Source organism: Megalobrama amblycephala, linkage group LG9 (assembly GCF_018812025.1).
Source record: "Megalobrama amblycephala isolate DHTTF-2021 linkage group LG9, ASM1881202v1, whole genome shotgun sequence".
In the NCBI taxonomy this organism is placed as follows: Eukaryota; Metazoa; Chordata; class Actinopteri; order Cypriniformes; family Xenocyprididae; genus Megalobrama; species Megalobrama amblycephala.
In genome coordinates, this window is record NC_063052.1 from 29,346,675 (window position 1) to 29,418,511 (window position 71,837).

Below are 71,837 nucleotides of genomic sequence, written 5' to 3' on the forward strand. Positions count from 1 at the left end.
ACAAAAAAAATCATAAAACCGCTTTAAAAACCGGACGTTGAATATTGAAGGCAGTCTGGTAGAAGATAGATATTTACCCCCCCAGAGCCATGTGGAGTACGTTTATAATGGATGGATGCACTTTCTTGAGCTTCAAACTCTTAGCTTATTATACAGCTTGGACGTGTCAGGATAATTATTAATATAACTCGTGAGTGTGTTCATCAGAAAGAAGTCAGCCAGTCATATACACCTAAGATGGCTTGAGGGTGAGTAAATCTTGGGGTAATTTTCATTTTAAAGTGAACTAATCCTTTAAAAACATGAGACGCAGGTCAGTGGAATGAAAGATGTGCGTTTTTTTTTTTTAAAGTTGAACTTCTTTTAACTTGAGCGGCATGTTTTTAGAACGTGTGTCATGCGTGAGACGCCGCAAAAGACGCAAGGTCAAACACGTCTGTCTAGTGCATGTTTATATGGAAAAACAATTGAAAAGCAGTGCAGTGGAATGAAAAAACGCTTCCTGTGTGAATGGTTCGTCAGGGCTGGTTAACACAGAATGCCTAACAGTCAGAAACCCTTCACCTAGCATGTCTAGAGATGCATTTTTTTAAAATGTTCAACTTCTTTGTACAGTGTATTTTGTCAGTTAAAAACACGAGATACAGGACCGTGGAACAGAAAAATGCAAGGTCTAGAGAGCTTTGCAAAATGTTTACATAGAAAAACTATGGAAATGTAGCACAGTGAAATGGAAAAATGCAATCTCTGTGAACAGCCCCTGTGCTTTGTTTATATAAACTATATAAAGGTAAAGAAGTGGAATGGTATTACGCTTTCTGTGTAAAAAGCCCCTTAGCCATGTATTAATCGCCTTGTAGACAAGAATCTTAATGTGTTTGTATCCCATTTTTCCTTCCTTCTCTCTTTATCAGGCGCATCAGGGCAGGTACGGAGCTGACGTGGGACTATAACTATGAGGTGGGCAGTGTGGAGGGGAAGGTTCTGCTCTGCTGCTGTGGCTCATTGCGCTGTACAGGAAGACTGCTCTGATCTGCCCCTTTCAACAACACTAAAGCTTTCACTAAAGTGTGGGTGTTGTACACTTTCATCAGCCTATCAGAAATGTAGTTGTGGCACTGTTCTGGAAGAGCATTCTAACTATATGACCCATTGAATATGAATAGTATAATACAATATATTAAAATTTGTGTTTTGTTTGTTTTTACTGTTTTTAACCTCTACACGAAATGTGAATATTCTTGTATTCATGTGTAAATAAAATTTGCAAATATCAAAAACTACTTTTCTTGTAAGATTTGTCTATTTTTTGGTCAAATGTATTTAGCATAAGTATGCATTGGAAAACAAAGCTGGATATGAACAATACCATTAAAATAATAAGCAATTATAAAATAACTTATACTGTGTTACTCTTACCGTAGTATCAACCAAAATGACTGCATTTATTTCTACTGTAAAATCATAATTTAATCTTCAAATACAAAAAAAACCTTGTCTTTCCGTATTATATGTGTATTTTCTTTTTGTGCAGACACTGGTGGCTATTGTAACTATGTTTGTGTAAATAAACTTTAACTAACATGGCACATTCTTTGTGGATTATCATTATGGAATAAATAGCGCACTGTTCACGCTGAATGTTGTGCAAATGGCACGCGCGCGCATAAAGAAGCCGTTTTAGGAGGAGGGACCGGAAGTAGTTTTTTTCCTTCACTGTTTAATTGGGCTTGAGTGAGAAATTTGTAGCCGAAGCGTCAACACGGATTTTCTTTGGGATAAACGGACAGGGCTGGCTGCTAAAACGGTGATTACAAAACATTATTTTACTCTCTGTTACTTTTTGCTCCTATCTCAGCCGAAAACCCGAGGAACGAGCATTTGAGAAATGGAGATTAGAAGATCTCAAAATGGCCGTCGACGCGCATAGCAGCTAGTCAGCGAGAAAAAGATAATATTTATCTTCCGTTTTCAAACGTTGCGACACCATGTCATGTATCGACCTTGCCGCACGAATTTTAGTTAAACAATAGAGACGATTAATATATGACGTTCTTGGTGTTACACTGCAAAAGAAACAGGGGTTCAAAACAACAACAACAACAACTTTAGCTAGTTGGTGAGATATGTATTCGTTCCTGCAGAAATGTCGCTTTTCTTTTTATAATGCATAATAAACATCTGTACATCTGATCACATTTATCACTATAATATAGTTAATTTCGAGTTATTGAATATTTGCATATTTGTTACGTCTTGGTCTGCGGTTTCTCTGCTAAATATAGAAGTTGGCTCGAATAACTGGCTCTTGATACAGTTTGGGGCAGAATTTCTCCATGAATGTATTTTAAATGTTTAATTTTCAGATTATAAATACTCTCTAATACATTTACATGTTACTTAAATAATTTTCTTTTTTTTCTTTCTTTTTTTCTCTAAATTACAGAAATTATTACCCCCCCCCCTTATGTTTTATAGCAAAAAATATATATTTTATGCAAAATACCCTTATATATAATATAATATAAATATATATATATATATATATATATATATATATATATATATATATATATATATATATATATATAATACATAAACACACACACACACACACACCTATCCTTGATGAATGAAAAAAAAATTAAAAAGTTTAAGCTTGTTTTCCAGGCAGACTTGAATGGTTTGTATGACAGTAACAACATATGTGTCAAGCATACAAAAGAAAATAATGTGGCAATGTTTTAAAATTTAAATTAAAATCTCAGACTTCCTTATGGTAAAATTGTTCTCCAAATGTTTTTAACACCTGTTCTAGACCTGCCTCTTTAAAATGCCAACATATGGGCAGCCATTTGGCATGTTCCTTCATGGTAGTAATAAGACTAAAAGTCAGGTTTTGTGAAGTCGTTGCATTTTATTTCTCTTTGATATATCTTAAGCAGATGCCACACTCCAGACGGTACCCGTCCTCGGAGAGGGCCAGCCACAGCAGCTACCAAGATCGTTATCGGGACAGAGACAGAGAGCGAGGGAGAAAACCTCGGCATCGCCGTTCGCCGACATTCTCCTCCAGTAGTGAACGTGAGAGGAGAGGGAGAGGACACAGGCAGGATGCCGGCTATGCTCGATCCAGGAGGTATGATCGTTTTCATTGCATGAGTATTTTTCTTGATTATTATTATTATTATTATTATTTTTTCTTCAGTGAAATATTACAATAGCAATATTTCCTTTTATAATGATGTCAATATATAAACACAGCAAACATGAAGCTTTTTTTTAAATCACAATTCCAATATTTTTTTAAATTTTATATTTATTTATTATTTATAATTATTTTATTATTTTAGACCATAGGGCTGGCATTATGCAAATTTGTAACATTATTATTTAGGTATGTAACAGGAAGTAAGACTGGAATTGCTGATGTCTCTTATCAGCAGTTGAGAATCAGTTCTTTTCTTTTAGGAGACGATAACTTTATTTGTCGTGCACTTTGATCTTAAACTTTCCAGACCGTTTACTTTAGGGGCACAAACCTTTGATGACATGGTAAAGTCTTCGTTCATTTTGGGGTGTCGGCTCTAATATTTTATTAAAATATTTTAATGATTATTAATTAAATACCAGGAAGTAAGCAACGGTAACTTGGAAGGATCATTGTTTCTGTAAGTGATTCTATGGTATATCACACTTCCCAGCTACGACAACCGCTCTTCAGACCGCAGGCCATACGACAGACACTACGGCGAGAGCCATCGGCGCCTGGACCACAGCCGGGAACGGGACAGGGATCGCGACAGGGAACACAGGACGCCGAGCAACTACTACTCCCGCGACGCCTCGCCCAGCTTCGACTTCCGACGGGGCCGCGATCGGGACCGCGAGGACTCGTACCGGAGGAAAGGCAGCAGGCGTAAGCACAAACGAAGGCGGCGTAGAACCAGGTCCTATAGCCCATCCTCCTCGGTGAGTACTTCAATACCCGAGCCTGCTCTTTCCCACCCCCAAATCCCTTCTTCTCTCTCTACCTCTACACGCTCCTGTCTCTCTTTCTCCGTAACGCTTTTCTTTTCCACAGCCCCAGGATTTGGTAAGTATGAACTCTTTTGTTTTATGTTCTTCTTTTTGTTGACATTTTGTCTTTTTTAATAGTGCTAGTCTAAGTCTTGGCTTTCAGTGTTTATTATCGAATTGGCCCAACTGTAACATTATAGTGAGACTCAATGCAGTAGACATTAATGTAAATATAAGTAGTAAATGTGTTTGTTGGGAAAGCCTCTGAAATATCTCATAACTCTCATCCATTCTTTTTCTTGCTCTATCTACACGCCTATATAACTCTTTCACAGTTTGTTTTTATGAAAACATGCAAAGTTGCTCCATAATTTCAGCTCTTTAATTTTATTTCCAGTCTCTCAGTAGAGCAACCTGTTTCTTTTGTCATGTTGTGAATTAGCAATGCCTTCACTCATGTGCTCTTCTATGAGTAAATGTTGATGCAGGTTGCTTTTTGTGACTTTTTGTCAGGGTTGCTAGGCAGAGGGATGAGGGGGAGTTTGAAAGCAAGCAAGAAGGGAGGGGTAAAATGTTATCTTTGACTTGATCCCTTGCACTATATCCCTATCGTTATATATATCTCCTCACGTGGTGTCATACGATTCGCCCCATGACCACCAAACTACCTACAACAACTACAACACTGCTCATCTTCGTCGCCGTGGCTACGGCTGCCCCCCTCCACTCTCCCCGCTCCGCCCACCTCCCCTCCTCCCTCTGCGGTCGTGGCGTGACCTCTGACCTGTGACCCTGGCCGGGGCCGAAGCAGCGGAGTGACAGCGGGACACGGGCACTGTGTGTGAGGGACGACGAGGAGGGTCACCTGATCTGTCGGAGTGGCGACGTCCTGCAAGAGAGATGTACACACTGCCACTACTACTACTCCTCTACTCCTATATCGTAACCTTTCTCCCTATCAGTACCAGCACACAGCAGACACACACAGGGGAGGGCAGGAGGTCATGATCATGATGTTGGTGGTGATGATGATGCTGCCATAGAATGTTCTCCCCTTTTGCCGAAACAGGCAAGGGGGAAGGCATGTCGAACATGTCTTTAGTAGCTCCTTTTTTATTCTTTTCAGTGGGAATGGGGTGTTTGTATTGCTGTGTAGAAGTATTATGATCCTTTTTAATTCCTGACTGCCAGGTTCCCAGATTTAGTTTTTTCCAGTCTCCGTAATGTCCCATATTATTATTATTATTATTATTAATGTCCCAAGGTTATTCACATTACCCCTACATCGTATGCTGTCAATCATTTCGATTTATTCGATTTTGATTGCTCTGTGACATGCAGATATTTCCATAGGTATTATGCATGTCATTTTTCATAGTCGTAAAATAGTCGTTTTAGTTTTCGAATTAGTTTTAAGCAGTCCTGTTGTTTTAAAATCCCTGTTAATTTTTTATCTATTAGCGGTCCTTCTGCGTCGGACCTACATAAGTCTGTTTTTCGTAACTTTTTTTTTTTTTTTTTTTTTTTAAACTAATGCAGACTATTTTTGTTGTTGAAAAAACATGCGTTTTTTTTTCAAACATGTTTACTTTATTCCTTTCATCGAAAGTGTGCGTATTGACTCTTGTCGTTTTTTTTTTTTAGGTTAACCTGAATAGATAGTCACAGTTAACATTAAAAATGTGATTCTAGGAAACTTGTTTAGGATTTCTCTTTAAATGCGCTGTCTAATTTAAGCTCTTTACATTTCCCCTCCCTTTTCTCTACGTCTTTTTCCCTCTATTTGTCTCTTAGATGAGATTGTCAGCACTTTGGGCGAGGGCACCTTCGGGAGGGTGATGCAATGTATTGATCATCGCAGGTGAGCGTCGTCGCTTAGCGACCAATCAGCTGCTTTATTACAAAACCAACATGGTGTGAACTTCAAACAAAATGTGTTTCTTTGTCTAGTTGTTGGGCTGAAAAAGATCTGCTCTGGGAGGTAAAAATGCAGTGTACCATTATTACAGGTAGCAAGAAAGGCCAAGGGCTTATAGGTTTGTGTCCTGTAAGAAAATATTCAGAGAAATAAGGACTACCCCAGCTCTCAACAGAGGTTTAGGGCTTTTATTGATCTATAATCAGCATTTTTGCAATTTATCAGTTTTACTTGTCACCCTACAACAGACAAATCTAAACATCTTATTTTCCAGTGCAGAAGTAAGGTATTTCTTATGACTTCAGATTCAGAGACAGATTCATTAGCCACTATAGGTAAATAACTAGAGCTATTGCAAAGTGCAGTAAATGGTAAAACTGTTGCTCTACAAACCAGTGTGTTTGCTTATGATAATAAGTTAAATAATATAAGGAATACCAGTTTGCATTATCAAGAAGCTGTTTTTGTGTGGCTGACAACGGAAGCCTTGCACATTCAAGGTTAAAATGGCTGTGCTCGCTAACGTGGATGGACCCATACATGTAGTTAATTCCTTTTGATTGCAGGGTCGAATACATGTATGCAGTTAGGAAGCTATCTTACAGATAAGTGAACACTGCAATGTTTAAACTAATGCTCTTCTGCTTGGTTAAGGGGTGGAGCACATGTCGCTCTGAAGATCATCAAAAATGTGGAAAAGTACAAAGAGGCTGCCCGGCTGGAGATCAACGTACTGGAAAGAATCAATGAAAAGGATCCTGAGAATAAGAAGTGAGTTGACAGCAGAATGAAAATGAAAGTGAAAGTTACATGTGAAGGCCAAGTATGGTAACCCATACATAGAATTTGTCCTCTGCATTTAACCCATTCAAGTCAGTGCACACACTTTAGAAGTAGTGAGTTGTGAACACACACATACACATACACCCAGAGCAGTGGGCAGCCATTTTGCTGTGGCATCTGGGGAGTGATTGGGGGTTAGGAGCCTTGCTCAAGGGCAACTCAGTCATTTCCTGCCGGAATTGAGAATCGAACCCTCACTCTCTAACCATTAGACCACAACTGCCCCATAAATTAGCACGATTTACAAAATTAGCAAATTTTTGAGGAATTGTATATGAAGTACTTTTACCTCAAAATACACCAAAAACAACTAAATTGATAACTTGCTTACAAAATTCCACTTTTTAACTTGTCTACTTTTCTGTTTCTCGATTCTTAGTCTGTGTGTGCAGATGTTTGACTGGTTCGACTATCATGGCCATATGTGTATCAGTTTTGAGCTCTTGGCTCTCAGTACTTTTGATTTCCTCAAAGAAAACAATTACCTGCCCTACTCCATCAGCCAAGTGCGTCATATGGCCTACCAGATCTGCCTGGCTGTCAAATGTAAGTGAACATTCTAGTAAGGATCGGTGTGTGTGTGTTTTTTGTTTTTTTTTGTTTTTTGTGTTTTCCACAAATTATCCAAAGGTTGGACTCCATTTGCCATGTTTTAAAGGGCCAGTTCTGCAGTTCATAGTATTGTGGTCTGTTTCTCCTCTGCAGTTTTGCATGAAAACAAACTGACCCACACAGATCTGAAACCAGAGAACATTCTCTTTGTCAACTCTGACTTCACAATCACATACAATGTGGAAAAGGTGATGAAAGAGTTTGTCATTAGCTTTTAACTAAACCAATTGTTTTTGTATGTTAACATATTAGTATCAGCTATCGGAAAACACATTAGTTGTCCACTAAAGGATATGCATATTAATTGACTCTTTCTCTCTGAGGTAGAAGCGAGACGAGCGTACTGTGAAGAGCACAGCAGTGAGGGTGGTGGATTTTGGTAGTGCTACATTTGACCATGAGCACCACAGCACCATCGTTTCTACCAGGCATTACAGAGCACCTGAAGTTATTCTAGGTAAGGGCAATCGTGCCTTGTGACTGACCAAACAGCATGTATTTTAGCAGTACACATTATCCCGAATTTGAGCTATAATAACTCTTGTTATTAGCATGAAGCGAGATTAGTTGAGGCACAGGACTAGATGGGGTTAATCGCTGCAGCAACACAGCATATTAGCTTCTTCCTTTCCACCACAAGGAATTTAATTAGAGTCAGTGACTTCATTCAGCAGACTGCAGGGAATCGTCCAACGTAAGATTGGTTGCCATGAAAGCTGATACCCAACCTTAATCTCTTATGAAATGTTCTGCATGTTGCTTTGCTGTTAATATAAATGAGCAAATGGGTTGTTATTTATAAGTGCACCACTGCTCAAAGTAAGATTTTTAAATGATTTATAAAGTCTCTTATGCTCACCAAGGCTGCATTGATTTGATCAAAATACAATGAGAATGGTAATATTGTGAAATATTATTAAAATGTAAAAACTCATTTCCATTTTAATATTTTTGTTAATGTAATTAAATTCCTGTGAAGGCAAAGCTGAATTTTCAGCGTCATTACTCCGGTCCTCAGTGTCGCATGATCCTTCAGAAATCATTCTAATATGCTGATTTGGTGCTTATGATACATTTCTTATCATTATCAATGTTGAAGACACTTGTGCTGCTTAATATTTTTTTTTGTGTAAACTGAAATACATTTTTCATGATCGTTCGACAAATAGAAAGTTCAAAAGAACAGCATTTATCTGAAATGGTAATCTTTTGTAAAAGTTGTTTAGCTTCATGCTTGTTTTGTCTTATTTTAAATAATTTTGAGTCATCTTGAGGCCCCCTTGGAAGTTTAATGATGCCCCCTGGTTGAGAACCACTGACCTAAACGGTTTGCACATGTGCTTCTGACTGAATAAACCGTACAGTGTCCTGCAAGGTTATGATGCAGTAGCATGATGTCACCACCAGATGATTTTATGGCCCTGTTTACACCTGGTATTAAGATGTGTTTTGGTCGATCGGATCACAAGTAGATAAGGCAGACGCATACCCGTTTACACCTGGTGTTTATTCCGTCTCTTGTCCATTTTTTTTTTTTTTTTTTTTAAGTCTCGTCTGGCTAGCACACTTCATATGTTCATGCATTCGGTCAGTAGGTGGTCTTTTGTGTCTGTTCGAACACATTTGACCACATGAGCGTTTACATGCCGAAAGCAATCCGATCTAATGTGTTTTTGACTACTTTTGGAAGTGGTTGTAAGTGGATAGGCTCAAACATTTTTAGACCACGTTTACACTTGTATTTAGCGTCGTCCACTCATTATCCGATCGCACCAAAACGCATCTTAATACTAGGTGGAAACAGGGCCTGTAGCTCAAAACAGTGTACCAAATTGTTTTGCCTTGCAGAATTGGGCTGGAGTCAGCCGTGTGACGTGTGGAGTATAGGCTGCATCCTCTTCGAGTACTACCTCGGCTTTACACTCTTCCAGGTACAAAATCCAACTCCGCTACTTCCTTTTTCGTACCACTTTTCTGAGTCATGACAGCAGGTCTACACAGCCACTCTTGTTTATATTCACTAAGCAGCTTAAGATCAAGTAGAATCTGACCAAAGGGTCACAGGTGTCCACGCACGCACATTGAAGCCAGACACCTGCCGTTCACCCTTTGACCTCAGATGAGCTCACTAATGCTCTCTCTTTCTCATGCACACACAGAGCTCACTGTACAGGAACATATGTCATACCTGCATTGTAAAACGTGGCAAAAATGCGTTGCTAAACAGTCTAATATGTTTATCAACTAAGTAATGTTCATCCATACTAATTTTGTTCTTCTTTTTTTGATCTGATTTTCAGACTCATGATAATCGGGAGCATTTAGCCATGATGGAGAGAATTTTGGGCCCTGTTCCTTCCCGAATGATTCGCAAGACTAGGTAAATTTTTGACCCTCTTAACTGGGATTCAAAGTACAGTTTCTACGTCAATCATGCTTGTATGTGCAGCATGTTGTGCAACTAAAATGATGATTTCTGATCACCACACAGGAAACAGAAATACTTTTATCGTGGACGCCTGGACTGGGACGAGAACTCTTCAGCAGGAAGATACGTCAGAGAAAACTGCAAACCTTTACGGGTAAGTAACAGACTGGTGTGTATATAAATATAAAATATAATTTTTTTTAATTCTAGTCAAAAGTTTGGGGCAAGGCTGCATTTATTTGATGATAAATACTTTAGAAACTACTTTTGATTTTTAAAAGTTATTTATATTTGAGTTCTGACATTCTATCATTTTGTAACTTTTAATTTATCCTTGTAATTCTACATGTTAAAAGGTGTTTTTTTTTCTTCACATTTCAGACATGTAAATGAGAGTTTGCCTTCAAAGTGAATATAGTCAGGAGTAATGGATATAAAATGTATTTTTGAATGTTTGTGAATGTGGGCAGCCATATGTTAATGTATGTACAATAATGTTTATCCTTTCTCTCTCTCTCACAGAGATATCTTCTATCAGAAGCTGAAGAGCATCATCAGCTGTTCGATCTGATCGAGGCCATGCTGGAGTATGAGCCCACGAAGCGTCTCAGTCTCGCTGCGGCCCTGAGGCATCCTTTCTTTCAGAGCACCATCAGCAGCGCTGACCAGAGCGCAGGCAAGAGCTGGGAGGGAAACCGCGACATCAGCCGGTGACAATGATTCATCTTCAACCAAACGTCTCTGTCTTACGCCAAAAAAACTCGAGGACTCGCATGCCAAGAGAGTTGTGGAGCTGAACTGACATTGAGTAAAGTTTTATAGTGCAAGAGAACCTAATGAAGCAGGTGCACAGCATATGATTTCTCGATCATCTTCCCATAATGTGAGAACCATGCGCAGCAGGAGAATGTGAGGAACTTGGCACATCTAAAAGATGCTTGATTGGACTTTCGGAAGGGTTGTTGAGTTAATATACCCTCTCAAGTTCAGTTCTTCCAGCCAATTGTGGCTAATGGTTTTTGTGGACAGCCATAAGTGGTGGGGGAAAAAGCATTAATGTAACACTCCATTTTGGAAAACAACTGACAAACAAGCATCACTGTTACAATATAATTATTTATCGGGCGAATACCTTAGCTGATAATCGCAAATGCATTGCGACACTGTTTGTATTCAGTTCAATTTAAACCAAGTAACAGAGCAGCAGTGTTCTGGTGATTGTGTCCCTCAACTCGTTTACAGTATTTATTTAGTTAACCGGACGTCTCCTTTTGTGTGTTTGTATGGATTTGACTATAAATGTGTAAATATGAATAAACATGTTGTGACTATAGAATAAAGAGCCTGTCTGTTTGCTTGCTGTGAATGTTTTCACAGCGGCTTTTCAGGCAAAATGTTTTTACAATCAAAAAATTCTTGTCGAGTCATTTCTATATCGACTGTGTGCATATGATATTCTATGCTGATATGAATTAAACATTTGGCACTTAATTGGGCATTAGTGCAGTGCTTTAATCTGAGTTTAATGCTATAAAACACTGTCTTCTGCCATAATCATCCTTTACAGATAAGGAAAGGCAGAAAACGTAGAAATTACAGCCTTCTGTGGTTTATAATAATCACATACCTCAGAAATAGTTTGAAGCTTATCTTAACATTTTTTCCCCCATGCAATATTTTATTTTAAATGGATTTAAGGCATACATTTAACTGTTTTCACTTTTAGACTAATATATACTTAACCAGAATGCCTTAATTTGAGAATAATATTTGGAATATGTAATATTTTGGCTGTGTAGTCATATAGTAGTTTAAGTCCTTAGAGCCTTCACTCTTTCAATTTTACATCTTTGTTCAACTGAATTAAGGTTGTAGTAGTTCTACACGCATGCAAAAATGTTCTATGTAGAACCTTAAAAGTGTTCTATTGTAGTATTGTTTATTAGATATTTTGAATATATTTGCAGAATATATGAATGGTCTCTGTGATTTACACTGTATGTCTCCTTTTAGCTAAACTTGCAGTAAGATAGTAAGCTACTCTTTTGGCCTTCAAGATATGGGTAACATGCCTGCAAGATAACACTGTAGGTCTCACCCTAGCTGAACTTGCAGCTGCATAATGGTACATAAGATAACATAAGATAAATGTTACAAAACAGGCCATGCCACTATTAGGGAGAAGCTAAAAGATTTGATAACTGTAGATGAGCTAATTAAAATAGTTGGAAATTACCCAATGGCTAAAAACTGTTTTGGGCAGACTGTCTGAAGCAGTGGCGAGGCTACAGAAGGGCCAGGACGGCACTGGCCCACCCAGATTGATGGCTGGCCCACCCAATCAAAGGTGCCAGAATATTTCATTTTATTTCCAGACACTACTTTGGTCTGGAAATAGTCATATCTGTTGCGAAGGCCTATATATGATTTGAAAAATGTATTATTAAAAGTACATATAACATGATATGTTTTTATATCGCGCCGGTAAACTCAGCTTTCCAGAGTCGCTGCAGCAGCTGTTTCTATGCAGCGTGCGTCACCGTCCATGAGTCGCGCTTATAATAGCCTATGTGTGCCGGTTTGTTTTAATTTTTACTGTGATTAGCCTATTTATTCTACAGTAACAATTCATTCTATGTAGTCACCTATGTGTAAACAATTTAAAAAAATGAAGTAGGCTAATGACAATGAAATTAAATCGAGCTTTGGTTCAGTATTGTGTCCTTCCCCCACACCAATATGACAGTAACTCTCCAAACAAGCAAATGCCCCCCATGTTATTCCCGATATGATCCGTCAGCTCCAGTCCTCTGATTTGGAGCGGTAAAGGCCCAGGTATACTTTTCCCACGTTCCCCTCCGTCTCGCTCACAGTTGAGCGCGCAAATCTTTCTAAGATACTCCTTTGCTCATGAGCGCGCGGGCCTTTCAACTTTGCCCATGAGCTCGGAAAGACGCGTTCGGATGCACGCACACGTGCACCGTCCATGGTCATAAAAATTCGGCTGCGCGGACACTGTTCAGGGAGTCAAAGCTAGTCCACGGTCTAGTAAATGTTTCTTGCTACAAGAGAGACTCGGACATTGCACTACTAAACACTGAACGGTCTGTGCGTGGATTTGGATAAAAAAGTTCATTGATTTGATGCCGTGTCCGATTGCTGTTTATTCCTTCACAGTGGCATATAGTGGATGGGCATGCAGGGCTATTAAATTATTTTTCTTATTATCATGCTACTTTTATTATTAAATTAATATTGCAATTCATTTGCCCCGCGATAATATCGCATCACCGCATAACAGACGTGCTGCGAGGACAATAAAATATTAGTTAGATAGCTCCTCATTTAAAGAACAACTTGTTTAACATGAAATACTTCTCAAATTAACGAAAAATACTTTTTTTTTTTCTCACTATGGGCCACAAGAGAAATATAAAGAAAATAAATTAGATTCATCTCTCATCTCTAAGAGAATATGTGCCGTTATTGCAGCGTCGGATGCCAAAAACTCAGTCAGTTTATACTTTGTTTCTGTAGTGAATAATTGACTGGAGTTTGAGACTCTCAAGTTTGCACATTGGTTGTGTGATATCCTGGCTCATCTTCATGGTTTAAAATGGAAATATTTTCAATATTGCATTTTTCTTTATTGCTCGCAAAATGATGGACACTGATTTACATATCATCCACATCATTTCCCGTGATAATAAAATGAAGTGAGTAAATAAATAACAAGCTATATATATGACAAAAAACAGAGGTCCACCCTATTTCACCAAGGTCCACCCACTTGAAGATTTCTGGCCTCGCCACTGGTCTGAAGATGAAAAGAGGTGGCAAACACATAAGGTCATTGGTCAAAAACAGTATGAAAATGAGAGTTAGGAGTGTAATTGTAAGATGGCCAGCTGGCGTCTCTGCATTGTTGTTTGTTGCAGTGAAGTCTAATTTTTGGCATCTGGAACTTCTTGACTAAAAGGCATTTTCACTTGTCTGGCTATCACCAGACCAAGCTCAATTTAAAATTGAACATTGGTCTGGGGAGTTTGCTATGTATTTCCTACTGCACAAGAGGCGTGATCAACGAGCATTATTCACGCAATTGGATAGTCCTTCAACCAATCAGATCAACGATCCGGGTGACGTACTTTTGCAGAGCGATGCGAAAACTCCAGACAGGTTTAGTTTGTATTGGTTTGTAGCATTGATCAGCGGTTTGCAGAAGCAGCAATGGCATCAAGCGATTTTTGCAGGTTGTGCAAAAAAACATGAAAGTGATCGGTATTTACACCCAGTCAAGAAATTTGTTTGCTAAACTAAAGAAGTCATTTAGCATCATTGAGAGGTTAAAAGGAATTGGATTGACAGTCGTGCGAGAGACGTCATCGTGTTACACCCGCCCAGAGCCATAGAAAGAGCTCTGTACCCGCCAATAGCGAGCAAGGTGGATAAGCCAGTCTGTGATTGGTTCCCGCAAAAGTGTAACAGATGCAGCAGAAATGAATGTACGGGTTTCCAGACTGAGTTGCCGGGCGAAATCAAATCGCCGGCAGATCAGGCTGGGTTTACCCAGTCTACATTTTCACGACACTGTCAGGCAATTCATATATAGAACCTTTTAGGTGTTCCCATCATGGGATCATTTTTATTCAGTTTTATGAATTAAACAGCTTGTAAACAATTGAAATTACCTGATAAACATTAAAGTATTATGCAATCATTAAACTCTTGTGCGTCAATTAAAAAAAGTTACTCTGAGGTCCTTAGAGGACAAAAATGTCTGTATCAAAAAACTGTCATAAAAAATTGAAGCTTGGGAACACAGACTTAAGTTTGGTCTCATTTTAAAGAAGACCCTTGGTATAAGTTATAGAGGTTTAAATGAACAATATTTTATATAAAATATATATTTAATAATACAAGTTGAACTCAAAAACTGCTAGAAGATCAAAGCCGTAAATCTAAATAAGTTGTGTTCCAAATTTGACGTTGATATCTCAAAAAATGAGCATTCAGTAAGATTTTGTTTGGGCGCAGTGTCTAATTTTCCCCATTAGATGCAAAGCTCCGCTGGTACACACAGCGGTAGGATTTGTGATGAGTTTTTCTTTATCAAATACTACACGCACACACAATTTTTTATTACAAACATACAAACCACACCCTGACATCCATACCAACACACCCACACAATTATAGCTGCATAATTGATCATCGAAATGTAGAAGCAGAAAACAGGAATAAAGTGAGCATTTGCTCTGAGAAAACAGCACCATCTGGTAAAAATATTTTTGAAGCCTTGCCAACAGAATGAAAGCATATTAACAAAGACTGCATGTTTTAGTTAAATGGCCCTGGGATTAAAAATTGTAGTTTAATGGGTTTCAATGGGAACATATTTGTCAAAATAGTAAAATTCCAGTAAAAATAGACACTTGTGAAAAAATGTATGCAGTTGGCATTAACACAGGCAAAATGATCACAAAAAAAAAAAAAAAAAAAAAAAAATTCCATAAGGACGCACAAGGTTTAAGAACCTTTTTAAGTCAAGAACCCAAGAAAGAAATCACACTGAACTTTTTTTTTTCTAACAGTGTATATATATATTCTGGACACATAACATGCAATGTTTTTAGGCAAATAGTACTAAAAACTGTAATGTCAACCCAATTGTCCCAATGACGGTATCCAATTGTGTGGCTGAAGGTTTCCTACGCGTTCTATCTTTTCAGTGCGCGAAGTAATTTAATGCAAACTTAACGAGTTTGTTTGCCCATATAATCTTAAATGTATTAGGTTTAGCTAGTTTGGATTGCTGTCCACTGATAAGGGGCTCGATGAAGCAGCTTCAACTCAAGCTCTGATATACCCCCACAGTGAATAAATATAGGATATGATTACATAGGGCAAGGTACCTGAGATGAAGGTGGAGTTTGGGGAGGTGGAGGGATGCTGGAACAGCTGAGACTGAAGAGAGGTAAGCAGCTGCTTATATACTCTGGCTGTTGACTGGAAGATTAGATGGGCTCGCTCCTCCCTAAATTAAGTTTAGGAACTTCACTAAACTTTAATCTGACTCCATTTTATCACAACCTTGAATTTTAGGTTAGAGCGCCGATTATTGGTCATTCATATAATAATTTATCTCGACATTTGATTATTATATTTAACTCTTTAAATCTTATTGTACTCGTTTATTCGGATACCAATGTCACTCAGGGTCTCACACCGGCCGTTCTTTTATGCAGATCCCACTGTCACAAACTCGCCAGTCTTGGTCACAAGACAGAGGTAATTTAGATGGCCGCTCCACTTGCTCTCTCTAAAAGTATTTTGTTTAGTCCCCATAGATCTGTATACACTTGAATAAATACACTTTCTCATGTCTAGTCAGAGGTCATGACCACTGCTACAGATATAAGCTGAGCAATATTACTTTCTCTGATGGTAGCTTTGGTTTGGTCATGCCATGGTTTCCCATGTACACTTAGCTAGAGTAACATTACATTAAACAGAGGTAAGGCTTACCCTATTTAGGTTGGCTGATCAACATTTTGTTGTCCTAAACCGAAATTCCCCTTTTAGCCTTTACAGTCGTAAGGCTCACCCTATTTAAGTTGGTCGATCAACATTTTGTTGTCCTAAACTGAAATTCCCCTTTAAGCCTGTATAGTCTAAGTACACTTGAACCTGTGCCAAGTGTTAGCTGGAGCTCTAAAATCTCAGTTGGCGTGCCCTATGCTCCATTCAAAACTGGATTTTAGTCCGTTACTAACCTGAACACAGATTTACGGCAACATTGGATACAACATAATCTACTAGAATTCTAATAATTTCAGAGTAAGTCAGAATAAAATCAAATGTAACAATTTATTATTAGTCAGGTAAATGTATCATTCCAATAACACAATTGATTCAAAGACAATCAATACAAAATGTCTGGAAGACACTTAGCATTATGGGCTTATAGCCCTGAGCCATTTTGCACTTCTTTCTCAGGATCATCTTCGTCTTCCTGTAGTTTTTGGGGCAGTTCTGGCCTAATGGTTAGAGCAGGGGTAGGCAAGTTCGGTCCTAGAGAGCCGCTGTCCTGCAGAGTTTAGCTCCAACCCTGAAAAAAAAACCTTCAACTGCCTATAGCCTTAGCAATCCTGAAGAGCTTGATTAGCTTGTTCAGGTGTGTTTGATTAAGGTTGGAGCTAAACTCAGCAGGACAGCGGCTCTCTAGGACCGAACTTGTAACTTGTAACCTGAAGGTTGTGGGTTCGAGTTTCAGTACAGGCAGGAAATGTATGTGGGGGAGTGAATGAACAGCGCTCTCATTACCCACAACTGAGGTGCCCTTGAGCAAGGCACCTAACTCACCAATCACTCACTAGGCGCCGCAGCAAAAAATGGTTATCCACTGTTCACGGTGTGTGTGCGTGTGTGTTCAATACTCACTGCTGAAGGTTAAAATGCAGAGCACAAATTGGGACATCATACTTGGCTACACGTCACATCACTTCATTCACTTTTTAAAATACTCCCAAGACCAAGACAAAACATCCTCCAAATAGAGGCATGAACTAACAATTGGAATTTGCATTGACTAGGGTCATAGACCTAGGGAGTTCGCACCTTGTTGGGGAACGGGGTAATTTGATGGAGATCCTGTGAAAGGGCACACCCTCAATAGTCAACGTATCTCTAAACTCTTAAAACCTTCATTACCTTTTGGTTTACTCCTGTGGGAATGAGACCACTGTACCAGTCAATTCACCATTTCAAATGATACCAAACATGAATGTTAATTCACTTGCATTGACAAAACATTATCATAATCATTCTAAGTGAACTGAGTCAAAGACTATAGAATAACACAAGACGTGTCACTCGTATTGTTTTGAATGGGAGAAAGTGTAACACGCAATATGGCGGAATAAGTCCCGCCTTCTAAATAAGAGCCAATCGCCGACTGGTAAAGTCATCGCGTCACTGCAGCAGCCGTTAGAAGCACCGGTTTCTATAGAAACAGTCAGACGCGCGCCTCTGAAACATGGCAGAAGAGACGCGCATTTAGGTCTGCGCATGCACATTAGCTTGATCCAGCCTAAAAAATACATTTTTTTGTCATGATTCGAGCGTTTGGATAAAACATTTATAAGACAGCTGTTGTCAGATTTCATTGGCGAACAGTTTTGGAGAATTTGATGTTTCCCGATTCAAAGAGATAGGGCATGATGCCCAGGATGCCCGAGAGGCGTTTCAAAGATGGCCGCCGAGTGAAATGACTTGTCTTAAAGGGACTTTGACTGAGTGAAGGGAAGAATGGGTAAAGGGAAGGAAGTGGGGGAGAAGAAACAAATGTGAAGGAAGGACAGGAGGGAATGAAGCTTTCCCGCATCTTCACTCTGTGGAGTGTGCCTGTCTGTGTTTCTGAGAATTTTTTTTATTGGCTCGCTTTTCCTCATTCATGGCCAAAAGATTTAAAGACTACAGCTAAGTGTGTAGACAAGCACAGTAAAGCTCTTTTGCAAGCACCTTCTTTGACCAGCCAACAAGCTTTATTTAGAAAGCATCACTCAGATGTAATCTAATAGAGTGATTCAGTGATTTCAGACCTATTGCCAAATGAAAAACAGACAATACAGAACTTATTAATTTCACCTAATGACCAGCAACAATAATGTTCACCTAGAATTTTTCATGGATTAAATTTGTAAAGCAGTGAATAAAATGTTATACTTGGCCCAATAGGATATATATATATATATATATATATATATATATATATATATATATATATATATATATATAATTTCACTAATTTCCTCAGTAGTTCAAAATGATTCATGCTTCTTCTTTATCAATATATATATATATTGATTAAGAAGAAGCATGAATCATTTTGAACTACTGAGGAAATTAGTGTCAGTTTGTGAATGAACTAGAAACAGGTTGTTTGAGGCTGAGTAGTGTAACAGCTGATGTTATAAATGAATTTTCAACACTGACTTCATTCACATGTTCATTGTCTATAAACCTCTTCAATCTGTTTTCCCTCCTACCTTCCCATCTGTTGAAAGGAAGGATCTTACCCTTAATCTGTTAAGATCAATGATCATACAACAGGTATTTCTCTTTAAGTCTCTTTTTCTGTAAGTTTAAAGAAAAACATAGTTGGTCAGCTTCACCATATTGATGCTTACACATATTTGTGATTTAACTGATATTAGCAGCAACATATTAGTGGTTTCTCCTCTCTCACGTGCTGTGAAACTCCCGCCACCACTAATCTGATTATAAACAATTACGTCATTTGAGAATTAGCTGGGGACAGATGCAGGGAGGGTTTAAAAACATGTAGCTCAACAAGACTTTTGGAAAGCTAGCAGATGAGTTTGGACCTCAGGTTCCTCAGATCAAATTATGTACATCTGAAGCGTTTCACCAGAAATCAGGTATGTTGGACCTTTATGCTAAATGTTTTTCTGTCATTATGTTCTACGTGAAGAATTTAAGAGTTTATTGTATTGTTTTATTTATATAATAGTATTTTTAGGCTATTATTTATTACATTATTTGTTTAGAAGTTCAGTGTATTTGACCTAAGGAAGGAATTTGAATCAAATGCATATTTGTATAATGTAAGTATAGTAGAATGAGTGATTATTAGTATTTTTGCACAAGTAAGGTTAGGTGTTAGTAAGATTTTTGAAAGAAGTCTCTTACGCTCACCAAAGCTGATTTAAAATACAGTGATATTGTGAAATTTTGTGAATATATTGTGAATCTAAAATACATTTTAACATGTGGGCCTATTAAAATCATACACAGGGTGAATTCAGGGTGATTGGGACACTTTTTGCCATTGAGATGAACTGGAAAAAGTGTCCCAATCCACCTGAATTCACCCTATAAAACAATTTTCCATATAAATAATGTCAATTTATCAAAATCATACACAGGCTATACATTTTTTTTCCATATAAATAATGTCAATTTAAAAAGGTAATGTTACAGAGTATAAAAATACAAAAACACTTTACTGTAAACATATTTCTAGTGCCATGTTTTTGTAATTTTGCAGTGTTGTTTTCTACAAAACTTATTGGTCTATATGTTTTGTTTTGTTTTTTTCTAGGTGTTAATGCAGCCTCTACTTACATTTATTTATTAGACTTGGTCATATTAAACTGGAAAACCTGGAATACACTTCCTTACTGAAATATCAGTAATTTTGACTCTTGAACTTCAGTATCACCGAGTTTGATAAAGACTCAAAGATATTCACGTTCATTAACAAGCTTACGATAAGATGGATGCCGTGGTGAAGAGATCTCTGGGTGCTCCTCTCCGACAGCTGACCAGCTGCGTGACGGGGAACAAGGATGGATTTAGCCGGAAAGGCAAGAGCGTCCGCAGGAAGAGCGCCCCCTGCTGCTACGGTCAGACAGGACTTGACTCATCCTGGTTAAGGACTTACCAGGCAGAACTGCACAGGGAAAGGTACAAAAATATTCTTATAAAGTTATTCGACACTTTAATAGTCCGTATAAGTCCAGTGTCTAATAGCTGATCTTTATTGCTCAATTTAAATCGTAATTGTTTATATTCTGAACAGGAAATTGAGGCAAGTCAAGTTTGCGCAGAAGAACGCAGAAAGAACCGCAATGAGGACACATCATAGAAGTCCACACCGCCTCACAAAGGTACGTTTGTGCCTTCTGTCGCCAGATATATTTGCTGGAACGGCAGAATATAGTGGCTAACTTTTAGTATATGTGTATTTTTCAGACACCGGTTCAGAGGGCAAACCTAAAAAGCAAGGCCGCCACCAAAAATGACAACTCTCTTTTTGGCGCCTTCCAAGGGCTCAGTCTGAGCATGAGTGGAGTACAAACCTCTGTAACATCATCATCAAGTGCAGATCCATGCAAAGTCATGTGACGACACAGAAGGAAAACATTTAAGTGACTCTGATGGTGTGACATCTAATTATCCTTATCTATTTTATTTCTTGGTTACCAAGAATAATTTACTTGAAAATGCTGGTAATAATAATAATATCTGAGGTGAATTATGACCTGCAGATCCTGCATTTCAGGAACATAATATGATTATGATAAATCATGATTATTATAGGTCATGAGACATCATTGAAAATCAGTTAAAAAAAATAACTAAATTATCAATAAAAAACGATTTAATTTTTAAAAAAAATTATATTTAAAGGGATAGTTCACCCAAAAATGAAAATTCTGTCATCATTTACTCCCCCTCAAGTAGGCTCCACTTCCAAACCTGTATGAATTTCTTTGTTCTGCTGAACACAAAAGAAGATATTTGGAACAGTGTTTGTAACCAAGCAGATCTTGGCCCCCATTGACTACCATAGTATTTATTTTTGGGGGGCGAGATCTGTTTGGTTACTGACATTCTTCCAAATATCTTCTTTTGTGTTCAGCAGAACAAAGACATTTATACAGGTTTGGAACTACTTGAGGGGGAGTAAATGATGACAGATTTTTTTTATTTTTGGCTGAACTATCCCTTTAAAGGTCCCGTTTTTCGTGGTTTTTTGAAGCTTTGATTGTGTTTATAGTGTGCAATATAACATGTGTTCATGTTTCGCGTGTAAAAAAACACAGTATTTTTCACATAATTTACTTATCTGTATACTGCTGTTTCCACTGTCATAAAAACGGGCTGATGACTTCCTTGTTCTATGAAGTCCCTCCTTCAGAAATACGTAACGAGTTCTGATTGTGCCAGCGGTTCCTGTGTTGTGATTCGACAGCAGCTTAGCGCTCCTTGCCCGGAAAGGTCACGCCTCTTACCATAACGTGGAGATGCATGCGCTCAGTGTTATTGAAAACATGTCTTTAATTTTACCCTATCAATTTGAGCCGGAATCAGACCCGGTGATTGGACTGCGGGATGAAAATAACAGCGTTTCGACAACATGGCGACAAACACACTCTACAAACGCAACTCTTGTGTATTCCTGTGGGCGGAGGTTAGTCAAAAAACTGTTTTAGTGACGTCATTAAAGAAGGAAGTAGAGGGATGTAGTCCAAACTGGCCGTTCGATGTAGGCGACTTCTGTTAAATAAAATATCTCGCTTGGCATTGAACTTTGAGCTTTAAAATTTTACAGATTTTATTTATACTCTAACAATAACATTACACACTAACTAAAGTTTGAAACATGGGATCACGAAGAACGGGACCTTTAATATATTTTAAACATTATTAACTTTGTCACTTTAACTAAAATTTGAAAATAAATTTGAATTGTAAGTCAGAAGAATTTTTACTGGTGATGTCAGACTCATATGTGCAATTCATATGTATTTTCTCCATGTTTCTGTAACTCATTTGTTATTTCCTTCTGAACGCTCAAGTTCAGTGAGGATGTACAGTAACTTCAAAAAACAGCTGAACTCATTTTGTTTCTCAGGTGCCTCAAACTGCACTGACACTCTAACTGCTGGTAAACAACTGAACTTATGCATCAACTTATGTTTCTTTACTTACATTTTTCCAATAAAGATGATCAACATTTTATCATTTTGCAGATAATTTTCTTCATTTACCTGAATTTTGCAACATTTTCAGATCACGTGTGTGAACACAAGGAACAAAATGGTATTTGTCAAATAATGAATACCTGGTGCTGTGTTTATATATAAGACAATTTAATTAGTGGCTACAGATAAACAACACAATATTATTACAGTACAGAGCATTGAAGGAAATGATCCAGCACATTTGGCCGTGTTCCCCACCTGTTTGTAGAAAGACTGTGTACAGGAAAGGCCGTGTCTTTAATTATTTTCTTCGTCCTTCTCTTGCTCGCCAAAGGTAAAGCATCTCACTCATGCTTGGACTCAGGAACACGATACTCGGCACTTTACAGGATTGACAGTTGTCGAAACAAGATACCATAGGAGACACTGGATTTACTGAAGACCTGATATGAGCAATGATAGGCCACTGCATGACACTGTGCAAGAATAAACCAAACCTGGACACACAATGCTGGGGTTAGTTGTCACACTTTTTCTAGTAAATTTTAAGTCAGTTACTAAGATGTTTTTTCACTCTGGAGTCAAAATACAGTTCAACAGTCCATAAGTTCACCTTTTGTGTAACATTTGGAACCTGCAGTTTCACACTGATTTGAAATATGAAATATTTTAAATATACAGGCTGTCAGATCTAGAATCTGAGGGCGCAAAAAAATCTAAATCACCTTTAAAGTTGTCCAAATAAAGTCCTTAGCAATGCATATCCACTCACAAAAATACATTTTTGATATATTTAAGGTAGAAATTTTACAAAATATCTTCATGGAACATGATCTTTACTTAATATCCTAATGATTTTTGGCATAGAAGAAAAATCGATAATTTTGACCCATACAATGTATTGTTGGCTATTGCTACAAATATACCTGTGCAACTTATGACTGGTTTTGCGGTCCAGGGTCATATTTGTGTTTCTTTTTTTTTTACTTAAGTAAGAGTGTTGAACTTTCTTATGCATCCTATATTCTGCAATCCAGAATGACAGGACAACTGTAAGGTTTGTTTGAGCGGCGCCCACTACTGTACAGGAGTGAATTTACATTTTCTAAAAGCGTTAGTTCACCCAAAACTGAAATTTCTGTCATTAATTACTCACCAACATGTCATTCCAAACCTGCAAGACCTTTGTTCATCTTTGGAACACAAATTAAGATATTTTTGATGTAATCTGAGAGGTTTTTTATCTCCCATAGAAAGCAATGAAATTACCACATTCAAGGTCCAGAGAAGTAGTAAAGACATGACTACAGTGATTCAACCTTAAAGGTGCTCTGTGTAATTTTTTGACTGTACTAAAGCATAAAAATATGTTTGCAGATATTTATTAAACATGCTGAGTTCACATACTCGTTTCTCTGAAAACCATTGCTACAGCCAGTTATTTTACTTTGAAATTTGCGTTCCATGTAAGAATTAATGTTTTTGTTTTGGTCTGTGCAAGACCACACGTTGACAATTTACCCAATAGTATTTCGCCACCCCGGGTTGCCAGTTGGCGGAAAACACATGCAGCGAATTGCAGCCATGGAAGCCAGCGAACAAACTGGACTGCATTTGAATGACTGAATTTGGACTGCAGTACCCATTTCAACCACAAGCTGTCATTCTTACATAGAGCACCTTTAATGTTATAAAGCGACAAGAATACTATTTGTGCGCAAAAACACAACAAAAATAATGACTTTATTCAACAATTTCATCTCTTCCATGTCAGTCTTCTACACAGTTGATGCAGTGAACGCAGCGCAGAGCTTCTGCGTTCTACGTCGGAACGCCGGCTTAGTATTGGCCGACGCTGTTCACATGATGCATGCGTGTGATGCTGACTCAAGAGCCGGCACAGATTTGCCTTCCGACGTAGAACACGGAAGCTCTGCAATGTGTCTTCAATGTAAACTGCGTAGGAGACTGACAGGCTAGAGAGGAAATTGTTGAATAAAGTAGTTATTTTTGTTTTGTTTTGTTTTTGCGCACAAAAAGTATTCTCTTTTTTTAGGGAGTAACGCAATATTGTAACACATTATTTTTAAAAGTAACCTTCCCCAACGCTGCAGGCTATATGGTTTTCAGCTAAAATCAATAAAACTTAAGCAAAAATTAAATGGTAAAACAATCTATGAAACTTGGAAAAGGTGACATGCAAAAATATCCAACCATTTAATGTTTGGGTTAAAAAGACCAATTTAGAAACTTTACAACATATGCTAACATGATAACTTACCCCAATAAAATGTGATGGAAAAATACTTGTCTGAGTATATGCTGAGTATATATTTTTACTAGCATTATATTAAAATATAATTTGGAGGATGAAACTCACAAAATTATTCAAATTTAAGAGGGTTTTGAACTACATGTTTGAAACCAACAAACAAAACCACTTTATAGTGACACATTTTTTAAAATTGTTTAATAAAAAAAAAAGATAAAAATTAAAAATGTATAATATATTAAAAAAAAATACATGGAACATTAAAACGTAAAATATACATTATATAGGCTATATACCTATATAATATATAGCCTATTCTAAAATTGTCTAAATTTTTAAATAATAAATACATTTTAAATTCATTTATCTCTTAAATATACAGTATATTTATGCACACACGTAGAACGTATTTCTAAAGATCACATCAGCCTGAGGTAAATACACCTGTGAGCCTCCAGCGTATTCCCGTGTCCTCTAGCACAGGTTGGCCCCGCCTATTTCCTCCCCAGCAGGGCCTCTGAGGTGTGACGCTCTGTCCCCTACCTGTTCATCCAGACAGCTTGTTGAACAGATAACACGTAGGTGTCAGCAGAGAGGGAGATAAAGACAGCGCCTGCTATCAAGAAGCCGATTATACTCAAACCTCTGCGGGTTTCATCCCGTACTTTATGCAATAACTGACGCGTGATTTGATGACCAGACAACCCGCGCGCTCATTCTGAGGAGGTTTTGCCAACGCGCGAGATGTTATATGTGTGGAAAGTTGATACAGGGGAATAATATTGACAATCATTGCACTTATTCCCAGAGGAACTTTCCAAGGGCGGATGAATTACGCAGTGAGGAACGTCTGGATTCTCCTTGGAAGTATTTGGATCACGCTAGAGTCTGTACTGGTAAACTTACAGAAAATACAGTAAATATACATGTTTGAAATTGCTAGTTGAGACCTGTATTGCTTTGTCTCAACATAGCCTATATTAATTGAGAAAGGACAAAACTTAGTTAATTCAAAAAGCAGTTATGTGTATTAAGAAGTGTTCAAATCACATTTAGACCTTTTCATATTGAAAGCTTGAGGTTTTGTAAGTAAACCTTACATGTTTTACTAGTACAAAAGGATTCTGTGTTTGCAAAGTATGATGTCCTCATTCTGTTCTTGAGATTCTGCTCAATTCATCTGCCAAATTAGTCATCAACGTGATCCTGCATTAACATCAGATCTGAATTATGGATGCTGATGGACAGCCTCCTGCTTCAAATGGTGACTCGACGCTCCGCTCCAGAGGTGGCTTCTCCCTAACCAACTGGCGGTCCTCTTCGAGGACTTTATTGCGAGGAGGAGAGGATGTGAGCCGAAGGCTGCTGTCTGGTTCGAACCACCAACAGGAACGGACAGACTCAGGGGCCAGTCCCAGCTCAAAGTCTCTTGAGGTGACTGCAGGGTTAGATGGCACAACAGCAACCACCACCGTGACCGCATCCACTCCACCTCACCGTGAAAAAGCCATGGAAGAGTCGAGGGGGACTGCGGGAGCCCCTCTGCCGTCTGAATCAGAGGAAGGTGTCATCCCTGACCAGTCCACTTTTCTCCAGAGACAGTTCAGCTCCTTGCTGCAGCCAGGGGTCAACAAGTTCTCGCTGCGAATGTTTGGGAGTGCGAAGGGTGTCGCAGCTGAGCAGCAAAGGGTCAAGTCATTTGGGGTGTGGATTATACATCCATATAGTGACTTCAGGTGAGTGACGCCTGGGAAGGGGAAAATATGACTTGGCAGAAACAAGGGGAGTGTTGTTGTGACTGTAATAATCATTTTTAGATCAAGTAAATGACCAGGTTTACTTGATTTTAGTAGGTTTTTTTTTAAGTTCACTTAATATTCTCATGACAGTTCTTTTTTTGTTTAAAAAAAAATTTGGTTTGACTATCTAAAACAAAAGCCGTAGCAAAAGAGTTGTATTTTTTCCAGTTCAAATATGCTTACTCTTAAAAACTGCTTAGTGGTTCTGACCCGTTTGTCCTCTCCCCAGCATGCACAGGGGTGTGAATAATTTTACTAGTTTTATTTGCACAGCTGCTGTTAATTTTTGGAGCTTGTTATCTTGTGATATCAGGATGAGTTTGTTAAAATGATCGATTGATTGTTACCCTTGTCGTGTTTCGTGTGCCAGTTGTTGAGGTTTCTGTGTGTTTTTTGTCTTATGAGTTCTACTGATGTAGTCAGTTTTGTTTATATCAGTAATATTGTAGTACACATTTATATTTGGAATTAATATTTTTTATATTTTCCATTTTAATTTTATTTTTTGTAAAATTTACATTTTATTGTGTTTTTGTCATTTTATATATATATATTCTATTTAGTTTTTAGTAACATTTATTTTAGTTTTAGTCATTTTAGTTCTTCAATTTGAACCAAATAAAAATTAGAAATGTTGACTTGGCTACTAGCCGAAATAAAATGTTTTATTAAATATTTTTATTTTATTTCATTTAATGTAAATGTTTTTTCTATGATATTTTTAGTTAATGATAACAATACTGAAATACAAAAAGTGTTATGTTTTGGTGCTCAGATTATGCAGCTTGTTGAGGAGTGGCGTTATGTTCATTGTAGAGATCGGACTTAAAGGGTTAGTTCACCCCAAAATGAAAATTCTGTCATTAATTACTCACCTTCATGTCGTTCTACACCCATAAGACCTTCGTTAATCTTCGGAACACAAATTAAGATATTTTTGATGAAATCCGATGGATCAGTGTGGCCTCTTTTGCCAGGAATGTCACCGAACATCCCAAGATCCAGAAAGCTACTAAAGACATATTTAAAACAGTTCATGTGACTACAGTGGTTCAACCTTAATGTTATGAAGTGACGAGAATACTTTTTGTGCACCAAAAAAACAAAATAACGACTTTTCGACAATATCTAGTGATGGCCGATTTCAAAAGACTGCTTCGAAGCTTTACAAATCTTTTGTTTTGAATCAGTGGTTCTGATCGCGCAAACGAAGCCTCGTTTTCTGAAATCACGTGACTTTGCCGCTCCGAACCACTGATTCGAAACAAAAGATTCGTAAAGCGTAAAGTTAAGATTCGTAAAGTTTTTGAAATCGCCCATCACTAGATATTGTTGAATAAAGTTGTTATTTTGTTTTTTTGGAGCACAAAAAGTGTTCTCGTCCCTTCAAAACATTAAGGTTGAACCACTGTAGTCACATGAAATAAGTCTTTAGTAACTTTCTGGATCTTGAGAGGTTTGGTGACATTGCTGGCAATAGAGGCCACACTGAGCCATCAGATTTCATCAAAAATATCTTAATTTGTGTTCTGAAGATGAATGAAGGTCTTACGGGTCTGGAACGAATTATTTTCATTTTTGGGTGAACTAACCTTTTAAGATCATGGACAATAGAGACTTGAGGGTGGACTATTTTGACTTTTTCATCATATGGATGACTTTTTTTAAAACCAAAAACCATTTTAGTGTAAAAAATTGTAACATTTATTTTTGTTAGGATGGTTAATATACACTGATGAGCTAAAACATTACAACCAGTTGAATATCATTGATTATCTCTTAACAATGACACTGTGGCAAAAGTCATACAAAATTGTAATGATGATATAGGAGGAATATGTCACAACTCAGTGCATATGATGACCCCTTTCCACCGACAGGCAAATACTATAGGCATAGAAAGATGGTTCACTCCTATTAGTTATCAATGGGAGAAACTGCAACGTGCAATATGGCGGTATACGTCCCACCTTCTAAGTAAAAGAGCCAATCGCTGATTCCCATAGGAACCTGAGGCTCGTGCTTAGGACTGCACATGCACATTTTGCTAGTCTAGCCTGAAAATACACTTTTTTTTAACGCTATTTGAGCATAAGAAACAACACTTATGGGACAGTTCATATCAGATTTTGTTGCTGATTTGAAATATGTTATTTAATTGTGAGTTCGCCAAGCAGTTTTTGAGATTTCAGGATTCCCCCATTCAAATAGATAGGACTTGGTCTTAGATGCCAGAAATAGCTGACTGGAGGCGTTGCAAATATGGCCGTCGCGTGAACAGACTTTCCTTGAAAGGGACTTTGCCGACAGGACACTGGTACTTGAGCGTCTGGAACTGGACCTTTAGATCAGTGGAAGAAGGTCACTTTTACGAAAAAAGCTAAAAACACATTATTCACAAATGGTTTGAGGAACCTGATGAAGAGTTCAAGGTGTTGCCCTGGCCTCTAAATTCTCGATCTCAGTCCAATTGACCATCTGTGGGATGTGCTGCACCAAGTTCAATCCATGGCGGCTCCACCTTGCACATACGGGACTTGAAGGATCTGTTGTTAACGTGGATATCACAGATACCATAGGACGCCTTCGGGCTCTTGCCTCAGGTCGATGCTGTCTTGGCAGCACAAGGAAGACCAACAGCATATTAGGCAGGTGGTCATAATGTTTTGGCTCATCAGTGATTAGCTGTGATGTGTGAAAACATCTTGCAATTCAACTTAACTTTCATTGCCATCAATAATCATACAATGTCAACAAGCACTTATGCCACAAATCAGGTCCTAAAAGCACGTACCTTTCAATCACCACAGTAAAGCACAATGCTACACAGGTCAGTTACAGCGCTTTCCCTTATAGAGTTACCATTAGCCAGAAAGGTATCATTGTTGAAGGATGGGCTGGAGGGACCCATTCGGTTACAGAGTGTCAGGTTAATGTTCTTTGTCTGAAACACGTACTCAGAGAAAGCAGCAAGATGTCAAAGGATAAACGGATTGTGTTTTCAGAAAGCAAGACATGATCTCTAATGGGAACTCAGTCTCAGTCTCCACACCTGTTTCATACAGTCCAAAGAGAAAAATGTGTGCACAAGTAGGAGAAATCAAAACCAACATTTTTGACTCATTAATCCAATTTAATGACACTAGAATCACCAGTTACGTTACTGTTTTTTTTTTTTTTTTTTACTATAATTTGTTTAACGTTCCAAGATCTTCCTTTTAGCTACAGTAAAACAAACCCTTGAGCCCTTTGAATTACTTCTGTTTTATCAACAGATCAAATGCATCTTTAATTTCCAGGCCCTGTTACTGGTAACATTGTTGTTAATTACTTCAACTCTATACTTACTGATAACATTCAGCATTAATTTTTAAACTGGGACACTTAAATATGAAGGTTAAAAGGTCATGATATGACTTGAATTACCAACAAAATTTCAAGACTTTTTGTTTTGGGTTTTTCAGTGTTTGATGGCAGTACTGATATGTTGAATGAGATTATACAGTTTATTGGCAAATAGGATGACTAAGACGAATCTCATTTACTCATTCACTGATTTTCCATTGGCGATGCTGTCAATAGATTTTTAATCAGATTTTTAGCAGATTTGTCATGTTTTTATATTCCCTTCCTCATTTTACTCAAAAAATATCATATAGTGATAAAATATATATAGTGATAAAATCTGCACTGCTATGTTATAGTGCAATCCTACCTAGAGCTCATGTCAATAGTTGTCATCACTGGAATTGTCTGATACTGATAAAACAGTCACTTTCATTCTCACATGAGTTAAATGACAACCATGAGATATAAAAACATATTTGACTTTTAAAAACTGTATTCAAGTACCCACTCATTCCAGTTGACTGACGCTGCATTGGAAAATATGACCACAGGTGGAAACTTCAAACCATCGAGCACACGTACGGTAGTGCGCAAAAGACTACATATCCAGTTTAAACAGTCACATACTGTACAGTATGTTCACGACTCTCCATTACCACCTTAGTAATTAATATGGAGAGGAATGCTTTGCGACACGTGCAATTGACGTAATTTGCCTGTTTGCTCAAGGGTTCTGTTGGGCCTATGTACTGTAGAACTATTTAGGGGTTCCCATCATGAGAGCATTTTATGGATTTAGTTTTAATTAATTTTGTATTTTTTATAAAATTGTATGAGTTAAACAGCTCGCAAATGTACTTTTGCTATAATTGAAATAACATGTTAAACGTGAAAGCATTATGCAATCATTTAAGACATTTCTCCTTATATAGAGTCTTTTTGGCATAAAGCATTCTTTAAAGCGGAGTCAAGAACCCCAGGGTTCCATGTAAAACCCCACTGAACTTTTTTTTCTAATATAGATACTTATTTGAATAAATGGCTCATTTTGTACTTGTAATTTTGAATTAAACTTTTTGTCCATAATAGATTATCAGGTGTGCTTTACAGAGTCACATATTTGTTTCTTAGAAAATAATCTTTTATTCATCTTCAAGTGTCTGGGACTGGTTGAATTTTTTTCCACGAAACATGGGACGTCGCCATAGGACAGCGTCTTATTAAGTTACAGAGACGGTCATCGTATAGCACCCTGAAGGTCTCTGCTCTAGCAGCTTCAAACTAGCAACCTTTAGGTTACCAGCCTTGATCTTTAAACCACAAGGATATACTGCACTGAATTTTTTTAAATATAATTTTTGTAAGTTTTGTTTAGTTTAGAGGCAACATAAGCTACTAAAAAGCTTCAAAGTTCATACAAAAGAGCAAAATTATTAGCGTTTGGATTAGGCATGTATGATATATGATTTTTTTATGTCTGACTGATATCAAATATTTAATGATACAATTATATTTTTTAATGCTAATGATACTTAATTGTTTGTTTTTTCCCTCTATTTTAACATTTAGATTTAGATTTTGAAGCCCAAAAAAATTCATCCATCCATTATAAGAAATCCATACAGCTCCGGGGGTTAATAAAGACCGTACACGTACTGCACAAGTCGACTTGCGCCAAATGAGTAACCCCTGACAAGATGTATGACACTGTAGCGTAAGCTTAAAAGCCATGCGTCATGCGTCGGTTCAGAGGTCACTCATCCGCCGCAAATCGATGCAAAGAGCTGTCTGCCGAAGCTAGTTATTATAGTTGATAACGAAACCCCCATCGCTTTGCTTCAGAAGGCCTTTATTAACCCCTTGGAGCCGTATGGATTACTTTTATGATAGATGGATGCATTTTTTTGGCTTCAAAATGCCCCACCCACACACACAACAATTATAAAGCTTGAAGGAGCAAGGATATTTTTAAATATATCTCTGATTGTGTTAGTCTGAAATGTAGTCATATACACCTAGGATGGTGTATTTTTGGGTAAACTAACCCTTTAATCTCTAAAAACACATAATTAACATTAATAAAAGACACTGTTAAATACATTCTTTTCATACTGTACAATATAATGTTGTGATGACTATTTTCACTTGTAGCATTTAAAACTATTGATTTTAGTTTTTAGTGTTTCATTTTTAATTAATTTAGATAAAATATTGCAGACTTTTAATATTGGCTATGTATCAGTTATTGGCCATAACATACAAACCCGATTCCAAAAAAGTTGGGACACTGTACAAATTGTGAATAAAAAAGGAATGCAATAATTTACAAATCTCATAAACTTATATTTTATTCACAATAGAATATAGATGACATATCAAATGTTGAAAGTGAGACGTTTTGAAATGTCTTGCCAAATATTGGCTCATTTTGGATTTCATGAGAGCTACACATTCCAAAAAAGTTGGGACAGGTAGCAATAAGAGGCCGGAAAAGTTAAATGTACATATAAGGAACAGCTGGAGGACCAATTTACAACTTATTAGGTCAATTAGCAACATGATTGGGTATAAAAAGAGCCTCTTAGAGTGGTACTGTCTCTCAGAAGTCAAGATGGGCAGAGGATCACCAGAATCACCAATTCCCCCAATGCTGCGGCGAAAAATAGTGGAGCAATATCAGAAAGGAGTTGCAAGGAGAAATTGCAAAGAGTTTGAAGTTATCATCATCTACAGTGCATAATATCATCCAAAGATTCAGAGAATCTGGACAATCTCTGTGCGTAAGGGTCAAGGCCGGAAAACCATACTGGATGCCCATGATCTTCGGGCCCTTAGACGGCACTGCATCACATACAGAAATGCTACTGTAATGGAAATCACAACATGGGCTCAGGAATACTTCCAGAAAACATTGTCGGTGAACACAATCCACCGTGCCATTCGTCATTGCCGGCTTAAACTCTATTGGTCAAAAAAGAAGCCATATCTAAACATGATCCAGAAGCACAGGCGTTTTCTCTGGGCCAAGGCTCATTTAAAATGGACTGTGGCAAAGTGGAAAACTGTACTGTGGTCAGACGAATCAAAATTTGAAGTTCTTTTTGGAAAACTGGGACACCATGTCATCCAGACTAAAGAGGACAAGGACAACCCAAGTTGTTATCAGCACTCAGTTCAGAAGCCTGCATCTCTGATGGTATGGGGTTGCATGAGTGCGTGTGGCATGGGCAGCTTACACATCTGGAAAGGCACCATCAATGCTGAAAGGTATATCCAAGTTCTAGAACAACATATGCTCCCATCCAGACATCGTCTCTTTCAGGGAAGACCTTGCATTTTCCAACATGACAATGCCAGACCACATACTGCATCAATTACAACATCATGGCTGCGTAGAAGGATCTGGGTACTGAAATGGCCAGACTGCAGTCCAGATCTTTCACCCATAGAAAACATTTGGCGCATCATAAAGAGGAAGATGCGACAAAGAAGACCTAAGACAGCAACTAGAAGCCTGTATTAGACAATAATGGGACAACATTCCTATTCCTAAACTTGAGCAACTTGCCTTCTCAGTCCCCAGACGTTTGCAGACTGTTATAAAAAGAAAAGGGGATGCCACACAGTGGTAAACATGGCCTTGTCCCAACTTTTTTGAGATGTGAAATTCATGAAATTTAAAATCAACTTATTTTTCCCTAAAAATGATAGATTTTTTTCAGTTTAAACATTTGATATGTCATCTATGTTGTATTCTGAATAAAATATTGAAATTTGAAACTTTCACATCATTGCATTCTGTTTTTATTCACAATTTGTACAGTGTCCCAACTTTTTTGGAATCGGGTTTTTAAAAATAATTGTCAGCTTATCGATTGTTGTTATATCGGTGCATCCTTTAATTTGAATTGAATGGTTGGTTGTAGTTATGAATTTTAGTATACATACTCCAATCCATCCTTTGTTCCTTACATCATGCATCTTCATACACAGGTTCTATTGGGACTTGGTTATGCTTTGCCTGATGATGGGCAACCTTGTCATTCTACCATGGGGTATCACCTTCTTTGAGGATCAGAACACGCTGCCATGGATCACCTTCAACGTGGCCTCTGACACCCTCTTCCTGGCTGACCTCGTCTTCAACTTTCGTACTGGCATTATGGAAGGTGACAACTCCCAAATCATCCTGGACCCGCAAGTGATCAGTCGGCGTTACCTGCGAGGCTGGTTTATGATAGACTTTATCTCCTCGATTCCGGTGGACTACATCTTCCTGGTGGTGGATATAGAGTCCCGGCTTGAGTCGGCAGAGGTGTACCGCACCGCCAGGGCACTGCGCATCGTCCGCTTCACCAAGATCCTCAGCCTGCTCAGATTGTTGCGCTTGTCTAGATTAATACGCTACATTCATCAGTGGGAAGAGGTGAGTAAAGGAACGGGAAGAGAAATGAATAGATGAAATCAAGCAAAGAAGGAAATATACTTGCAGCCAATTCTGACTTAAAACTAAAAATAATTTAATCTTTAGTAGATCTCAGGATAAAATATCAATTTTCATACTGTTCATTATAATGTTGTGATGCCTTGCTCCACTCGTGGCATTTAATTTATATCTTTAGTGCTTTTTTATTTATTTTAAAACCTGCCATTTATCAGTTATCAACCATCAACCAGTTTTTGTTCTAACTGTATCTATCACTATCACTATCTATCACTTTTTTTTTTTTTTTAACAGATCTTCCATATGACCTATGACCTCGCAAGTGCAGTGGTTCGCATAGTGAATCTGATTGGAATGATGCTGCTGCTGTGTCACTGGGATGGCTGCATGCAGTTCATGGTGCCTATGTTGCAAGACTTCCCACCAAACTGCTGGGTCTCCAAAAACAACATGGTGGTATGAGGTTGTTTTAGGTTTTAGGTTTAGGTATGTTTGAGGTTGTTGGGGTAATGTCTCAAAAATGCTCTAGTTTGTTAGGAAACAGAAAACGCTGCTCCCTAAATAAAGTTCTAAAGCGTTAAGAGTGTGTTCACACTTGTAGTTCAGTTATTTTGGTTATTTTGGTCTAGACTAAAAAAGAAAATGATACATTAAATTCTGGTTCGCTTAAGCCCTTACACGTACACTAGCGTACACGCACAGTCGAATGCACAGCCTTGCAAAATATACTCTGTTTGACTCGTACGCGTACACAGGCATTCAATGCACGCACAGTTTTGAGCAATCTCTCACCACGAGTTACAACCCATGTAAATATATTTGTATGCTTTCATGCTAGAGTTGTACAAATGAGGGTACTTTCTAACCTCTTTGTTAAATCTGTTGTCTACATAGGCCTCCATTATCACTGTAGCTTACATGCGTTCTGGTCTGTTTATGCATTTTTTTATTCAACTACCTTGTGGCTCGACACCCCCCAGGGCATGGTTGCCACCTTGTGGATAAACTAATTACTGCAAAAAAAATTAAATGCACATGTGAGACCTGCGCGTTACAAAAATCCGGTGTTGCGCGTACTCTTATGATGACAAAATTCACATCACGCGCACTGTACCCTGACCCTCAGGTACGCGTAAAAAGTGAAGTATACTTTGTGCTTTACCGTTCACACTGTCATTTTTAAGATATTTTTTAAACATTTTAAATGGACATCACTTTTGGCCACTACTGTATGCTGGTATTTTTACCAGCTAAAAACTCACAAATATGTAAAGAAGTCAAAACAGCTCCAACAATTCTTCCGTTGCACACACAAATGAAGATCTGCTGCAAGGAGATGGTGGTTCTGATGCCTGTATCGAACTGTAAAGGGTAATGTAGCTCTTATGTTTGAGCATTCTGTCCTTTTTGAAAAGGTGGGTCTCCATCCCCTTGTTTGGTGCGCCCCAGGGTTCGGATGGCATACACACGTAGTCAAATGAACCACACTAACAGAGCAATTGCACCAGAGTTCGTTTTAATCGAACCAAATCTGCCAAGTGTGAACACAGCCTAAGTTTTGCTTTAAATTTACATACTATTGATCTGTTTTTCTCTGTCAGAATTCCACTTGGCACATTCAATACTCCTATGCCCTTTTTATGTCCATGAGCCACATGCTTTGTATTGGGTATGGCGCACAGGCGCCCGAGTCACCAACTGACGTCTGGCTCACGATGATCAGCATGATTATTGGCGCCACCTGCTACGCCATGTTCTTGGGCAATGCCACCAACCTGGTCCAGTCCTTGGATGCTTCCCATCGTCAGTATCAAGAGAAGGTACTAGTTGTTCAGTAATTATTTTAAAGCATTTTTTGAGACATTTTGAATATTTTCTTCTGTCAATAATTTGGTTGTTTGGTTTGTTACAGTACAAGCAGGTGGAACAGTACATGTCCTTCCACAAGCTGCCGGCCGAGATGAGGCAGAGGATCCATGATTATTATGAGCACCGCTTTCAGGGCAAGATGTTTGATGAGGAAAATATCCTCGAAGAACTCAGTGACCCGTTAAAAGAGGTTTTTCTTATACTTTTTCTTTCCTTTTTAGTTGATATCACCAAGGCTGCGTTGGTGCGTTGTTAACCAATAGCCATTGTAGCTATTTAGACATTAGCCCGTTTTACACAGCAATCCCGGTAAATTACCGTAAAATTACCAGAATTACTTTACCGGTAAATAAACAAATATACTGTTCACACAAGCAACAGTGTTCTGGCTTTTTACCGTTAAGAGACCATTTACACATCAGCACCAAAATACCAGTAAATAATAGTATACAAATGCAGACAAAGTCCCTTTAAGACAAGTCATTTCACTCGGCGGCCATCTTTGAAACGCCTCTCGGGCATCCTGGGCATCATGCAGCTCCAAAGCTGTTTGCCAAGCTTTCGATTAAATTTCATATTTGAAATCAGCAATGAAATCTGACAACAACTGTCTCATAATTTTTTTCCAAACGCTCGAATCATGACAAAAAACACCTGTATTTTTACGCTGGATCAAGCTAATGCGCATGCACAGACCTAAATGCGCGTCTCTTGTGCCTCATTTCGGAGGCGCGCGTCTGACTGTTTCTATAGAAACTGGTGCTTCTAACGGCCGCTGCAGTGACGCGATGACTTAACCAGTCGGCGATTGGCTCTTATTTAGAAGGCGGGACTTATTCCGCCATATTACGCGTTACACTTTCTCCCATTCAAAACAATACGAGTGACACGTCTTGTGTTATTCTATAGTCTTTGATGCAGAGCCGCAGCGCTGATGAATGAAAAAGAAAGCTGGGTCTCAAGCGGAACACGTTGAAAAAGCTGTGAGACGTGGCGCAACGGTCAAAGATGTCCATCTAGAACATATTTACATAGAAAAACTATTAAAAAGCTTACTTTAAATAGCGCGGAGCAATCACGTCATCTCCATAAGAACTTTATGATTGGTCCAAAGCAGACTTCTTATGTCAGCACGTTCTGATCTGGTACGTGTTCATACTGGTAAACTTCATACACAGCATCATACCGTTAATTTACTGGTAATGTTACAACTTAAGAACCAGAACCAATTTACTGGCATTTTTGAAAAGGTCCTGTTCACACATGTTCTCTTACCAGTAATTTTCCAGTAAAGACTGTATGTGTGAAAGGGGCTATTGTGTCTCATTCATTAACCGTGTTTACCTGATTATTTATTTGTAAAACCTGCATACAAATGTTTTTATACACAAATCATGATTTATCACTAAAATTAGTTCCAAATTTATGATAAAATTTAGAACCAACTGCAACTACACATACACAAAAATTACAAACAGTGGCCTTAGAAGGAAATTAAGACAGTTTTTTTTAAATATATGTATATTATTTGATTTTTTTTTTTTTATTAAATTACATAAATTGACATGACCAAAATTAATGTAGCCTTTCTAAAATCTTACCAAAAGTTTAATATTAAACCATGTTGCTTAATGTAATAAAGGATGCAAGTTGAATATCCTGTTTCACTTTGAAATGTCACATTTTCTCATTATTATCTATTCCTTTCTCAAATATAATCCCTTTTTATTATCTCTTAGCATGTCTCAAATAGAACAAATCCATGTACTCCTTAAGCTTATAGAGCTAAACTGCTTGATGTGTGTTAATTGGGATGGATTAGTATGCCTAATCCATCTTGTATTGTGTGTTTGACCTGCAGGAGATAGTGAACTATAACTGCCGTGGGCTGGTGGCTAACATGCCACTTTTTGGAAACGCCGATCCTCATTTCGTCACAGTGCTCCTCACAAAGTTGCGTTTCGAGGTCTTTCAGCCGGGTGATATGATCATCCGTCAAGGGACGCTCGGTCGAAAGATGTACTTCATCCAGCATGGCTGTGTCAGTGTAATCACTCATGATAATAAAGAGAAGAAACTGAATGACGGCTGCTACTTTGGGGGTGAGCTTGTTTTTTCAAGATATGTTTATTTGTTTAGCGCTTTTCACAATACAGCTTTACAGAGAATCATGATGTTAAAGGGCTCATGAGTTGAGAAATCGAATTTTCCTTGATTTTTTTTGACATAGAAGAGGTCATTGTACTATAAAAATATAGAAATAAAGTTTCAGAATTCAAAACTTCCTTGTTAGTTCAAAAACAGCTTTTAAACGACTCGTTATGGATTTTGTCACATTATTACATCATAGTGCGATGAAACACTGCCTCTGCAGAAGATCAACCCCTACTTCTACATCATTGCCTCTTTAGCCCCGCCCATCTATGAATGCGCGTGGCATGTAGTAGTAAATAAGAGAGAGACACAAACACAGGATTACTCCAGCAACAAAATTATTACAAGACGTTTTGAAGTGCCAAGTTGTGGAAAAACACAGTCTTTGCATTGCCATCCATGTGAAACTAACATTAAGAAAGCATGAATCGACATTATTTTTAACAAAGTTCCAGATCGCGTCAGTAAGACACTGTTAGTTTGTTCGTTTCATTTTACTGTGGATTCATTTTTAAACAAGACACAGTTCGACCGACGTAGGCTTTTCAGAGAGACTGAAAATAAAAGATGACGCATTGCCGACTACATTCCCAGACAGCAACATAGTGTGGCCCAGATCCGGCCCATATCTGGTATATGTGGATTACATGCAGACCAGATGTGGGCCGGATCTGGGCCGACACTATACTGCTGTCAGGGTTGGATCCGACAGTAATGTCGCAACACACAAGTGTGAGTAGCAGTGTTTTTACCGTGTGTCACTATTGCTTTGTCTGTTACAGATCATTTTATACTGAGTAACGTTATTTATACTGTCGCACCGCAGTCAAACTAAATAGTTGTGATGATTTGCTGTTTTTTCCTTTGCTTTGGCATTTATGGGGCTGGATTATCGGATACGGAAGAAAGTACGTAGAGAACACTGCTTTTGAAGTATGAATAGCCTATAAGAATGACAATGTGACAAACAATAGTACATTCATTCATAATTTCGATTACAAGAAACACTGTAAGTCGTCCTTTGTCAATTATAACTGTGGTAAGTCCAAGTACTTAAAGGCAGTTCACCCAAAAATGAAAATTCTGTCATTTATTACTTACCCTCATGCCGTTTCACACCCTTAAGACCTTCGTTCATCTTCGGAACACAAATTAAGATATTTTACTTGAAATCCGATGGCTCCGTGAGGCCTTCATAGGGAGCAATGTCACTTCCTCTCTCAAGATCCATAAAGGTACTAAAACATATTTAAATCGCTTCATGTGAGTACAGTGGTTCAATATTAATATTATAAAGCGATGAGAATATTTTTGGAGCGCCAAAAATAACAAAATAACGACTTATTTAGTGATGGTCGATTTCAAAACAATGCTTCAGGAAGCATCAGAGCACAGTGAATCAGTGTGTCGAATCTGCTGTTCGGAGCGCCAAAGTCACGTGATTTCAGCCGTTGGCAGTTTGAAACGCGATCCAAATCATGATTCGACACACTGATTCACTTGTGCTCCGATGCTTCATGAAGCAGTGTTTTGAAATCGGCCATCACTAAATAAGTCGTTATTTTGTTATTTTTGGCGCTCCAAAAATATTCTCGTCGCTTTATAATATTAATATTGAACCACTGTGCTCACATGAACTGATTTAAATATGTTTTTAGTACCTTTATGGATCTTGAGAGAGGAAATGACATTGCTCCCTATGAAGGCCTCACTGAGCCATCGGATTTTAACTAAAATATCTTAATTTGTGTTCTGAAGATGAACGAAGGTCTTACGGGTGTGGAACGGCATGAGGGTAAATAATAAATGACAGAATTTTCATTTTTGGGTGAACTAACCCTTTAAACGTTATTTGCTACAACAAAGACTTATAATGCATATTTAATACTCATAAATGTTTCACATTGTTGGCAGCTATGTAACGAGATATTTTTCAACATCGGAAGCATTCAAACTATTTTACACGCGTAAGGGTGGGGACTTTGAAAATTATTTGAATATGCAAAACTGTTATCCAATCATAGCAGTGGGCATTTACTTAAAGTCTTGAATGAGGCACGCCCATCAAAACATGTTTGAAAAGAGAGAGTCAATAACAGGATAGAATATAGCTAATTTCTTCTAAAATTAGGATGTTTTTTGATGTAAAAATCTTGGTAACATTATGAGTGGACCTCAGAGAACATTATAACATTTTAAAAAAGCAGTTCATGACCCCTTTAATGTTTATAATATCTTAATATCTTCATGCCTTATAGTCACATTTAGCAGATTATTATGAAAGTGTGTTCCCGTCATGGGGAAAAAAAAGAGAGAAGTAAATGTAAACTTATCTTAGAATATTTTTCTCGCAATTGTGACTTTTTATCACAGACCATATCTCAGAGTTTATTTCTGACATATTCTGACATTTTCTTCACAGAATTATGAGCTTTTATCTCGCAATTCAGACTTTATAACTTGAAATTCTGAGTTGATAACTCACAATTCTGATTTTTGTCCCCCCACAATTGTGTGTTCATATCTGGAGTTATTAATCCAAATTGCAGGATATAAATTCTCAATTCTGTGAAAAAAGTCAGAATTGTGAGATCTAAACTTGTAATTGCAAGAAAAAAAGTCAGAATTGTCAGATTAAAAAAACACTTTTTGTATTTTTTTTCTGTGGCGGAAACAAGCTTCCATAGATTAGAGCTGGGCAATAATATAGTTTACGTCACCGTGATTTTGCCAAGTAAGACATGTTCCTGGATCAATATATTTTGTCGATCCTGGAACAACATTCCAGTGTGAAATTTTAGTCTTAACCCTATTCCTACCCCTAAAGCTAACCCAACCCATAACTTATCCCTAAAATCAGAGGGGAAAGAATAACATTGATGTAGAAGCACCTAACCCTGGTTTCAAGCCTAAACTTGACATAAACAGTAAACTTGTCCCTCAAATCTGATTGGTTGATTGGAATGTTGTTCCAGGATCAACAAAGATGTCTTACTTGGCAAAATCACGTTGACCATAGTTTACGCTTTGCAACAATACAAGAATTCAAGCTGTTGAGATTTGATATATAGTATATATTAGTATGTACTGTATGTATGCAGATAGATAAAGTTTGTATATCCAACTTTATGTATAGTATAAATGGCTTTACGTAAGTGTACTCTGTATGCTGGTAAAGTAGTGTGTGTGTGTGTGTATATATATATATATATATATATATATATATATATATATATATATATATATATATATTCAGATAATAGCGCAATATGGATTAGACTTTGATACAAATCAGATTTGAGCTAAATCTAAATTTAAATGTAAATGTGTTCTCTTCTTTTATTAGAGATATGTCTGCTGACCCGTGGCCGTCGTACAGCCAGCGTCAGAGCCGAAACATACTGCAGACTTTACTCGCTCAGTGTGGACAGCTTTAACGAGGTCTTAGAGGAGAACCCATTAATGAGGAGGGCGTTTGAGAGCGTGGCGGTGGACCGGCTGGACCGTGAGGGAAACAGCATTGTGCATTCATCCAAGAGCATGGAGGATGATGGGGACTGATGGATTCTTTGCGTAAACTCTCTCTTGGTGAACTTTGACTGACCGGAGACTCACTGAAGATAAATGAATGTAGAAAAAACATGGATGAAAGTGTTACAGTGTCCACATAGTTGACCTTAATGACAATGTACAGTTGCAGTATGGTGTGATTTATCTAAAATTGTTATTTCTTATTCTTAATTTGACAATGCAATGTATAGGAACGTAAAAATAAGCAATATCATTCCTATGTTCTGATAATGTTTAGATGGCTGTCATATACTGGATCCATGTAATTCATTTCAGTCAGAAACCATTAGTTTAGCAGGGACATTGATCAAAATAAATATTTATGCAACAACAATATATATTATAATACAATTGAATTAACAATACAATGAAATTAAATGAGCATAGCATAAAACATAGCCTAACATTACAACAGTTTATTTATATTGTAAATACTATTGGGCTCCTACACTCGTAGAAAAAAAGAGATTCTATACTGTAGGGTTCCTGACTCACCTTTAAAGAGCAATTTACGCCAAAAAGATTCTATATAAGGAGTCTTAAATGTCTTAAAGGAATACTCCACATTTTTTGAAAATAGGCTCATTTTCCGTCGGTCTTAGTACACGATGTAACTACAGAAGAGTCAAGTTTTAAATACGAAAAATATCAAAACACTTTGGTCATTTTTGAGCGAGATGCTAACGGTCTAATCAGATTCAATGAACTATGCTAAGCTACGCTAAAAGTGGTACCGCCAGACCCGGAGATCGTCTGAATGGATTCGAAAACGGTAAAACTCAACTGTTTAACTCTAGGAGAGTTGGAAAATGAGCCTATTTTCAAAAAAAGTCAAGATTTCCTTTAAATGATTGCATAATACTTTCATATTTAGTGGGTTATTTCACATTTTCATGTGATAAAGTATGTTTACAAGCAGTTTAATTAAAAAATTTTTATCAAAATAAAACTAAGTTAAAACTAAATCCATAAAATGATGGGAACCCCTAAAAGGTTCTGTATGAAATGACAGAACTCCTGTAAAGAACCTTTTCTTCTGAGAGTGTATAGTTTCAAGTAATTGTAGCCTTTAGTCAGTGAATTGTTCCCTGTTAATTTTGCATTTTGCATCTCCAAGGTGGCTTTGCATATGTTTACTCAGTACAACTCATGTTTAACTCATTGATCTTGTTGTCTTTGACACTGGTGTCATTCAGACCCTCCAGTGAATGTGATTTCACCAAGTACAACATGTTCCTGAATCAACATCTTTGTTGATCCTGGAACAACATTCCAATCAACCAATCAAAATTTAGAGTTTATGTCAAGTTTAGGCTTACAAGCAGGGATAGGGGCTTCCACATCAGTGTTATTCACTTATCATTTCCTTCTGATTTTAGAGATAAGTTATAGGTAGGGTTAGGTTTAGGGGTAGGGATAGGACTAAATTTTTGGACTGGAATTTTGTTCGAGGATCAACAAAATATATCTTACTTGGCAAAATCACGGTGACCCTGGATGTATCAAGTTAAAATCGAGTTTATCGAATAATTTTTCTATTAGATGTTCAGCAATATAATAATAACTCATATTAAACTGAATTCTATCTGCTTTCCGGATCAACATTGAGCACTTAAGAATCATGCACTGTAACAAAAGATGTCGTCTGAAAGACTTGGCTAAGCTGGGACATCCTGTCTGTCTTCTTAACTTCAAATGAAAGTATTAAACAATATGAGTCACATAATCACTGATTAAACTCATTTCTGTTTGGCCTGAGTCCTTAGTCATCATGATAATTGGTTATGATGATAACCCTTTGGGAGGAGATTGTTTTCATATGTGCTTTTGAGGAAACTATTTACTTAGGAGCAAATTATTCAAATTTTGTTAGTAACATTTCTACTCTTCTCTGTGTTTGGAAATAAAAATATATATTTTGTCCCATGTAATGTGTGATGATAGAGATAAGACTGATTAGTATTATGGGATTATGGGATAACAATTGGGATTCTGAGTATTTGATTCTGAGATTCTGAGTAATTTGATGCTTTCCATAGGCCTATGTCGCTAGATTGTTTTGGGGAACATTTATTTAGATTGCAACAATACACAGAGTCTAGGTGCCTGTCCTGTAATGCACCTGTGCAATGAGATTACAGCAATTTTTACTAAAATTCACCTTAAACTATGCAATAATATTAGCTGTAAAATACAATTACTCTGTGTATGAATCTGCTTAGAATATTATGCGTCATGTCATCTCCCTGGTTTATTATTTTCAATACAGTTTCCTTAAAGTTTTCATACTAAATAAACTACATTTTATGTTTGTGCAATTTATACTCAGGTGATATATGACAAAGGTGGTCTATTAAAATGATTACAAACCGTATTTGGACAGTTAAGCCACAGCTAAAATATGATTTCACTGCATAGATAATATGTCAAACCAAGTGTTTCCCTCAAGTTTACACAGATGTATCAAAATGTGTAGATCATCACCTTTAAAATATGAGACACTTGGTTTGATATTTTGTTATCTATTTTGTTATTGATTTTTTTTAAAAGCAAAAACAATTATACACTACCGTTCAAAAGTTTGGAGTCAGTAATGTTTCTGAAAGAAGACTTATACTTACCAACTATTTAAAAAAAAAAAAAAAACGCACATTCGTTTTGTGAAATATTATTTACAGCATAAAGTAACTGGTTTCTATTTGAGATTTTCCAGTAATGGCAAAGCTGAATTTTCAGCATCTACACTCTACAGTGTCACATGATCCTTCAGAAATAATTCAAATTATGCCTATTTTGGTGCTCAAGAAACATTTCTTACTATAATCAATACTGAAAACAGTAGTGCTATATATATTGAATTTAAACTCTCAAATACATATACTGAGAATGAGATAATTAATGGATATAAATGATGTCCACCAAAGTAAACACAGATGAAGACTGCGTAACAGCGCCTCCACATACACAACAGGTCGAAGTCGTTATTACATCCGGGTCGGTGACTATATTCCTTCCGCTGTACCTTTTATAACGCTGATCCAGGGCGATCACGAAGGTAAGCACCGATTCGGCTCTTTCACTTGTTTAATCTATTTACAAATCAAGGGTTGGACATTTCTACAGATTGATGGTAATATATCCCATATACTTTCTGTAAATAAATCGGAACATAAATGTTGTGCACTGCCGCAGTCCCTCAAATGTCATGAGCGTTATTATGGAGGTCATTGCGGGACGAGTTCATTTCCAATAAGTTAACTCACATTACCATGTCTGAAAGAGTTTGGCTTGAGTTTATGCAATAACGTATAATCTAAAAAGGTTGTTTTTGATGTACATGTGTGTTTGTGGACGCTGCTGAACTAGTTACACTGTATGTCTTAAGTAACAATGTTCTCTTCTTTAAATTTGTCTGACGTTTTGATGCATTTTTAGCTTAAATATGATTTATGATGCAGTGTTGAACCTCTAAAGTCTGTATTATGAATTACTCTCATATACTATTATTATTTTGGGGTGTTTAGTGCTTCCCTCTGGTCGTTAACAAGCATACAAACATTTTATGCAACACTGACAATGGAAATATTTCTATTTATCTTTATTTTTATTTCATTTTAGTACTTCAAATTATACTTAATTGTCATATACTTTTTTGAATCTAATATTTTATTTCAGCTGTTTGAATTACTGAAAACCATTTTTAATATTCTAACTTTTAGTTAACATTGACAATTCAGGTTGTAAGGACTGGAGTTGTTATTAAACAGTTTGCCAGCACGTTATGAGGGAACCTTTCTACTCATTGTTTTCATCCATCTCTTTCAGATAAGGATGTTGTCCTGTCTCGGCTGTCCCGTTCTTAGCCGGGTGCTGACCACTGGGGCCTCGCGTGCCCCGGTTGCAGTGGTTGCAGCTGGTGCATCACGCACTTCTGTAGCCGCCACCACTGCATCTCCCCCAAACGCCATGACACTGGTGCGGTACAACACCACAGCTCAACAGGTGACTACAGCGAATCTACTGTGTTCATAAATGATGATCAATGCAAATGGACTATAATCAGTGTGTGTCACCCAGGAAGCACCAAAGAAGACCAAATTTGGACCTCTAGCTGACCAGGACAGAATATTCACCAACCTGTATGGACGACATGACTGGAGGTAAAAAAATATTTAAATGTATTATGAACATATACTGCAATATATTCCACAGCCTCTCATAATATGTGAAAATTAAAAGTAGGGTCACTTGTCCTGTTACCTCTGTGTATGTGTGTGTACATAAACCAAACATTATTCAGATATTTTTATATATTTTTACTAGTGGGTGCAGGACACTATAGTTAATTTATGAGGATAGCAGTTAAACTGTGACGCATTATACCCAAAAATTCTTCATACAGTGGAATACCAGTAAAATTGATAACAATTTGGGACCAAAAATTATTCAGACACTTTGACCTGACCATGTTTTGCTTAAGTGTTATCTGACATAATTAAGATTAATATTTCCTGACACAGTTTAACTCTGTCTGAATACATTTTGGTATATTATACACACACACACACACACACACACACACACACACACACACACACACACACACACACACGCCTCTGATGCTCACCAATGATGCATTTATTTGTTCAAAAATACAGTAGAAGCAGTAATACTTGCAAATGTTATTACAATTTAAAATATTTCCACTGAAAATTCCAGTCTTCAGTGTCACATGACCCTTCAGAAATCAAATCTAATATACTAATTTAGTGTGCAATTATTATTATTGGTGCTCAGTTATTAATAAGAGTTCTTATTATTATTCTTATCTTTTAAAAAAAACTAAATTCAGTTTTGCCATCACAGGAATTTATATAAAAATATATTAAATAAATATATTACAAATAGAAAACTATTCTTTTAAATTTCACAATATTCACAATATTACAGTTTTTACTGCATTAGAGACTTGTTTAAAAAACAATTTAAAAATCGTAATTATTCCAAACTTGACCAGTGTGTGTGTGTGTGTGTGTGTGTGTGTGTGTGTGTGTTCATATATATAATATATATATGCTTAAAGGTGCTAAAGAGGATGTTTTGTTTTATACATTTTTGCAATATTACTTGAAACTGTCTTTACTAACTGATAAAAGACTATTTATTAGGTGCACTGAAAGGAATATACATCATCTGTGCACGAGGTAGGGCCTTAAAAACATCAGCCAATCGCGTAAACGATTGTCCTTCTGGCTTGTCAGTCACTGCCGTGACGTTTCTTGTGAGAGACGTGAGCGGATTGACTCTCTGGCTTGTCAATCACTGCCATGACATTCCTTGTGTGAGACGTGCGCGGCTGCGCGCTCCAGTAACTTTCCACACTCCACAGGCGCCGCATGCGATGTTTTTGTCAGGAGACAGGAGTAACAACTGGGCCCAGTTTTTCAAAAGTAATCCACTAGGATTTTGGATAACGGATTGGATCAAATCTTGAAAATGTGTTTTTCAAAAGAAAAAACGGATTACGTAATCGGATTAGATCACGTAATCCAATCTTGGTTTTGATCCGGATCAAACCTTTAGTTTGGGTTTTTCAGAACTTTTTTGTAGGATTTGGATCACTTTGATCCAAAAAAACAGGATTATCCTGATCCCAACAGGGGGTAGGATTTCAAGGTGGATTCCAGGAGGAAAATGTAGTAAAACTTTAAAACTAGTCAAAAAATACAACATTTTTATCATGTAATATACATACACATTTTTATCTTGCTCTTGATTAGTTTAACTGTTAAAGTAATAAATTAAATGCAGACATTAGTCTACATATTTAGCCTTTCGGTAACCTACTCTAAAGTAAAAAGAAATTTTGGTGCCATAAAACAATCCCCAAACAGCTGTAAATATCCAACAAAAATATATTTAATTCAAAACCCATATTCTTTCTATCAACATGTCCCTTTAGGGCCTCCGTAGAGCACTGGAAATCCAGATTTGGTGATCCTGAAAAGTTCCTATCCGGATCAGATTGATCCAATCCGATGTTGCTTTAAAAACTGGCTCCAAAAGTAAACTGGATTACGTGATCACGGATCGCAAAAAAAGGATTACTAAATCCGGATCAATTTTATCCGGATTAAACCTTTTGAAAAACCGGGCCCTGCAGATTATGAGTTACATGCGGTGAGTCCGACATAATGAATCCACTAACACGACACAGCGTATGCCGGTGGTAAACACTCGTGTTCCAATACTCGTGCACGAGTTTTGGGAGGCGTTCCCTGGAAATTCTTACGCATGCGCTCATTTCAAAAACTCAGTAACAGTCTTTGGTTTCTCAGTCGACGAAAAGATCCTCTTTAGCACCTTTTAAAGCATTATTATTATTATTATTATTATTATTATTATTATATTATTTTTATTGTTGGTGCATGTGCTTTCCATGTTTCTCAGGCTGAAAGGTGCTCTGAAGAGAGGTGACTGGTACAAGACCAAGGAGATTCTGGATAAAGGAGTGGACTGGATCCTGAATGAGATTAAGGTCTCAGGGCTGCGAGGCCGTGGAGGTGCTGGTTTCCCAACAGGGATGAAGTGGAGCTTCATGAACAAGCCCAGTGATGGCAGGTAGGTTTATATCTCCACAAAGAAGATTTATATAACTAAGATGCACTCATACATCACAGATTGCTGCAGATGGATCCACATTTAGCTTTTGTTATTTGGATCAAATCAGGTCATTCTCTTTTTTCCGCTCAGGCCTAAATATCTGGTGGTGAATGCTGACGAAGGAGAGCCCGGTACCTGCAAGGACAGAGAGATCATGCGTAATGATCCCCATAAGCTGATTGAGGGCTGTCTGGTCGCTGGCCGAGCCATGGGAGCACGTGCGGCGTACATCTACATCCGTGGAGAGTTCTACAATGAGTCGTCCAACCTGCAGGTGAAAAACAAATATCTGCGTACCTGTGTATCCTCACATCTGTATAATAAGGATCATTTTTTAAAGGGACAAAGAAAGGAACATTGTTTATTGCTAAGCACTGTTCCAAAAAATGAGCTCCCTATGCAGGCAGCAGTTTAAGGCCTCATAATCACACTTCTGATGTGAAGACTTTCAAAAGGCCAAAAAGACAAACATCACATGTAGGAAATTCATTGTGAAAAACTTTGTGAAATAATAAATCCAAGATTTAGAACTGAAATGAATAAATAAATACTAATATCATGATTTTTATATTGCAATACTCTACTAAAGCATTTCTAATAAATAAATAAAAAAAAAAAAAACATATTTTTATTCACTTTAAACTGGTCGAAAGTGACAGTAAAGATATTTATAATGTTACAAAAGATTTCTGTTTCAAACAAATGCTGTTTTTTTTTGTTTTTTTTAATTCTCTATTCATCAAAGAATCCTGAATCCAGAAAACTGTTTTCAATATTGTTGAGCAGCAAATCAGCATATTAGAATGATTTCTGAAGGATCATGTGACACACTTTTACTGTATTTTGATCAAATAAATGCAGCCTTGGTGAGCATAAGAGGTTTATTTTAAATATTACTAAAAAATCTTTACAAATCTTACCGACCCCAAACTTTTGAAAAGTAATGTACATTATTAATATTACACTATATATTTTGATTTTATAAATAATTTAAAAAATATAACGTATTAAAGGTGATGGAGAGGATTTTTTCGTCGACTGAGAAACCAAAGACTGTTACTGAGTATTTGAAATGAGCGCATGCGTAAGAACAGCCCCCCTCCTTCACAGCTCATTTCAAAGGAACGCCTCCCAAAACTCGTGCACGAGTATTTGAACACGAGTGTTTACCACCGGCATTCGCTGTGTTGTGTTAGTGGATTCATTATGTCGGACTCACCGCAGGTAACTCATAATCTGCAGCTGTGCACGTCTCTCACAAGGAACGTCATCAAGCCAGAGGGCCAATCATCGCGTAAACGATTGGCTGATGTTTTTAAGGCCCTACCTCGTGCACAGATGATGTATATTAATATTATTCCTTTCAGTGCACCTAATAAATAGTCTTTTATCAGTTAGTAAAGACAGTTTCAAGTAATATTGCAAAAATGTATAAAACAAAACATCCTCTTTAGCACCTTTAAATCTACTTTGTTAATTTATGAATAGAATTGATTGAAATGGTGTATTTTATTAGTAGTTTATTACTGAAAGCTGCTGTCCGTGATTTTTGGCCCTCTAGCGGTTAATAGACAGAACTGCACGTGTCTTGCGGAGTAACATTCTAGCCTACGTTCGAGTCCTACCAGTCTGGTCTGAAATAGTCCAAATATAAACACTTATTATAAGTGTACCATAATGATTCAGGATAAGACAAAAACACAGTTTGGAAAATGAATTCATGTTGTATGTTCTCATTATATCATTTTTGTAAATTTTTAACACCCAAAAAGTTGCGGACTGCAGCTTTAATATCTATATGTGCTATGTTTTATTTGCTTATTAGTGTTGTTCGCATTGTCAAACGTTATCAGAATGAATTGTGAGTCAAATCCTATGTGTAAAGGGGTTCATTTCAGTAAATGTGATAAAATGCTGTACACAGTAGTTGAGGGAGTGATGTATTGACTTTGTGTTTATGTGTGGTTTCATTCAGGTGGCCATTAATGAAGCTTATGCAGCAGGGCTGATTGGCAGGAACGCATGCGGCTCAGGTTATGACTTTGACGTGTTTGTGATGCGCGGTGCGGGAGCGTACATCTGCGGAGAGGAGACGGCTCTGATTGAGTCCATCGAGGGAAAACAGGGAAAACCTCGTCTGAAACCCCCTTTCCCTGCTGATGTGGGTAAGTCAAAATTGCTTTAAAAAAATAAAAGAAATGATATTTGGTTTTTTTTTTTTATATTTTATTTTGTACATGTGACTTGTGATTTTAATGTATTTTTGATACTTTTTTTTAATTTTTAAATGTATTTTATTTTGTATAAGTGGTTGTTATTTATTTATTTTTTTTTTTAATTTATTTCTAATTTATTTTATTTTGTTTACATGACCTAATATAAATGTGACTTTTATTTTATTTTATTTTGAATACATGACCTGAGATAAATGCCATCTTAATATTTATTTATACATATTAATATTCTTATTATATTATTATAGTTATTTTATTTATAAGTGACTCAGTTATGTAATGTAACCTTTATTTATTTATTTATTATTGTTATTTTATTTTAACCTGATATAAATGTGACTTGCTTTTAGTTTAGTTTAATCAATTTTTTTTTTTATTATTAAAATGCGTGACATATAATAAATGTTGTTGTTATTATTATTTTATTTTATTTTATTTTAGTGATTTTATTTATTTCATTTATAAGTGACCAGTTATAAATGTAACAGGTTTTTTTTGTTCATTTATTTTATTTTAATTTTGTTTTATTTTTAATTTATTTTATTTTGAATAGATAACCTGATATAAATATGACTTTTTTTTTTTTTTTTTTTTTAGTTTAATCAATTTTATTTTATTTTGAATATGTGACCTAAGATAAATGTTGTATTAAAATTGTGTGTGTGTGTATATATATATAATATTATTAGTTATTTTATTTTATTTTATAAGTAACCAGTTAAAGATGTAACCTTTATTTATTTTTTTATTATTTTATTTTTTACCGGATATAAATGTGACTTTTAAAAAAAATTATTTTAGTTTAATCAATTTTATTTATTTATTTATTTTTTTATACGTGACCTGAGATAAATGTTTTATTTTATTTTAGTAATTTTATTTGTTTTATTTATTAATATAGCATGTTCTTGTTGCAGGCGTGTTTGGCTGTCCAACAACCGTTGCCAACGTTGAGACTGTAGCTGTGGCACCAACCATCTGCCGTCGTGGTGGCACATGGTTTCTGAGTTTCGGTCGAGAGAGAAACTCTGGCACGAAGCTCTTCAACATTTCGGGCCATGTCAACAACCCCTGCACGGTGGAAGAAGAGATGTCCATTCCCCTTAAAGAGCTGATTGAAAGGCATGCAGGTACACCTCATACTGTCTCTACATGGACATTTTTGTTCATAGTTGAATCATGTCCAATTATTGAGCCATAATTCATATGATCTCTGCAGGTGGCGTCCGGGGTGGTTGGGATAATCTCCTGTGTGTGATTCCTGGTGGCTCTTCCACGCCCTTAATCCCACGTCATGTGTGTGACACCGTTCTCATGGATTTTGATGCCCTCATTCAGGCTCAGACGGGTCTCGGCACAGCAGCACTTATTGTCATGGATAAATCAGTGAGTCAATTTGTTAAAAAAAACAAATGGTTTAGTTTCTGTGGACACAGACCACTTTGAAACTTTTTAATTTCTCCTCTCTTCTTCACTGCAGTTTCCTATTAGCATTTTTTACAATAAGAATATTTCTAAATTGGTGAAACACAATAGGCTAGATATCTTTTTTTTTTTTACTAATCAGACATTGTACTGTCTATACTGTAGCTTAAGCATTCAACAGCATAGGATCTTTCAAATTGAACAGCACAAAAGCTCGAGACATTATCACCAAACTATCAGCATAGATGTCATTTTCATTAATAACAGATTGTATCGGCAGAGGAATTTAGTATATTATGATTAAAAGAAGTTTTGCCCCTTCACAGACTGATGTTATTCGAGCTATTGCCCGCTTGATTGAATTCTACAAGCATGAGAGCTGTGGGCAGTGCACTCCTTGCAGAGAAGGTATGATCATTTATGTCAATGCATATTTTTCTGTTTTTACCTGCGCAATATGTTTTATTACAGTGAATATTTACTAGTCTTTCTTTTCTGTGCCTCTCAGGAGTGGACTGGATGAATAAGATGATGTGGCGCTTTGTGAAAGGCGATGCACAGGCAGCAGAGATCGACATGATCTGGGAGATCAGCAAGCAGATTGAGGGCCACACCATCTGCGCCTTGGGAGATGGAGCCGCATGGCCAGTTCAGGTAAAGGCAATTTTATTTTTAATTTATTATTTATTTTTTATTTCAGTGTTAAGTTATTTTAAAATATATCACCATGATTAATCTAAACTGCTATAAATGGTTTAAATAAAACTGTTACATTTATATTTCGTTGTTCTTAGGGATTGATCCGTCACTTCCGCCCTATAATGGAGAGCAGAATCGCAGACTTCAAACAGAAACAGCAGGCGCACGCTTGAAGGCCCCCATATCTGTGTTCGTTCTTTCTCATCCCATCACTTATTTAAGCAAAACCAACATTTTCTCTCGCTCACTGATGTGGGAACTGCTGGCATCCATCTTTAGTTTCTATTACATATATCAGTGGCATCTTTGAACCTTTAAATAGTTTTAGCAGAGCCTATCCCATCATGGTGATAGACTCAACAGCATACTGAGCAGTCAGTGGATGACTTATGACACATTATAGAGTGGAAACTGTTTGAGCAGATAACATCACTCATTTACAGTAACATGTAGTGAGTACATGGTTATGGTTGATGTAATTATATTAAATCCCATTATGATGTTCAAACCGTTTTTCTCGGTAAGAAAATCTTACACTGTATAAACATTTATTTGTGAAAATAAAGAGCCTAAAACTTAAATTAGTGTTTTTTTGGATTGGTCATGAACAGAGATTGAATCGGGGAGACGAATGTAAGTTTATTTTTTCTTGGTATTCATAAAAAAATAAACGGGGAAAGGGAACATAAAGATCATAGTTTTCTCATTATGTTTGTGATGTCCCATTGTGATGTTAATGTAATTATACTTTATATAAAGTTGGTGTTCCCACCCATTTTGACCAATTAATTTCTCTGACTTTTCCAGTTGTTCACAGTTACTGTTTTTAATTATAATTTTTATCATTTCATTTAGATTGTAATGGAGGATTTTTATTGAAATCCTTGAAATTAATAATTAAAAAGATGTCTTTATTTAATGCTCAATTTTTGAGCCTCAATGCAGAACATAATCAGAAAAATTAATTAATTAATTTAAAAATAAATACATTTTCCTGGCGTTTCCATGACTGGAAACCACATGAAAGGGTTAAGTTGAAGTCAACACAAAGAATAGAAATGATGAACCAACTCACAAAACCAATACCAAGAATCAGCCAATCAACGCCACCGTTTGCTCTCGACCAACCCGGGAACATCAGATAAACGCTTCAGCTGTTGCAGCCTCGATTTTACATTTGTGCCTTTTTGTTCCGTTGTCAAAGGTAAGATAATCTGTTTCTCAGTACTTGACCGAGTTACTGTGATTGTTTTTATGGACATGATTTCGTTGAAGTAAGTTCAGTGGGTTTCCAAACGCAGCTGCTCAATCCTTCAACTGTTTTAGTATATGAATGAAGTATGTGATACTGTTCAGAGCAACGATTCACAATCGTTTTTCCTTTTCAATGAATGATATCCAGCAAGTAACGAAGCGAACCGCAAGTTTTTATGACACTTGATAATTGTTTGTAAATTGCATATAGCAATATTGAAAGAGAGATGTGGGATGTTGAAGATATAGGAACTGTAAAATTTATTAGAACTTTTTTTTTTTTTGGTGACTCTTGCAAAGCCTGTGAAAAATATAATTTCTTTGCATCCCAAAATCATAAAAAATTTTTAATAAAGTAAAATAAGACTTCATATTAATCCTACATTTTATGTTTTCAGCACTATGTAGCATGTTATCCCCCTAATTCTCTTTATCATAGTTTATCTTGACTTTCTCATACTGTTATAATTTTCAGTATTTATTTTAATTACAGAAATACAGTCATTTCTAGCTGTATATCATTAAATCACTGCTTGTAATAAAAAAAAAAATCCCACAAACTTTGCTCTGTTGTTCTGTCTGTGCTGCTTCAGATCCCTTTTTTTTTTTTTTTTTTTAACCTTTACGTGGATGCCCACATGGGAAGAATGAGGCATACACACACAAAGTTTATATACCTGTTTTCAAGGTAAAGACTTTAAAAATTGATTAGATAATCAAATGAACAGGTTATCATAAGGTCCCATTTTTCAGTTTAGCCATATGTACATTTCAAGATGACATTTTCATCAACCTTTGTCTTCCTCAACATCTCACTATGTGATTACCTTGTGGATGCAAATTATTTTTCATTGGGAACATTTTATCTGACTCCCTAGAGACTCCCCCAAGACAAACTGACCTTGACTACAGAATCCAGAAGCATTATTCACCGTTTTATTTCTCACAGCATTTGGATACAGAAAGCAGACCCCCTACTTGAGAAAACATTTTGAAGGGGAAAAAAAAAAAAGGGCAAGGCAAAAAATATCTGAGTCTTTTCCAAAAACCTGTCGACTTAATATCCTTACATTGCTGTTAGTGGATATTTTCCAGGCAGTACAACTAATACTACCATGCTGTTGAAATGCTTTATTTTTTTTCAATTTACAGTGAGATTTTTTTTTTTTTTATTATTTGTGAATTTTGGGGGGAATTTGCTTAATTGTCATAAAAATAAAGCCATAATCTAAAGCCAATCTATGCTTTTTTTCAGTGAAATAAAACATATTTATTTATTCTTTTGATTCTGAGATGTTTAATGAGTCACCCTTTTACTTAGATGATTTCATTAATATGTTTACCCATATGTTTATCAAAAACACATCAGTTTTGTGATTTAGTTTTAATTTTTAGAATGTGCTTTAAATGTTAAGCTGTCAGAAAAAAACATGCTCAATTTAGACCTTTAATCAAGTGGTTTATTACATAAATCTAGGGATCTATGAATAGCTATTAACCAAGATGATAATTTTTAAAAATGTTCAATATATTCATAACCTAACAATTTGTGAATTAAAAACAGATTTTCAAGTATATATTTTGACACATTATTTTTCCTATAGTGGTTTTTTTAATGGAAGAAAAAAAGCAGATCAAACAGGCGACCAAAATTTAAAAATCTTTAATTGTGTAGCATATGCACATGTATCAGGACAATCAATAAACTTTGGATTCATCAGAATGCTTTTAACCTGATGAACTGTGTTCGTTAATCACTAAGTCGGCTCCGACCAGTCTGCAAAGATGAGCCCATTTGACATCTTTGTGGCCTGGGCGAGGTAAGACAGTGGACCCAATTTCCTAGCTTTTGGAACATCAAAGGATCAACCCCCGGTTGTGGGCAAGAAACTCAGCGCCAGAGACTGACCAGACAAATTCCACACACACACCCCACACACACACACAGACACACACACATATACAAACATGCCTAGAGATGGTATGTACAGTTATTCTCAAGATATGACTGTGCCAAAGTGTACCCGCTATATTTTAAGTGCATATATGCTTCCTAGTGTTTAGATTTTAGAGTTTAAATGACTGTAGCCATTCTAGTTTCATTCCTATTAATGTAATTTTGTCTGTAAACCATAACTTCTTCTACATGTTTCGTTTATATGTCAAGTCTAGATTCTTTTGAAAGCTGTTCATCTGATTTATTCCATAATGTATGTCACACTGCTGACAAATGCATTGTACTATTTTTAATAGTACTTCGAAGGAAAATGAACACTAATCCAACCTTGTAAATCATGCAAATGAGTTTGCAAGACAAAAACAAAGGGAAAGCTTTCCCGCCAACTTTGCACCCATGTTATTGGCTACCCCACCTCAAGGAGGTGTGTCGGCTTATCTGTCATAAAAGCAAAGACGCACAATCTCTTGGTTGCTCTCTCCCGATTGTCTCACGTCATCTCGTGCACGTTTTTCCCGGACCTCTCCGGTGACCACGCGCTGCCATCGCGCTGCCATCGCGCTCAGCTTCGGGACCGCCATCTTCCAGCGAAACTCACTCTCAAGTCCTCAGTTCAAACCTTCCCGCGGAACGGAGGAAGCCAACGAACTGCACCAGCGCTAACCTGAAATTCGACACACGCAACCAATGCAAGTATACTGCCGTTTCTCAATCTTAGATGATGAAACTGATTTCCGTGCTGGCTCAAGGACTGGTTGTGAGTTTGCTACTTGCCTTCTCTCTTTCCTTCTCTACTTCTACTTTCTTGTACATAGGTGTGTATTTTCTTGTATATATTTAGATGTATAACCTCTGTATTCGTAGTTTGCATATATTAAAACGTTATTCATGCTCGATTGTTCTGTTTGTTCTTTCAGCTGAAAACCCAAGTCACTTTAACGTTTCGATTCGATCGCTACTTTATGCTAGAAGAGGAAGTTATTTTCATGGCCATAGGAAATAACTCTGTTTATAATATTCTGTGAGGGACTTAGTTTGCTGGACAAACGAACAGTTTCTCTAAATAATTATTAAACCAGAACTAATCATATATGTAATTGATTATAATTCGTTGTAATTGATTCACAATATATGTTTAATTCCCCGTTGGGTTCGATATATGAATCATAATTTATTCATAACCAATTTATGAATTATTATATTCATATTTCATCCATAAATTGATTAATAACTGTACGAACCGCTACATTCGTTACATATATTATTTGGTGGAGGATTCGCGAGCAACGTTTTAAACTTGTTTTTGTGTATGAGCAATCCAGAATAATTTTGTGTGATTTTGATGTGTGTATGCGCGCTTTGATCAGTGAGATGTACGCATTTTCACTTTGAAGGAACGTTAACAAGCTGCTATTGTGTACACAGTAGTCAGTCGTTAAACCGTGAAATAAACTGCAGTCCATTAATATTCAGACTTGTATGCGAAAAGGCGACAAATTTTCTGCAATACAGCTAATATTAATTTCCGCTTGAATAAACGAGTTGAGTCGTATTCAGCGTGTTTTGAGATCGTGCGGCAAGATTCCCACTAAATCTCTTGAAAGGCCTTTATATTTACCCGCTATTAAATCTGAATCGTTTGTGTCGTCCAAAAATTCACAATAGCCGGTTTGCTCCTGGGTTGCGTCGTTTGGCCTAGCTACCCAAACCACATGACCCCCCTTACAAATCTAATCGGAGAGCAGTTCATCGATTGGTGTGTAAAATTGTGGAGCCATTCACGCCTGATCCAGCGTGAACTGTAACAGCGGCGAACCCCGCAAAAGTTACATATTCGCGTGCATTAAAGTTTGCACCAAAGGGACTGATTCCCAGAGTTGTGTACCCGTGAGTAAAACGGTACATATATATTTATGAAAGAATCCGCTGAGGTTCTAGTTGCAATCGTGACCGTGCAGTTAAAACAGCGTAAGGGTCAGAACCCAACGAGCGCTTGTGTTTATATCACGAATTAAAGAAAGGGGATGCAGTAACTCTGACCCGACGCCAGAGGGCAGTCTGCTCAGTGTAGCACCCCTCCCTACTTATTGGTTGTGTGGACTCATTGACGCCACCGCGTGGACGTTCTGAGTTAAAGCCGCTCCATACTTTGAACTGAAATTATATCCAAATTATCTTTGCTTCTCTATACTGCGGGGAGTTGTAAAAGTAATTTGCTTTTGGTGGTTATGCTTTCCAATCGTTATTGGAATGTGGTTTTACTGATTTAAATTTAATTTAAACACGTTTAAATTTTTAATTTAAATTAACTTTCCCTTCCAACAAGAGAAGTCACTTTCTGAGAGTGCGCCCCCTGGTGGACACTGCCAGATAAGTCAATTCTCTTTTCCCTTGCATTCTTTTCCTGTATTCACAGATCTACTCTATTTTATTTTAGTTTAGTTTATTTATTTTATTTTTATTCTACTTTGTTTTATTTCATCTATTCCCTTTTTGTCTTTTCTCTCTCTTTCTCTCAAGTTATTTCTTTAGTTTTACTTTGGAAAGTTCATTCCCTTTTATTACTTAATGTTTTATTTTATTCACTCTTAGCCCTGTGTCCTGTTCTGTTATTGGCTAAGTAATAACATTCACGCACACCCAAGCCTCCCTTATTTCATACACTTATTTTAAATTTAATTAAATAACATTTAATTGAATTTTAAAATTAAGTAGTGTCAATCAGTTGGCATTTTGCTCATAAAAGAAGCAATTCTCTTCAAGGAAACTTACAAATAGGGAAGGCTTTCTCCTTTCTTTTTCCCGTTCTGTTATTCTATGCACTCATTTAAATTTAATTGAACAAGATTTCCATTCAAATTTGAATCAAGTGCATCTGAGTTATCCTCGTTGCTTTCTCTTTTCCCATTCTGCTACTCTGCGCACTCGTTTAATGCAAACTCGAATCAAGTGCATCTGAACTATTTTGTTTTTCTCTTTACCCCCTTTTGCTCATTTCAGTTCTAGTTTAACTAGTTCATTCTGACTGTCATTTTAGGCTCATTTTCTTTCGTCATACACACTTAATTATTTAAATTCTATTTAAACAAGATTTAAATTGAGATTTAAATTTACAATTAAGTCGTGTTTACCTGACTGTTTGTGCACTTGCAGATAAGGCCCCTTTAGCGCCCTGTGGTGAGCTGACGGTTGCTCCAGTGAGTTCCAGTGAGTGGAACTGCCTAGCCTAGCGTGTCTTACACTAACCGTGTGTGAATCGTGGACACGTTCTGACCTCGTATCACGGGCAACACGCAAGGACATCGGCGAGTTGTGTATCAGGTACAGGGAGGCAACGAGACCCAAAGTGACAACAAACGGCAATTTTGTTTAATTTCCCTGCTCAGGCTTCTGCACGACAGAACCGCCCGTTTGGAGTAACTGCCCGTAAAGGGGACAGACTCTGGGTTCAGGGAAAACTCAATTTTGACTGGTCACTCGGGCCGTTGGCGCAAATACCTTGCCGAAGTGCGCAATTGTGCTGATGTTCCCTGTTTGAGAGGTTGCACCGTGTTACAAAGGGGACAGGTGACCACGGACACCGCAGTGGAGTGTTTGAACGTCGAGGAAAGGTTGCCTGCCATTGAGTTCTTGTCTGAGCACCCACAATTCACCCAGGCCTAAATTAGTGACATACAGTCACTTCACCTAATTGAAAGCCACAGAATATTACATATTCTTTCGATTATTCAGGTGCGGGCCAACCCTTGTACTCTTGAGCCATACCATCCCTCTAGGTTTTATGACGCAACAGTGCACTCGCCTGACACCGTCATAAACCCAGCTGGAATAGGAAGTTTAAGTTTCACTTCTCCCCTCTAGCCCTTCTGTTTTATTTTTATTCCTTTCTATTTGTTACTGCTCTATTTCTCATTTAATTGCATCCACCCTGTTCTGTTTTGCTTTTCTACTGTGTTTGTTTCTTTCAGTTCAATGTAAAAGCAGAGCCTGTGAGAGCCATCACGGAAAACTGAGTAATAGATAGACGACCGAGCAGCGAGAGTCATCAAAGGACTCTTAGGGCTACCGCCTGTCAAATTCTTTGTTTAAATCCGGCACTCACCCACACAAATTGACCCGCGTGGTCCTTTTGGCTATTCGACAATTAAGTGTCTAGCCTACATTCCACTAACTGTCTGCACCAGTTAACTGGAACTAAACCAAAGAATTATATAATGATGCATTATTATAAGTCGTTAGTTCTGCGCGTGCTTGCATTGGTTCTGTTTGTGCTGTCTTTCTCTCGCCAACAGCAAGCTAACGTGTTCAGAGCAGCCAGCCCCAGCACCCACGGGGACCGACTCAAGACCTGGTTGGGCTCCCTTGACCAGCACGTTCCTGCCCTAACGACGCTGTGAATCCCCAGCACCCTAAGCAACGAGCAGCTGGACGACAACCTGAAATCGACTGATGGTCCCACGGATCCGACGCCGAGCTACAAAGAATGGGCGAAAGTCATCCAAAGCCATCGCCCACAACCTCAAGCTCCAGGCGGAGGATGCCTCGGAGGAATCAGGCCCAGATTCATCGTCACCACGATCAGCGACTCGTCGAGACCCAGGACCAGCGTTGGACAGCGGATGAATCCAAACCTGAGCTACAGGAGGAGCTGCAAAGACTTCAAAAAGCCCTTGCAGAGCTCCACCTGGAGGTGGAGCGTAGAGAACTGACTGAAAAACTCCAACACAGCGAAGCTCCCCTAGCCAAAGCAGAGACTAAGCCGAAAGACAGACACACCAAATCCCTGACCTGTGAAAATCATCTCAAACAGGCCCAGAAAGGAGTTATGGCTCCGAAACAACAAAGAGACTATGTGAATGAACTTGACACTGGTTACAGAGAACTGAAAAGTGGCATGGGAGGGGAAACACACATCACAGAGTTTCCCCTAACCAGTCAAGAAGCCCTAATTCCAAATGGGGTTAAAAGTCCACTGCCCAAAACGTCCAGCGGCCAAGAAACTTTGCCGGGAGCTGTCACATCCAACTGCCAGCACCTGCGACAGGCTCTGATCCAAAAGCTTTCTGACCCTGCATCAGATCAAGGGCTCCCTGCTGCCATGGACCTAAAACGGGGCAGACTGAAAAACCCATACACTTGCTACAGCCGACTGCAAATGGCCTACTTCAGAGCACGTGGTCAGCCAGCAATGGAGGAAGATTTCATCTTCAACACTCTGCTTCTCCGAGAGCTGCACCCTGCGGTGAGTGATCATCTGGCAGCCTTGGCCTGCTCACGCAGCATGTCTATTCAGCAGCTGCGAGACTTGGTCAACGAAGCTCAAGCCAAGCAGAGAACTGCGTCTAAAGGGACTGTAGAAAATCCAACCAGTTATCCAGGCTCCGATCACTGCCCAGAAACCTGTCCTTACCTTTTTGAAAGACTGAGAAATGAAGCTGAAAGACAAAATCAGACTCTCAAGTCACAAAGATGTGAGCTGAATGTGCAGTCGCACAGTCCAAATGAGGTCCATCTTGAACACACAGCTCCCACGCACCACACCATTGGTCGAGTGAGCCTGGTACCTCCTGTGTGCGTAGCGCAAATGGACACGTTTCTCTGTTTCACCCACAAAGACCTGCTAGACTGTTTTGAGCCCTTATTGAATGCCAGACCGCTGAAAATCTGGGCTCAAGTGTGTGAACTTCTGCCTTCCCAGTCACCCAGACCACCTGAGCCAGACGGTCAGGTCACAGAGGTCGCAGGAAATCTCCCAGCTAACCGCGGGAACCCCGTCTCAGAGCACAGTTCAAGTTCGCTACCCGGCGTACTTCAACTCACCATAGACTGTAACTCCCTCTGCTCCAAGGCCACGACAGACTCACAGCTGAATGATGTAACTACAACAGATATTATTCTCACACTGTGGGCAGACAACTCAGCCTTCAGCCACACGCTGTTAAGTGCTCTCAGTGAAGGGACACCGGACCTCCCATTTGTCAACAAGCAAACACACTTTCCACTAGACTTTCGTCTGCCAACCATGATGACTGTCAAGTACATCTGTGTTTTGAACTTCAAATGGAACCACCGGCATTCAACCCATCACTTCCTGGTCCTTCCAGACCTCCTGATGCACTCTAATGCTCACACGGACCGTGCAAATGAGTTGTTGTGGGCCCCAATGACTGTACAGCTTCCTGTTGTTCCTGTCAACACTGCCAACTTCCTGTCAGGCCAGACCACCCAAGAGGTCTGCATCCTGATCCACATACAGGAAACTGTAGTACCACCTTACACCAAAGGGGGTGCTGTTTGGCTCCACACACAGGAAACTGTAGTACCACCTTACACCAAAGGGGGTGCTGTTTGGCTCAACAGGCAATGTGGTCAAACCCTAAGCCACATGCCAGCATCCTTCACACTTTCACCTGAAGGCGTGGAACTTGGACTCACTCTAAAAGCCACACCCCTAACTGAAGTGTCATCCTATGTAGTCCACGGTTGGCTCAACGAATGCATGGTCACAGACATCAGCATTCCCAAAGCCTACCATCTAGAATGGATAATGGACCACGGCCCCTATGACTTTGAACTCAGGTTAACAGTCATTAACTTAATACCAGCTGCCATGGCCCCAGAAGGAAGCTTAAGCAACACAAGTTTCACGGCATCCTTCAAGAGCATCTCCATCACTCCCATCAAACTGGTACCCACAACACAGGTGCGCAGAACGGAGCTGATGGAGGACAAACACCTTGCAGTACCCACAGTCTCTGACCAGCCTGCCTGTGAAACTCAAAAAGGCGCTGCACCTCTGACAGCCAACCTGACAGCTAACACCACAACAACAGAGCCATTCCCAAGGTTTGAGCCTAAACGCCAACAGATCCAGAAAGATGCAAGTGCCCTAAAGAATGACGCAGACTGTCAAAGACTCAGAAACGTCTTGAACAAATTCAGAGGGACATTTGACAAAGACTTTTTATGCTGTGGTCTCACTAAACTTCACACAGTGCAGGGTGCAACGCACCCAAATGCTCCTGCCACCTTCATCAGGCAGTACAAAGGTCACATCGCCCCACATGAACCAGTGCGGGAGTTTGTTCATTCAACAGAAGGAAAAGGTGTTATCTGCCCATGCAACAGCACCTATTCAGTCCCCATCTGGTCCATTGTCAAACCAGACAACAAGTGGCAACCCACCATTGACTTCAGGATGTCAAACCAGCAAGTGCCACTGCCACGTCGTGCCAGAAAGCACAAGTCTGCACGGAGCGGAGATTCAGCTGCCTGCCAAAACTGCTATAACAGCACACCAGCGTTGACACTTAAGATAAAGGTACCCCAACAACAGCAACCAACCTGTCACAGGTACCTCAAAGAGAATGCGTGCCAAAGAATACCCACAGCCTACGTCGATGGACAATTCGACATCCATGAGGGCATCCTACAGGCAAGTGCAGGGGTACGATGGTTAAACAACCAACCCTGCCACCGAAAGAACAGCAGATGGGGTCCCCAGTCATGTCAGTATGGTGAAGCAGCAGCTACCCTCATAATCCTTCAAGTCTCCTCTGTCCATAACATCAGAGAACTCATGTGCACAGACTCACACTATGCCAGCCGTGGTTTCACATGCCATCTTCCGAGCTGGAAACAGACTGGTTCCAAAACTAAACACAACATGCCGGTGAAACATCAACACATGTTCCAAACACGTGATGACATCACCCAAACACACGACACGATCACTTACGGGGAAAAGGTGAAAAGACGCTTAAAGCAACCATTGTGTGGCAAAGGCGTGAACGACCAAACTAATGCCCTTGCCAAGACTGGCACCCTGCATAACAAGCTATGGTCACACCCACCCCATTCACCCACCCTTAGTGTGGCAACAACAACCCGCGGCCAGCGGACTGTTCCTGCAACATTTCCCGCCTTACTGCCACTGCCACTAACAACCAAACTTGCCAACACTTCCAGGCGAAATGTTTTGCACCACCACTCATACCCCTCCAACCTCCCGTTCACGGCATCTGGTCCCACGACGGCCCCTGGCCACAAACGACTACATAAGACCAACCACATGCTACGTGTGGGAGTAAACTTTCTAATGTATGTCCCTGATGTCCTCACAGCCCCAAAGCTTGTACTGCCACAGGGCCAAAAGGGGGGTGAACGGATATACACCCACGACACACCATGTGCCAAACACCAGGGCACCAGAACTATTTATGAGACTTTGAAACAAGTGGCGTACTGGCCCAGCATGCAGGAAGATGTGGCAGAGTATGTCAGAGAATGTCAGGTTTGCTGTCAAGTCCAAACTGTAAACCCAAAGCACAGAGCTCCACTGCAACGCAGAGGAGTCACGTTTCCACGGTCAGTCGACCAGAAAGACTGGACTGTAAAACCTCCTCTGATGCTCATGGCCATCACAGACACCATACAGGAGTCAACTCAGGTGTTCCCCACGGAACTACTGATGGCACGGCAGGTGCCACTGCACCTGTACCAACCAGGAGACTCGAGTCTCATCACAGCCTACTCCACCCATCAGCATCGCAACAAGCTCCGCCTACAGCTGAGAGAACAACTCGCAACACAGAGCCAAACCCTGCAAACCACCTGCAAATCCCGGAAAGGTATTGTGGTGGTTCTCTATACTCACAGTTTCCTGCTGATCCAAACGGCTAACTCAAGGAAGCAACTGTTTACAGTCCTCCAGAATGACTTTGCCCAGAATCAGCTGGTTATAGCTTTGTTGACAGACCTGCTGCGAGAAGTTAGCTTCTCTATGGACAGAGTGGCTATGAATAGGATTCCTCAGTATCCCACACAAACTGTGCTGGACTTTGCTACTGGCAGACCCAAAGACATGGTCAATGTCAGGTGGTGGCAATGTAACACCCCTGCCGAGAAACACACCTCAGATGTGGTAGCCTACCACAACAGCAACCCACGGCTGTGCCTGGCTCCCCACTTTTGCAGGCGTAGTTTCACCAAAGACTTTCCGTACTTCTCCCCTAACCAGCTCTTCCTCAGAAACCACACTGAAGGAAGGGGCCGGTTGCAGCCCATGACCAGCAACACACGCTGCCCTGCCAAGGCCAAGCTTCGCACCCAAGTCATCGGGACACTGCTCGTCCACACCCCCACTCATGCTGCCACCCTAACCTACCATCAGCACAACACCGCCACTCGTGTCAGCCTGCCCAATCCAAGTAAGTGGATCCAGGTACCCCTGGGTTCCATCCTTCACCGCAGCCATCTGGCAGTGTACTGTCTCTCAAGCAAAGAGGACCAGTCAGAACTGGAAATCCCATCCTCCTCCAGGAATCACCATCACACCTTAGATCCAGGACTGGAACTGAGGATTGACAAAGGGGGGTCCCAGCTAAGTGACAGTACTCCCATCGATGCAGCCCGCCAAGCACTTTCACGACTGCCTGTCCTGACCAGCTCACCTAGAGCCCACGCTTGGACCGCTGCCAACACAGTCCGTTGCTTCTCCATGGCAATCAAGTATGCACTCGCCCTGGGTCTGGCCTTCATCCTATCCCAAGGGATCAAAGGGATGCAAGAGTCCATGGACAGGTGCCTATCTGCCCCTCCTCAAGGACGAGTAGGAACCACCTGCTGCGTGACCATCCGGATCCATGTGCCATCGAACTTGGTTACCGTCCAACGAAGTCCGCACAGGGACTTTGTTGGCCGAAGGGGGGTCTGTAGCATATGCACATGTATCAGGACAATCAATAAACTTTGGAGTTTTCAGAATGCTTTTAACCTGATGAACTGTGTTCGTTAATCACTAAGTCGGCTCCGACCAGTCTGCAAAGATGAGCCCATTTGACATCTTTGTGGCCTGGGCGAGGTAAGACAGTGGACCCAATTTCCTAGCTTTTGGAACATCAAAGGATCAACCCCCGGTTGTGGGCAAGAAACTCAGCGCCAGAGACTGACCAGACAAATTCCACACACACACCCCACACACACACACAGACACACACACATATACAAACATGCCTAGAGATGGTATGTACAGTTATTCTCAAGATATGACTGTGCCAAAGTGTACCCGCTATATTTTAAGTGCATATATGCTTCCTAGTGTTTAGATTTTAGAGTTTAAATGACTGTAGCCATTCTAGTTTCATTCCTATTAATGTAATTTTGTCTGTAAACCATAACTTCTTCTACATGTTTCGTTTATATGTCAAGTCTAGATTCTTTTGAAAGCTGTTCATCTGATTTATTCCATAATGTATGTCACACTGCTGACAAATGCATTGTACTATTTTTAATAGTACTTCGAAGGAAAATGAACACTAATCCAACCTTGTAAATCATGCAAATGAGTTTGCAAGACAAAAACAAAGGGAAAGCTTTCCCGCCAACTTTGCACCCATGTTATTGGCTACCCCACCTCAAGGAGGTGTGTCGGCTTATCTGTCATAAAAGCAAAGACGCACAATCTCTTGGTTGTCTCTCCCGATTGTCTCACGAGCATCTCGTGCACGTTTTTCCCGGACCTCTCCGGTGACCACGCGCTGCCATCGCGCTGCCCGCGCTCAGCTTCGGGATCGCCATCTTCCAGCGAAACTCACTCTCGTCCTCAGTTCAAACCTTCCCGCTGAACGGAGGAAGCCAACGAACTGCACCAGCGCTAACCTGAAATTCGACACACGCAACCAATGCAAGTATACTGCCGTTTCTCAATCTTAGATGATGAAACTGATTTCCGTGCTGGCTCAAGGACTGGTTGTGAGTTTGCTACTTGCCTTCTCTCTTTCCTTCTCTACTTCTATTCTTGTACATAGGTGTGTATTTTCTTGTATATTTAGATGTATAACCTCTGTATTCGTAGTTTGCATATATTAAAACGTTATTCATGCTCGATTGTTCTGTTTGTTCTTTCAGCTGAAAACCCAAGTCACTTTAACGTTTTTCGATCGCTTTATGCTAGAAGAGGATTAGTTATTTTCATGGCCAGAAAATAACTCTGTTTATAATATTCTGTGAGGGACTTAGTTTGCTGGACAAACGAACAGTTTCTCTAGATAATTATTAAACCAGAACTAATCATATATGTAATTGATTATAATTCGTTGTAATCAATTCACAATATATGTTTAATTCCCCGTTGGGTCGATATATGAATCATAATTTATTCATAATCAATTTATGAATTATTATATTCATATTTCATCCATAAATTGATTAATAACTGTACGAACCGCTACATCGTTACAACAGTATGCTATATTATCACGCTATCTGTTTGCTTCTCACAAGCTCTGTGAAGCAACAGAGGTCAACCAGGGTGGTATGCATGTATACAGCTGCGCTCACAGCCTCCTTTTTAGCACACTTTGCAAGTCTGTCTTTTGATCCTATCAGTAATGTTCTTGTCTCTGTGACTAAGACAAGCAGGTGTAAGTTTTTAACTAGTCATTTTTATTACTTATGAAAACTGTTGCCTCTGGCGTGTATGGGTGCTCCATTTGATTGACTACCGATCGCTATCGGCCGACAATCACTTCTAATGATTGGATCAGTAGCCTCTTAATTTGGCGATCTCATAAACCCGATCTCATGCTGACAATGCAAAAAGACACACGGCTGAAGTGAGAGCAAATGACATACAGCGGTGCCGTCTCAATCTCTGTCCAGCGCGGGTAAAACAATTATAATTCTGAAGGTGAGATCCAATTCATATTTCTTTATTAAATAACTTGCAACGTAATTTGAAAACTTTCTGTGAGACGTAATTTCACAAACAGCATGAGTGGATCTGCGCAAGCTCTCTCTTTCCCTCTCAAACTTCGCAAATTGGCTTCACATCACCACATTGCATCCGTCCGCACTATACACAGGCTTCACACTGCACATGTAATTTGTCTCTTGCACAATCGAGGCAGTGTCACAGTGTCACATTAATTAAGATCCAGCACTCTGGATCTTAATTACATTTAATAATTAAGGATAATTAATTTCTTTTCAACTGACGAAAGAAAAACATGAACATCTTGGATGACATGGGGGTGAGTAAATTATCAGGAAAATTTTATTTAAAAGTGGACTAATCCTTTAATCTACTAACTCCCCTGACCGCTTTGTTGGACATAATGGCGGCTTCAGCATTATGATTGGTTAGATCGCCTGTCAATCAAACTCCCTGCGAAGGGTCAATTAGCGTGAGAGCGCAATTCCACAAATGTGCCAATGGGAGTGGCAAGTTTTGCACGTGATCTACTCTCTGGTCCTCTTTGGTCACTTTTGACAGAATAATTTTCTGTTTTGAATTTTTAAAAAACACAGCTTCATCAGAATGGTACGAAACTTGGTGACTTTTATGGCATTGGGAATGTGAACACACACAAAAAAAAATTGAGGGCAAGACTCGTCAGGCTAAGTGGTCGTAAAAAAAAAAAGTCACACTTGTGGTATTCGGTCAAAAATTACAGACCATAGGAAATTAATGGGAAATCGACAAAAAGACAAGAATTCAGATAATTTTTGTGTGTACAATCTACAAATCAACCACAATGCTGAAAAAAGTACACAGCAGTGAAGGGATGACACTAAAACATCAAGAGTGTGATATAGACACACCCACTCACACATTGCAGAATCTGGATTTTCTGTTTATGACGGAAACTTGGACTAAAGTCCTTTTTCTGAAGTTGTTCCTCAAAACTGCTAATTTTTTAACTCTTCGCGATCCTCTGGTCATGGGAGAGGATTGGCCGTTGTTTTTAAAAACTCTTTTCATGGCCGCATTATCCCGACTGATGTCTACAAGAGTTTTGAGGTCCAAATATCTCTAACAGACATGGCAAATCCAGTATTGTGTGCTGTTGTTTATCGACCCCCACAGTTTAATAATGCTTTTTTGAGTGAATTTGCAGACTTTTTGGGGAATGCAGTAACTAGACATGTGCCGATATTTGGTAATATGATATATCACGATAATGAATATGCACTATATTGTTATCGTGGGCAGTTAAAAATACAGAGAATAATTATTTATTATGAATTATTCAAATTTTTATATTACATTTTACGAATGCCTTCCCCATCAACTGTGTAAAATGCACAACACCACTGTATGCGGCGTCAAAGAAGCATGCGCACTGATGTAAACAAACCAAGGTAACTGAGAAGCTCATGGTGGGACAAGTGAAGGAGACGCGCTGAATAAAAAGCAAAAAAGTGTACTTTCACTCTCTGACAGCAGAGGGCGCTGATGGAACAGCTGAAATGCAGCGGTTACCCCATAAACAAAGCAGATGCGCTACTACAGCAGTGGCATAGTGTCAGAGTATGCAGGGTATGCATGTGTATATGGGCCCGGGCGGACTGGGGGTCTGCTATTACTGGTCTGGGCTTAACCCCAAAACGTATTTCGGGCATCCGCGCACCGTCCGCATTGCGTAATTTTCGTCACCAGGAGGGTCCATAGACGTCTGCACTCACCTTCCCCATGCAGCCCAATTTTTGTGATGGCACGAAGAGTGTGTGTACAGTACAACAGCCCATTCGAGAGTGAATTGAGAGCTTGAAAACAAAAGTCGACTAGATAGCAGTGCACACGCCGTATGTGTCTTTCTGCAGCCAAATACTTTCAAAGGCTCGCACGCGCATCTGTGTGCGAGACAGAACCTGTGTACATATGTTCAGAAAAATGAAGTATAATAGATATAATGTTGTCAATTAAAGCTGCAAGCAGCGATGAAAGGGCCCTCGCACCCGGGCTCACCGCCACCCGTTGGCCTCAGGAAAACAGCGAACAGTGGGCGACATGCATGTAAGCGAGTAAATACAGGAGAATTATGGCAAAATCATGTAAAAGTGCCACACTTCCTGCTGCCAGCAGGTGGCGCTATAGCTAACTGAAAATTGTCATATAAATGTCTTTAGGCTAGGACTTTTATCACTCATGTGAAGTTTGGGGAAGATCAGACATAGTATGCCTGAGTTACAACAGCTTCCTCTTTCATGGCGAAACATCAGATTTTGTCAGTCCGCCACGGACACGCCCTTCAACGAAAACTCAAGATCTTTGATATTTATCATCGTTAACGTCTTAAGATTAGACTGACAACATATGATGTTGATCTGGTTAAATCTCTATGAGGAGTTAATCACAGTGTAAAACGTCATTTCCTGTTGTCCCCAGGTGGCGCTATAACTGTAACTGAATATTGTCATGAAGATGTCTTCAGGTCAAGACTCTAATTAAACATGTGAAGTTTGGGGCAGATCGGACATTGTTTGTCTGAGTTTTTCATGGCGAAACATCAGACTTTGTCATGCCGCCACGGACACGCCCTTCAGTGAAAACTCTAGATCTTCGCAATTTAACGTCACAAAGGCCTTTAGATTAGACGGACCAAAAATGACATTGATCTGATTAAATCTCTAGGAGGAGTTAATCACAGTGTAAAACATGTCATTTCCTGTTGCCTGCAGGTGGCGCTATGACTGTAACTGAATATTGTTATGAAGATGTCTTCAGGTCAGGACTCTAATAAAGCATGTGAAGTTTGGGGCAGATCCGACATTGTTTGTCTGAGTTACAACAACTTCCTTTTTCATGGCGAAAACATCAAACTTTGTCAGGGCGCCACGGACACGCCCTTTGGAGAAAACTCTAGATCTTCGCAATTTAACGTCACAAAGGCCTTTAGATTAGACTGACCAAAAATGACATTGATCTGATTAAATCTCTAGGAGGAGTTCGTTAAAGTACAACGTCTGGAAAATGCAAAAAATGGTGAATTAATTCAAAATATCTGACTTCCTGTTTGGTTTCGGATTTCGCTCCAAGAGAATTTTTTGTAGGTATTGGGCTGATAAATGTGTGTACCGAATTTCAAACCCCTAGTGTTATGTAGCGAGCCACGCCCAATTCCGAAACCCATAACAGACGTAAATTTTCACCACTTCTGACGCGTGTGCAAAGTTTCATGAGTTTTCGAGCACGTTTAGGCCCTCTAAAATGCGATTTACTTTGGAGAATAATAATAATAATAATAATAATAATAATAATAATAAACGGAGCAATTCCAATAGGGTCCTCACACCATCGGTGCTCGGGCCCTAATTAAAGCTGCAAGCAGCGATGAAAGGGCCCTCGCACCCGGGCTCACCACCACCCGTTGGCCTTAGGAAAACAGTGAACAGTGGTCGACATGCATGTAAGCGAATGAATACAGGAGAATTATGCCATTAAGTCATTTTGAATTGCCACACTTCCTGCTGCCAACAGGTGGCACTTTGACCATAACCAAATATTGCGATATAGATGTGTTCAGACCAGGACTGTTATCACGTGAAGTTTGGAGCAGATCGGACATCATATGCCTGAGTTACAACAACTTCCTGTTTCATGGCGTTAATCGCATACATTAGCACTTAGCCAAGTGTTGCATGATTTAACGTGTTTATAGTATGTTTGGTACTTTGTGGCATATTGAAATGTGGTTCTGGGAGGGAATTACAGTGTAAAGCATGCCATTTCCTGTTGCCAGCAGGTGGCGCTATGACTAACTGAATATTGGCATATAGATATGTTCAGGCCAGGACTCTTATCACACATGTGAAGTTTGGGGCAGATCAGACATTGTATGCCTGAGTTACAAACGGCTTCCTTTTTCATGGCGGAACAACAGACTTTGTCATGCCGCCACGGGCACGCCCTTCAGCGAAAACTCTAGATCTTCGCAAATTAACGTCACAAAGGCCTTTAGATTAGACTGACAAAAAATGACATTGATCTGATTAAATCTCTAGGAGGAGTTAATCACAGTGTAAAATATG

The 71,837-nt window shown here is 38.6% G+C and overlaps 5 protein-coding genes across 10 annotated transcripts in view; all 5 read left to right on the plus strand.

Annotated features, from left to right (window-relative positions):
- setdb1a (SET domain bifurcated histone lysine methyltransferase 1a) overlaps nt 1-1,283 on the plus strand; it is an 18,035-nt gene extending 16,752 nt beyond the window's left edge. For all 3 annotated transcript variants that reach the window (XM_048202579.1, XM_048202580.1, XM_048202581.1), the window contains exon 21: nt 915-1,283. In XM_048202579.1, coding sequence (XP_048058536.1) covers nt 915-1,032 — 118 coding nt within the window. In that variant the 3' untranslated portion in view covers nt 1,033-1,283. The remainder of the gene's footprint in view (nt 1-914) is intronic.
- Nucleotides 1,284-1,652: 369 nt separating this feature from the next.
- Nucleotides 1,653-11,154, plus strand: clk2a (CDC-like kinase 2a). Of its 3 annotated transcripts, none has more exons than XM_048202582.1 (13): nt 1,653-1,807; nt 2,946-3,139; nt 3,705-3,972; nt 4,832-4,922; nt 5,815-5,881; nt 6,593-6,709; nt 7,161-7,327; nt 7,487-7,581; nt 7,721-7,850; nt 9,242-9,324; nt 9,694-9,773; nt 9,885-9,975; nt 10,344-11,154. In XM_048202582.1, the coding sequence occupies exons 2-13, from the start codon at nt 2,946-2,948 to the stop codon at nt 10,533-10,535; spliced, it is 1,575 nt and encodes a 524-aa protein (XP_048058539.1). In that variant the 5' UTR covers nt 1,653-1,807; the 3' UTR covers nt 10,536-11,154. The 3 variants fall into 3 exon arrangements, with proteins under 3 accessions (XP_048058539.1, XP_048058540.1, XP_048058541.1); XM_048202583.1 differs by having other exon boundaries at nt 1,663-1,807; nt 2,943-3,139; XM_048202584.1 differs by lacking the exons at nt 1,653-1,807; nt 2,946-3,139; nt 4,832-4,922 and having other exon boundaries at nt 3,840-3,972.
- Nucleotides 11,155-18,830: 7,676 nt separating this feature from the next.
- si:ch211-81a5.8 (uncharacterized protein LOC560648 homolog) lies at nt 18,831-22,373 on the plus strand. Its single transcript, XM_048200971.1, has 5 exons — nt 18,831-19,264; nt 19,948-20,312; nt 20,428-20,515; nt 20,601-20,788; nt 22,267-22,373. The coding sequence occupies exons 2-4, from the start codon at nt 20,122-20,124 to the stop codon at nt 20,751-20,753; spliced, it is 432 nt and encodes a 143-aa protein (XP_048056928.1). The 5' UTR covers nt 18,831-19,264; nt 19,948-20,121; the 3' UTR covers nt 20,754-20,788; nt 22,267-22,373.
- Nucleotides 22,374-24,998: 2,625 nt separating this feature from the next.
- On the plus strand, nt 24,999-42,126 carry hcn3 (hyperpolarization activated cyclic nucleotide-gated potassium channel 3). Its single transcript, XM_048202586.1, has 8 exons — nt 24,999-25,504; nt 25,801-26,344; nt 33,749-34,181; nt 34,494-34,655; nt 35,801-36,019; nt 36,112-36,258; nt 37,930-38,170; nt 41,569-42,126. The coding sequence occupies exons 2-8, from the start codon at nt 25,839-25,841 to the stop codon at nt 41,781-41,783; spliced, it is 1,923 nt and encodes a 640-aa protein (XP_048058543.1). The 5' UTR covers nt 24,999-25,504; nt 25,801-25,838; the 3' UTR covers nt 41,784-42,126.
- Nucleotides 42,127-44,698: 2,572 nt separating this feature from the next.
- On the plus strand, nt 44,699-53,394 carry ndufv1 (NADH:ubiquinone oxidoreductase core subunit V1). 2 transcript variants are annotated; one of them, XM_048202588.1, is made up of 11 exons: nt 44,699-44,847; nt 45,618-45,794; nt 45,870-45,952; nt 48,243-48,413; nt 48,546-48,729; nt 50,431-50,620; nt 51,607-51,819; nt 51,909-52,075; nt 52,441-52,522; nt 52,623-52,768; nt 52,909-53,394. In XM_048202588.1, exons 2-11 carry the CDS (start codon nt 45,624-45,626, stop codon nt 52,984-52,986), a joined length of 1,485 nt encoding a protein of 494 aa, XP_048058545.1. In that variant the 5' UTR covers nt 44,699-44,847; nt 45,618-45,623; the 3' UTR covers nt 52,987-53,394. The 2 variants fall into 2 exon arrangements, with proteins under 2 accessions (XP_048058545.1, XP_048058544.1); XM_048202587.1 differs by lacking the exon at nt 44,699-44,847 and adding an exon at nt 44,899-44,922.
- Nucleotides 53,395-71,837: the final 18,443 nt, after the last annotated feature.

Excerpts from the sequence above, each read along its gene's own strand:
- clk2a (XM_048202582.1), top strand. The coding sequence starts at position 2,946 with ATGCCACACTCCAGACGGTACCCGTCCTCGGAGAGGGCCAGCCACAGC. Across the intron at positions 6,710-7,160 it reads AAGGATCCTGAGAATAAGAA|TCTGTGTGTGCAGATGTTTG; the intron begins GTGAGTTGACAG and ends CTCGATTCTTAG. Across the intron at positions 7,582-7,720 it reads TCACATACAATGTGGAAAAG|AAGCGAGACGAGCGTACTGT; the intron begins GTGATGAAAGAG and ends TCTCTGAGGTAG.
- si:ch211-81a5.8 (XM_048200971.1), top strand. The coding sequence starts at position 20,122 with ATGGATGCCGTGGTGAAGAGATCTCTGGGTGCTCCTCTCCGACAGCTG. Across the intron at positions 20,313-20,427 it reads GCAGAACTGCACAGGGAAAG|GAAATTGAGGCAAGTCAAGT; the intron begins GTACAAAAATAT and ends TATTCTGAACAG. Across the intron at positions 20,516-20,600 it reads GTCCACACCGCCTCACAAAG|ACACCGGTTCAGAGGGCAAA; the intron begins GTACGTTTGTGC and ends TGTATTTTTCAG.
- hcn3 (XM_048202586.1), top strand. The coding sequence starts at position 25,839 with ATGGATGCTGATGGACAGCCTCCTGCTTCAAATGGTGACTCGACGCTC. Across the intron at positions 26,345-33,748 it reads CATCCATATAGTGACTTCAG|GTTCTATTGGGACTTGGTTA; the intron begins GTGAGTGACGCC and ends CTTCATACACAG. Across the intron at positions 34,182-34,493 it reads ACATTCATCAGTGGGAAGAG|ATCTTCCATATGACCTATGA; the intron begins GTGAGTAAAGGA and ends TTTTTTTAACAG.
- ndufv1 (XM_048202587.1), top strand. Across the intron at positions 51,820-51,908 it reads GCTGATTGAAAGGCATGCAG|GTGGCGTCCGGGGTGGTTGG; the intron begins GTACACCTCATA and ends TGATCTCTGCAG. Across the intron at positions 52,769-52,908 it reads GAGCCGCATGGCCAGTTCAG|GGATTGATCCGTCACTTCCG; the intron begins GTAAAGGCAATT and ends CGTTGTTCTTAG.